Raw genomic sequence first — 72,089 nt, 5'->3', positions numbered from 1 at the left:
TCGTCCGCTTTCCCTGACAGTGAACTCGGCGATGTTACGCCAGCGGCCGCTGCTCAGTGGCTGTTGCGAGGCGCGGCGGGGCGAGTCTTCCGGGCGTCGGTGCGTCGTGGCGGTGGCGGTGGCGGTGGCGAGCCGCTGGTGGGAGATTCTCTTTCTGGCGCTGGCCGCGTGTTGACTCAGCGCCGTATGGAGGCCAGTAGCGGGCCGCGCAGCGCCACGCCACGGCAAAAGTCTACGTGCTAACGGCCGGCCGGCGCGCGGCACACATACCGCGTAAACACGAGGGCGAAAGTTCGCCACCCTGCACTCGGCCACTCGCCGCAGATAAGGAAGCACTCTCAGCACTATCGTAAGCTGCTCAAAAAGTTGCAGCTCAGCAGAGCAGCTCTCCATGCAGAAACATTTACCTGTAGGTGCAACTGTTGATAACACAATTACATACGCTATAAAGTCAGTTCACTGTCCTTGAAATATTCCGTGACCATCCCGTAAATTATCATATTTCATGATGCTGTGATATCGGGGATGCTAGTGGCAAATAGTTCTTTCTACTCCCATAATGACTGTGATAGTGAAACTGTTGGCTTTTCTCAGTTACAGGTACAAGTTGGAAACTCTTCCACGCCTCTCCTGTGAAGCTCAGTGGGAAACTTTCTTTGATGGAGCGCGTCCTTACGATGGACTGCCTCTCCAGTCTGACAGCAAGACCAATGTGCTAGTTGCAGAAACTACAGTACTGCAGGAATTGCAGAACATGTTCAGTGGAATGCACAGGCTAGTGAGCAAAGCGAAGAAAAGCAAAGGGGAGTATCGGAAAAGCGATTAGCGATAAATTTAACATCGATGTGGGGACTATGAGGTAGATGAACTTAAGCAATACTGCTACGTTTTATGTAAAAATAAACAAAGAAATTATTAAAGATAGAGTAACACAAGCAAAGAGGGCAATTCTGCCCAAATAAAACCTTTTAGTGTCAAAAACCGGCCTTAACTTGACGAAATGTACGTTTGGAGAACAATATTCTATGGAAGTCAGTAATGGACAGAGGGCAAATCTAAAAAAAAGATGTCTTGCTATAAAAAATATGTTTAAAAGTAGGTGGACCGACTCCGTAAGGAAATAAGAAGGTTCGCCGAAGAACTGGCGATAAGAGAAACATGTGACAAACATTCAAAAGAAGAAGGAACAGGAAGATTGAACATGGTACTTGAGGGAACTTTAGACTGTAAAGACAAACGGAAAAAAGACGTTAGATTATATCCAACAAATAATTGAGGACGCTGGGTGCAACAGCTACTCTGAGTTTGCCACAAGAGAGGAATTCCTGGCAAGCCGCATTAAACCAGTCAAAAGAATATCACTAAAAAAAGGATGAAAACATAAAAATAGAATGAAAGAAAGAGAGATTCAAACCCGATGTTCTTACTCAGACTACTACTAACGAATAGTATAGTTGAAGCTGCCGAGTTTATTGTCCCGTCAGATGGACAGATTACCAACAACACTATCGCACACTCTTCCTCCATGAGTAACTGCGGAGAATTCTGCACTTTAACCCAGAACTTTGGTCCACAATCTGCGTGCCATGAATTAGACGCCAACACAGCGTCTTTCCATACCAGCCAACTACTGATTGCGAAAATTTGTTCCAATCCATTTTTGAATCTGCTACCTCTGGATACAACGTCTGTTGGCGACTACAGGCGTGTTCTGTCCAAGGTACGAAGCATAAGATCAGTAGCGACCCTATTCTGTAGAACACCGCAGTTTTCAGGGTTTTTTTTTCCTTCAAGATACAAGAAAATATGTCTCTTTTCACATTAACTTGATATACATTGTTTGATAATAACCAAATTCATGGCTGGCAAACGTATTATCAGCAATCAACTAACAAAAACGGAAGCTATATCATTGTTGACGCTATCGTACAGCAAAAAAAAAAAGAAAAAAAATTATCTGACAATAGCATATGCCTGCCCTTCACCAACGTCAGTACGAAACACCCCGCTGATACCTTGTTGCCATGTACATACGTTTCTGCAAACCGGGCAGAAATATACAGTAGATTGTTAACGTGTTTATACGCAGAGGACAACGCTCTTGTACTGATTAAATATATGTTTTACGGCTCGCAAGCAGTCTGTTACGAATCTTTCTATTTGGACTTCGACGGCTTGCGCCTCAATACGTTATAAAGCCTCGTTCCATTTTATCTCAGGAAGCTTACTGGGCCCTACACTACACATTTTCCATAATAGAAAAATTATTTGGTAGTCACTGGTAATCAAACTTGGGATCTCCGCGATAACAACAACGCTCACTCAACCTCGAAGATGGCCAAGTGACTGGAAATCTGAGAACACGTATAAATATCCATTGCACTGGTGATTTAGACGCTCTGTAGGAACAGTGACATCAAAAATTTATACATGTGTTTTTGTTAGAAATTAATTCCAACAACTACTAGGCATTTGTCCTCTCATCTCAAAATCACAGACTTTTAATATTCCTTCAATTATACTGTGTATTCCACACCATCCATACGAACTCTACGTGATAAATTTTGAGCGATATAGGACATTTTCAATAATGATGATGATGATGATGATGATGATGATGATGATGATGATTGTTTTGTGGGGCGCCCAACTGCGCGGTTATCAGCGCCCATACAAATGGTTCAAATGGCTCTGAGCACTATGGGAGAGCTCATCAATCCCCTAGACTTAGAACTACTTAAACCAAACTAACCTAAGAACATCACACACATCCATGCCCGATGCAGCATTCGAACCTGCGACCGTAATGGTCGCGCGGTTCCAGACTGAAGCGTCTAGAAGCGCTCGGTCACACTGGTCGGCGCGACCGTACAAATTCCCAATCTCTACTCAGTCCAGTCTCGCCACTTTTATGAATTATGATGATGATGAAGTGATGAGGACAACACAAACACCCAGTCCCTACCTTTTCTATGAGAGCACCTAAACAGTCATCTTGGTGATTACGAGACGTATAACAGGGAAGACATGAAATAGGAAAACTATACATTAATAAGTAGATTTAAATTTTTAAATGTTATTATGAGGAGAAACTAGTTTATTATACTTCCTCCTTCAAATACGCATATTATTTTCAGTCCAATAGTAAAAACTTGTGAGTTTTAAATTGAAACTACTTTTTTTAGGTATTGCAAAAGCAGGAATTTATGTGTTCTGTTTACGAGAGGCCTGATTACTTTCCTTAGTGTCCGGAAGTACCTAGAAGGACAAACATTCTGGTCAATGAGAGGATGTAGACTTAACCCTCGTTCATTATGTACATGTTGGACAAGTCAGTCATGGTGTATCATTAAGGTCTTATCACACATGAAACGAAAGAAAAGTTAAAGAACCGCTTAAGCGTTGTTCAGTCCGTCACCACAAGCAAGATGTTACCTTCATCGAAGAAACAAAGCAAAAAAATCTTTTCTAAGACCTTTCGCCCTTTGTGGACAATTTTCCCATCCTTTTTTTTCTCTCCATTTGTCAGAGGTTTCCATGGAGAGATAGAACACACATTCAATCTTTACCTAATGGTTTTTAAAAAAGCATTTTACTAAAAAAGGAGCTGATACTGTAGGCCAATAACATCGCTTAAGCCTTGGTTCCCCTACATTTCTTTATTTTTTGAACTGGATAGCTTTTAATGATCTTACTGTTAATATTGGTTTACTGATTTTGCTAGTGTATACGCACTTAATAGTAAAGCTTCAGTACATTTCTTCACGGATTTTTTACTATATAGGTGGCTTTGTTTTTAAAAATATCTTACATCATAAGATTACTTTTATCTTACTAACTTCGATCAAATGCTCGGGAATCGGTTAAAGTCTCTCTTGATCTTAGAAAATCTTTATTTCAGTATGTTCTCGGGACCATAATACTATTCACAATATTGCCGTTTTATCTTTGTCTACCCTCTCAAAAGACTCTACAAAACAGACAATGAATTTACGGTTATATTCTGTTAAGTGTGCAATTTATTCGCCTGACATGTCTAAACGCATTTCAGATTACAAAGAAAAGTTACATAGTTAATGGAGCTACTCTTGAAAATCCAGTGGAAAGAAGTAATTGTGTGGCTTAAGTATTTGTACTTTCCTGACCGATCGTTGAAATCTCCAGCGCTTTCCTTAGAAGTGTTCGTCATCTGTGCGTGCATTGAAGTCTCCATGTTATACGCACGACTATATTCAGTATACAACATGTATCACTTTCTTGTTATGGCAAAGTGATAGGTAACTAATTCTAAGGGCATGCAACTACTTAAGAAACGTTTAACAACAAAATAGTCTTTCTTCTAAGATGTTGCAATGCACGCGGATACATTATCCCTACCGGGTCAACAATACTTATACGCTTTCTGATATTCTTCCCTTTCAAGTATGAGTGGCATACACATGGAGGGGGGTTGAGGTATGTTTTTATACAATCACGTTAACTACTTTTTTATATAAATTCTGTTCTGCTTGAGTCATTGTGTGATAAAACCATATTTTTATACGGAACCTGCTTTTTTTCTTTTTAAATACCACTTTCGATTTTGATTTTTCTTTATGTTTACTTGTCTCTGTTGCCCACATATTTAATCCGCTAAGACAACTACATCATTTTCAGCTCTTCTGCTGATAACATCTTGTGAATTTGTTTCCAGAAATTTACATTCAGCCTTTTTTCAGTATGTTGCAAAATTTCGTTTCTGTGTTTCTGCTTCCCGGGGATCCGTGTTTTCTAACAAAAGTTGTAATGAACACTATGTGTTCTTCATCAAGATCTTCATTTGGAATGACATTCACAGCTTTAATAGTTTTTCAAAGGTTACATTTTCATTACATACCCTATTACTGTGCTAAATTCATCATCCCAATTGTTTATGGCGTTCTTGCAGGAGGACATCTTTACCAAGTGTTACGCACTATCCGGTTGCTTTTTATTCACTGTTACTGTACGGAACTGCCCGTTCAGAGCAGAATAGCTCCAGTACAATACTGAACAATTTCACACGTATTCTGCTTAAAATTCCTTGGAGGTATCATACCGATCCTCAAACCGGAAATGGGAACTAAATAGCTATTACATTTCAAACGCATGCAGCCTGACTTAGACTTACTAAAAACTGTAATAAGGTGTCTTAGAGAAATACAAGGTATTTCAAAACAGGAATCTGCGACAAATTTTAATATGGGCATAGGAGTACACAGCTTTCATGTTTAAAATAACCAAGAGATTTTGTATGGGCATATATTTTACATATATCCACATACTATGTTGGGGTAACACATAGGCGATAGTCAACCGCGTCTAATACTTTTGCGATCAGGTTTAGAGCTACTGCATTAACTCCTGTTGCCACCCAACATCGCAGATTAATCGGAGTTGTTGGAAGGGACGGCACAGACACGATGCCATTCACAGCCCTGCTAAAAAGCTCATCTTGAAGAAATGGTATAGGCTCAATGCTGTGATGCTCCACTTTGTTAAAAATTGAGATTTTCGGCATATTCCCGCAATTATGGAGACAGACAACTCGCAAGCATAACCAGGTAGGGGAAGGTGGGGTGAGATGACGAAATTAAGCTTTAGAAATTTTCCCATGGTTTATTAAGCAGTTTAAAATCCGGAAATTTAAAGGGACAGATTCTTAAGTTTTTATGTTCGATAAGAAATATACACACGCTCTACCCCTTTCCGAATCAAGAAAATTTTTTTTTCCCAAAAAAAAGTGTAATTTTCGTAATCCTATCCCACCTAAGGCCTAAGATGTCGATGGGGTAGGCAAGATGAAGATTATATAAACTTTTTTATTAAGAGAGAAAAATTTTATTTTTATAATTGATATAAACAATTTCATTTACTAGCCTATGGAATGAGGTATAAAAGTAAAAATGAAACACTAAAAATACAATAACAAATTGCTCATAATGGAACGCACTTGTAAAATATAGCCACAACAAAAATTTAGAATAACATTGGTTAGGTAGGCAATATATTTTATACACAAAATGCACATTTCCAAGATTAGTCTTTCGTTTCGCCATCAATACAACCAAAACCTGCACCACTTGCCAGAGATTTGCACATGAAACAATGATACCACAATTCTTCCTTTACATGTTCTTCGCAAATAATGCTGTCTTGTTCTTCTTCTTCTTCCAATATTGTTTCAGTATTAGAGCTGTCTTCCTCTATGCAGGAATGTCTTGCGATGACTCATCAGATGATGAGTAGTCCAGTTCATACTTTTTAGTTTTCTTTCCTTTTTTGCTGTTTCCGTTACTTTGGAAGACTTGGATTTCTTTGAAGCTATTTATTTCAGGTTTTCTTTTCAATCTTTTCCTGTCTTTTCAATTCTAGTAATTTTTTCTTCGTTCTTGTCTTCAAGAATTCGTTTCACATGTCTTACAGAAATGTGGTAAGAAGGCAGTTTCTTCTTTGGTTTCCTGGCCGTTTTCTTGCTGACCGCCGGAGATGGAGGAAGAGCTGAGCAACTGGGGAGCTACGGAGGAAATGCCGTGGAATTTGATGTCTATGGAGGAACAGGCGAGGAAATGATAGACTGTGAAGGCGGTGTTGTGGACATCTTAGGGTTTGGAGGAAGGGCTGAGGAAGTGAGTTTACTCGCGGCAGGAGCAACCTGTTTTCAACAAGATCAGTGGTGTACGGAGTTTGAAAGTCTTCACATGCAGAAATCTTTCTGTCTAGGGGCTCAGTGCCAGTACCTCTGAAACCGTTCACAGCAATCTGGATAGTACTCATTCTGAGGTCTGCTTTGTCAAATGTTTCGGCTACCTCTCGGATTGTAATCAGGGCTCCTGTGTTAGCCACTAAATAATCTTCGCAGCCTTGACAATATGGAGTCTTCAGCTTCAGTAGAAAGACAGATCGAGTGGCTGCAATCTGTGTCTTGTATGAGCTGGAACACATAGTAGACATATACCATTATTCCTATAAATGTCAATGGACTCCTGAGCATCATGTGATGCGTGATTGCTCAATGTAATTATGACTGAATTTTGTTTTCTCGGTTGAGCGTTACTCATGTTCTAAGAACTTCAGAAAATTTTAAGCTGTCGAATGTAAGACCTAGTAGCACTGATACTACACAAAGCAATGACTGCTACTCCTCATTCAGCAGAAGAGATTTCAATCACAAGGCGGGAACCAATGGGTGAGATAACTTCAGGACTTTTCGTTGCTACTGTGCTAAACCCCGTTTCATCTATGTTGTAGGTATTCTGCGATTTGAAAAGATTCTCTAGTCTAAGTTTTTTTAAGAGTTTCATAAAATTTCCCAACAACGGACAAAAGGTGTCACAATTTGTTACCCTTCCTCCTCCGCCCTCCCTGTCATCAAAGGTAATTTGTCGTCACAGGGTTATCTGGTAAGCGTGATAGCGTTACGGAGATGTTTAGCAAACTCATCGCAAACTGCATCGGGGTGTAGCTTGCTATCCAGGTTTTGAGAGGGTGCGTTTCTGGACGAGGTAACGAATTTGTTGCTTCCCCTTACTTCTACCTTCCGAGGAGATCACGAATGTAAAATTAGAGAGATTCGAGCGCGCACGGAGGCTTTCCGGCAGTCGTTCTTTCCGCGAACCATACGCCACTGGAACAGGAAGCGGAGGCAATGACAGTGGCACGTTAAGTGCCCTCCGCCACACACCGTTGGATGGCTTGCTCAGTATAAATGTAGATTTAGATTAACTTGATTGAAGGTTATGCGTCGAATTGTTGATGTTGCCTCTGGCTTGCTGTTTTCTTAGATTTATTGAAGCAATGGCTCAATCCTAGTTTTTCTGCAAACTTTTTATCTGTTATCCTTAATGCTCTTTTGTCCAGATCAGTTACATGTCGTCTCAGCTGTTCTACTTCACGGTTGGTAAATGTGTTGTAAAGTTTCGATGATACACCTAAAACAAATAAAAGTCTTATCCATAAATTTAGAGGTGTATTATATTTTGAGGCATTTCTTCAAAAAAATTTTATTGCAGGAGCCCACTTACGTCTTCCCCATTGAGGATATACCTCCGTTTAAAACATGTCCGTAGTTTTGGCTCTGGCACATTACGTTTCTTTGCTGCTGCATTTACACTGAAGGTTTTATCTCCTACTTCAGCGATAGCTCCATACATTGCCTCCTTACCCCAGTATTCTCTGTCACTTTTCCTAGTATAATTCCTTAGTATTATGTTTATAAAACATAAAATATTAACATATGAACAGCCATATATAAGGATTTAAAACTAAAATTTAACTACTTCTAAAATTCAGTTTCAAAATGAATTATTAAAAAACGACAAACACTATTAATGAAAAACGTCTCCACCAAAATATGTCGGGTAAGTGTACTAGCGAACTTCTCGTTATCTTACCCATCCTGGCATCCGTCATATTATCCGACGCCACCATTTATGTTCTGAACATGATTATTGTTGGACACGTTTATCATCGACTAACTACCAGTCATTGTTCTTTAAATTACGAGCTGTATTTTGGTAATAGTTTATGGAAGAGCAAAAACAGTTTACCACAGTCGAGTACCTCCTCACGTTGCGAACTCCAAAAATTACAAGTGCACAGTAAGAAAACTGCTCTCAGAATCTGCTTCGAGAGGTGCTGCTACCTACGATTGCATCGGAGAAATACCGTTTTTGTCATCTTACCGACTTCATCACCTTATCCCACCATCCCCTACGTGATTCCTGCAGTCTAGGAACAAGCGAGCCTCCTTTCGCCAACATACAGATGGAGCCAATGTAAAGTTCCAGTTTCGAAGCGCAAGTTAAAATCCATCCCTAGTTTATGTCTTCATTCACGTAGGACATATAGTCTTGTAATATTACATCAGTCCGCCGATAAAATTAAACGTACAAATCAGATGAACACCAGACATCGCGATTGGAAAGGTTCGTCGAGGAACTGCAAAAGCGTTGCTTGAAATTCTGTATAGACTAGTTAAGGAGTAGTCACAATCAGGGGCGAAATCTGGATTCAGTTTCGGAGGTCGGGAAGACGGACAGAAAGGTGTCACAATTTGTTACCCTTCCTCCTCCGCCCTCCCTGTCATCAAAGGTAATTTGTCGTCACCTAGCATTTTAACGAGCACTGGTGCTTAGAAGCTTAATAATAGTAACAATAAATTAAATTACTGTTTAGTACATTAGAGTGATTTGTCGAATAGTGATAAAATATTTAACATTTCTGAAAATATGTTTACGTCAATCTTTGATTCATCACTTCAGCACAATTTTCAAGAAAGTGCGTTGAGTGAAATACATCATTTGAAAATCACTCATCCAAAACGTGATCTTTCAGAGTTCCTCGACATTACTCATTAGTTGTGAGAAAATGGAACGCCTGTAGCCATCCTTATGATCTTATTTGTTGTGTACCTATCAGTTTCGACGCTTCAATGCGCCATTTTCAGGACTTATCACGATCCACATATACGCTCCACCAGACTGTCTGTAATCGTGATGTCAGCACTGGTTGGAGTGCTGACATCACAGTTACGGGTAGTCTGCGGAAACCAGTTATGTTGGCTATTGATACAGTGTATATGTGGATCGTGATAACCCCTTCAGCATCAACTAAGGCCTGCATATGGCTCATTGAAGCGCCGAAACTACGAGGGTGAGTCAAATGAAAACCTTAAATATTTTTTTTAAAAATAATATTTATTGTGCCGAAATGGTACAAAGCTGTATCACTTTTCAACATAATCTCACCCACGCTCAATGCAAATCCTCCAGCGCTTACAGAGTGCATAAATTCCTTTAGAAAAAAAATTCTTTTGTTAGTCCGCGCAACCACTCATGCACCGCGTGGCGTACCTCTTCATCAGAACGAAACTTCTTTCCTCCTATTGCACCTTTGAGTGGTCGAAAGATATGGAAATCACTTGGAGCAAGATCTGAGGAAGACACTCAAAATGCAGGTCTGTGATTGTTGCAACTGTTGTACGGGCAGTGTGGGGCCTTGCATTGTCATGTTGCAAAGGGACACCTGCTGACAGCAAACCACGTCGCTTTGATTTGATTGCAGGCCGCAGATGATTTTTAGGAGATCTGTATATGATGCACGGTGACAGTGGTCCCTCGAGGCATATAATGCTCCAGAATGACGCCTTTTCAGCATAACCTTGCCTGCTGATGGTTCTGATAGAAACTTCTTTGGTTTTGGTGTCGAGGAATGGCGCCATTCCTTGCTCTCTCTCTCTTTGTTTCCGGTTGCTGGAAGTGAACCCAGGTTTCGTCCCCAGTAACGATTCTTGCAATGAAGCCATCACCTTCTCGTTCAAAGCGCCGAAGAAGCTATTCACAAGCATGAATACGTCGTTGTCTCATTTCAGGAGTCAGCTGCCGTGGCACCCATCTTGCAGACAGTTTGTGAAACTGGAGCACATCATGCACAATGTGGTGTGCTGACCCATGAACAATCTGCAAACATGCTGCAGTGTCATTCAGTGACACTTTGCGGTTTTCCTTCACTATGGCTTCAACTGCTGCAGTCTTCTGTGGAGTCACAACTCGATGTGCCTGACCTGCACGAGGAGCATCTTCCACTGAAGTCACACAATTTGCGAACTTCCTACTCCACTCGTAGACTTGCTGCTGTGACAAATATGCATCACCGTACTGAATCTTCATTTACCGTTGAATTTCAGTAGGTTTCACACCTTCACTACGCAAAAAGTCTCGAATAATTGTGGCCCAGTGCATTGTTATCCATAAAAATTCCATCGTTATTTGGGAACATGAAGTCTATGAAGGCTGCAAATCGTCCCCAAGAAGCCGAACATAACCGATTCCAGTCAATGATAGGTTCAGTTGGACCAGAGGACCACTCCATTCCATGTAAATACAGCCCACACTATTAAGGAGCCGCCACCAGCTTGCACAGTGCATTGTTATCAACCTGGATTCATGGCATCGTGAGTTCTGCTCCGCACTCCATCAGCGCTTAGCAGCTGAAATAGAGATTCATCCGACAAGGTCACTGTGTTCCAGTCGTCTATGGTCCAACCGGTACAGTCACAAGCCCAGGAGAGGTGCTGCGGGTGACGTCATTCTGTTAGCAAAGGTACTCACGTCGGTCGTCTGGTGCCGTATCCCATTAGCGGCTATTTCGCCTCACTCTCCTAACGGATACTTAGCTTGTGAGGCTATTTCACGAAGCGTTGCTTGTTTGTTAGCACTGACAACCACAAGGAAATGTCGTTGTTGACGGTCGTTAAATGTAGGCCGTCGTCCACTGCGTTGTGCGTGGTGAGAGGCATTCCCTGAAGAATTCTGAAATGGAGTTCCCCATGTGTCTAGCTCCATCTATCATTCCGCGTTCAAAGTCTGTTAATTCCCATCGTGCGGCCCGCGCGGGGTAGCCGCGAGGTCTCAGGCGTCTTGTCACGGTCCGCGCGGCTCTCCACGTCGGAGGTTCCAGTCCTCCCTCGGGCATGAGTGTGTATGTCGTCCTTAGCGTAAGTTAGTTTAAGCTTAGGGAACGATGACTTCAGCAGTTTGGTCCCGTAAGACCTTACCACAAATTTCCAATCTTCCATCGTGCGGTCATAATGAGGTCGAAAACCTCACCTGAGTACAAATGTCACCTGCCCCAATGCACTGTCCTGTTATACCTCGTGTGCGCGATACCACCCCATACAAGTGTATATGTGCATATCGCTAACCCATGGCTTTTGTCAGCTCATTGTGTGATTCGTAATCTGAGCGGCGGGTCCTCTTGACCCTGACTCCTCCAGTCAAAAGCTAAGGCCTAAGTCAGACCACGTTAGTAGCGCTGTTTTAAACGGAGGAAATGGTAAAAGGCGAAGGCTGGAGACATGAAAGTAATAGTGACGGTGGAGTAGCGTAATGCGCAGACGTGGCGGCAGAGGGGCAGTCGGTGACTTTGCAGCGGGTGCCGCGAGGTCGCACAGCCGGGCGGGGTGGGGCGTGCCGGCGGTGACCCAGATGCAGATGCAAGCGGCCAGCCCGCCCCGCCCACGCCGCCGCAGGCCGCTGCTGCTGCTGCGTGACCTTGCGGCAGAGGGGTCTGCCGGCGGCCGGAGGCCCGAGGAAGACGCCGCGCGCCGCGGCTCGGCCGCTGGAAGCGTGTTTGTCGCGCCTAACGGGACCCGAGGCGCCGCATTCCGGCAGGTGCGTTGAACCTGGCGCGGCCGGGAAGCCGCCGGCAGCCACCGCCGCAGCTACGGCAGGCTGGGCCGGTACCACGCTTCTGGGAAGACGCTTCTCAGCGCTCACCTGCTGCCACCAGACTCCCGTATCAGATTCCGCACGATCCCTTTCTGGCCACTCATTTACCCTCTAATTCCTAAGATCATTACCTCTTTTTGCTACACTGCTGGATAAAGGATTACTCTATACTATTGTTATTGCGGTCTTCGGCCCGAAGACTACTCTCGTGCAGCTCTCCATCCTATCTTACACAAGCCCCTTCAGATTTGCGTAACTATTGCAAACTACGTCCATATGAACGAGCTTATTATACTGAAACGTTGGTCTCCCTCTACAGTTCTCCTCCCCCGCCACTGTGGCACAGCAGTTCTAGGCGCTTCAGTCCGGAACCGCGCTGCTGCTACGGTAGCAGGTTCAAATCCTGCCTCGGGCATGGATATGTGTGATGTCCTTAGGTTAGTTAGGTTTAGGTAGAACTAGGGGACTAATGACCTCAGATGTTAAGTCCCATAGTCCTTAGAGCCATGTGACCCATTTTTTTCTCCTTCCTCCTTTCCCTACATTATAAAACGGACGTTTCCTTCGTACCTGCGGATGTCTCGCGTCGACTGTACCCTTCTTATTTGTCAAGTTCAGGACCGTATTTAGAAGGGCCAAATGAAAACGAGACAGATAAAAAAAATGGCCAGTCGTGAGTTAAGACTCGTGCACTGAGCGTTCCTTACTTACTTAATTATTTATGTAGACTGTTCATCCTTTCCTGGAATCGAGAATCCTTATGATTTTTGCATGTTACAGACACTGATATTGGCAGGATATTGATCCCAGGGATTAAAAGATTTTCTAGAATGTTTTAGTAAATGTGACATTAAGCCATCCACGAGGCAGGCGACCATTGTTAATAATCAGTAGTTGTGCGTTCAGGCTGACTGGGTCGCAGTGGCAAAAGTCAGACATCAGGCAGGGAATGACTTCATTGCTCATATCACGCATTTAGGTATTTATCCAACATCAGATATCCAGCCGCGATTGCTGCACGTGGATATGGCGTTCTGAGTTGTACGTGAAACAAACATTCACAGGGTAGACAAAGTGTTTTAATTTCAAATTTGACGTTGCATAACAAATGACATACTTTTTCTTGTGATAGAATTACAAATTAAAAATTTTTGGATTTTTTTTTCTTTTGGTTGTACCGTGAGTTCTTGCTTATGGCCACATTTCATGAGTCTACGCCAACAGTTAAGTACCCTAGATGTTTTGATGTGGGAGTTTGCGAGTCTCAAAATGTATGACATAGAGGGCCTGCCTTCGGTTGCATTCACTTAGAAGTTTACAACTGCACCGCCAAGGGAATATAGACCTTAGTATGTGACACAAATTTCAGCTCTATACGTCTACCCGTTCATGATAAAAAGGGGTCTTAGCAGACTGACGAACAGACAGAAATTCACATAAGAACTGACAATTTTTTTTCTTGTGGTATAGTTACATATTTAGAATTTTCTAATTTCTTCCTTTTCTTGCACTGTGAAATCTTTTTTTTGAAGGAAATTTTCAATTTCCATAAACTATGACGAGTGAGTTTGCGACCGTATCTTTTGATTCCATTGACTTAGAAGCTTCAGCTTTATACACCGCCAAGGGAATATAGATCACAAGATGTGACAAAATTTCAGTTCGCATGTCCACGCATTCTTGAGAAAAAGAGTTTTTAACAGTCAGACAGACGGAGAGACACATAGACGGGAAACAAAGGATCCTATAAGGGTTCTCTTTTTACCGTCTGAGGTACAGACATTAAAAAGCAAGTAAATTGTTTATTGTTTCAAAAGTAATCGCCATAACTGTTAATACATTTACCCCACTGTGAGACAAGGCGGCCAATGCCTTCATGGAAAAACGTTTGCAGTGGCTTAAGATTGGTTCAAATGGCTCTGAGCACTATGCGATTTAACTTCTGAGGTCATCAGTCGCCTAGAACATAGAACTAATTAAACCTAACTAACCTAAGATCATCACACACATCCATGACCGAGGCAGGATTCGAACCTGCGACCGTAGCGGTCGCTCGGCTCCAGACTGTAGCGCCTAAAACCGCACAGCCACTCCGGCCGGCCACAGTGGCTTAAGAGACCATGATTGTATATACGTGTGTACCTCTTCTTCCGAAACAGATCTTCCATAAAAATCTTTCCGCAAGGCTCCAAAAATGTGTAAATCGTTTCGGCAGAGATTAGGATTGTATCAAAGACGTCTAACGAGTTTTCAGCGAAACCTGACTGGAGGGCGCTATCAGGTCCAAACGCCCAGGAATGTAGACTGACAACGTCATTCTGTTGCAGGATAATGACCGTCCATATTTAGAATATGCTGCAGAAATTTCAATTACACACTTTCCATACAGTCCTGATCTCGCCCCATGTGAAGAAACACGTTCGCGGTCGCCCATTTGCTTCGGACGAAAAGGTGCACACCTGGGTACAATCATGGTTCCGCAGGCAGCCGTATTTTTATATGGAGGTATTGACAGCCTTGTTTCACAGTGTGATAAATACATTCACAGTTATGGTGACTGCTTTTGAAATAATAAACAGTTTACTTACTTTTCTTCCATCTGCTTCGTTTTCGTTTGACTGCACCTTATTGGATGATCGGGTCCCTAGGCAGCAACAAAGAGGACAACACAAGCTAAACAAGGAATTGGTAGATTGAGTGTCATTATTTGGGAAGATAATTTTCAAAAGTAAGAAATAAATCAATAAAACAAATCATTTGTTTATATGCAGGTGAAACCTGGAAAATGGTAAAACAAGATAGAAAAAGACTTGACGTCGTGAAAATCGATTTTTTTTTCAGAAGAAGTAGAGTGTTAAGACTAGAAAATGTCCCAAATAGAGAAATCAGTAATCGAATGAAACGTCAATGGAGAAATGAAAAAAACAGTGCCTAAAATTTTAAGAGCATGTGATGGGATTAAAAGATGAACGACGGCTGAATTAAGTATTGTTCCACCAAATCTCATACAAGAGAGAAAGCGGAACACCCTGTGGATAATATAAAAATCGGGTGATGGAGGACGTGCGTCGTAGAAATCTGAAAGAAAATTTGGGTCATTGACCTGTTGATTGTCAGTAGTGGGTATGCAACTTGCCTGTTTCACGACACTGTCCTAAATGATTATTTTGCATACCACACTATTTCATCAGCATTTGTAGACTTAGAGAAAGCTTTTGACAATGTTGAAAGGCTATTTACAATATGTACAGAAAGAAGATAGCAGTTATAAGAGTCGAGGGACATGAAAGGGAAGCAGTGGTTGAGAACGGAGTGAGACAGGATTGTAGCCTCTCCCCGACTCTATTCAATCTGTAGATTGAGCAAGCAGTAAAGGAAACAAAAGAAAAGGTAAGAGTAGGCATTAAAATCCATGGAGAAGAAATAAAAACTTTGAGGTTCGCCGATGACATTGTAATTCTGTCAGAGACAGCAATGGACTTGGAAGAGCAGTTGAACGGAATGGACTGTGTCTTGAAAGGAGGATATAAGATGAACATCAACAAAAGCAAAACGAGGATAATGGAATGTAGTCGAATTAAGTGGAGTGACGCTGAAGAAATTAGATTAGGAAATGAGACACTTAAAGTAGTAAAGGAGTTTTGCTATTTGGGGAGCAAAGTAACTGATGGTGGTCGAAATAGAGAGGATATAAAATGTAGACTGGCAATGGCAAGGAAAGCGTTTCTGAAGAAGAGAAATTTGTTAGCATCAAGTATAGATTTAAGTGTCACGAAGTTGTTTCTGAAAGTATTTGTATGGAGTGTAGCCATGTATGGAAGTAAAACATGGACGATAAATAGTTTGGACAAGAAGAGAATAGAAGCTTTCGAAATGTGGTGCTACAGAAGAATGCTGAGGACTAGATGGGTAGATCACATAACTAATGAGGAAAAACTGAATAGGTTTGGGGAGAAGAGAAGTTGGTGGCACAAGTTGACCTGAGGAAGGGATCGGTTAGTAGGACATGTTCTGAGGCAACAATGGATCACCAATTTAGTATTGGAGGGCAGCGTGGAGTTTAAAAGTCGTAGAGGGAGACCAAGAGATGAATACACTAAGCAGATTCAGAAGGATGTAGGTTGCAGTAGGTACTGGGAGATGAAGAAGCTTGTACAGGGTAGAGTATCATGGAGAGCTGCATCAAACCAGTCTCAGGACTGAAGGCCACAACAACAATTATTTCATCGCTATATGCGGTATAAAAATGTGGCTTCTATGATGAATAAGCGTTTTTTTCACAGTTGCGTAATTTTTCTTTCAGAGATTATAGTTGAAATCGTTAAAAAATAAATTTAAATATACACAGTTTATGGCGAAGAATGCTTTTATTTAAATATTTATAGGAATACCGACAGGCTTGGACTTAAAGAGCTGTAAATAATTCATAAAATAGTCGGTCTAATAATAATAATAATAGTAATAACAAAAAAAATTTGGGCTGAACTGCAACGGAATGTCGTAAGAGGGCAGAATTTGGGATAATCAACCCACAAAAACTGCATTTTAAAACAATTTTCGAATGAAAATTCTATAATCCAGCATAACTTTTAGTACGTAATTGTTTGCCATTGCAACGTAGAATTTTTTGATTTAATTAGTCAATGAGATGAAGAAGTGATAAGAATTTTGATTTGGGAGTTCCGCTTGCTAATCTCTCTTTCTTTTCACGATGATTAGTTTGTATTTTATGGTGGTCCATAATAAGAGATTACACAGAAGCCTTATTACAGTCATAGCTCTTTCTGGTGCTACGTTTTTGCTATTCGCCTACAATGACAGATACAGGTGTCCTGCTAGTTGTATATATTGTCTGCAGTATCGAGTATAGCCGTCACAATGCTAACAAATTTTTAGACTTGTTTCCAAGTAATAGTAGTATAATTATTAATATAAAAAATGTTTCTTAAATAGTACACGGCTGGGAAAAAATACAACACTCCAAAGGACTGCCTTCAGTGACACCAGGGCGTGGTTTGTGCCCACTGACAAACTGTTTGGTTATAAACTGATTTGTCACAGTCAACGGCGTTCAGATGCCGCTCAGGAGGCCCATCTGTGCACCCTCTGGTTTTGCTCTGCAAGCAGTAACTGTGTTGAGTTTAGTGGTGCATAGTGTTTGCAACATTGATTGTAGGGTACAACTACACCTCACCGACTAGTATCCACTCCAGATGAACAACTTCAGCGGTTTCAATGGTGTCGCATTGTGGGCCTACGGGAAGCTGGCTGAACGTATCGACGGATGCACGCGTTCGCCAAAATGTATCGGTGATCTATCGCTGCTTTAAGCAGTGGCCTGTGGAACTTTCCCAGACCTGTAGATCGGTATCTGGACGTCAGCGTAGCGCTGACGCACGTAAGATCGATGCATTGTGTGAGCAGTAGTGCCCTACCAAACACCATCCAGGGAAGCAATTCTGGCAGTTGTTGCACCTGCTGCGTCACCGAGAAATGTTGGGAACCATCTGCTTGCATCAGAACTGACATCACGGGTGCCTTTGGCCTGGCCACCACTGACACGACGACATCGCCAAGCTCAGCTGCTCTGGAAGTGTGAAAAAGTCAACTGGAGAGTTGCACGAGACTGACCCATCTCCAGACTACAGTTCGAAAAAAAGTGTCCACTTTGCCTTGTCCTTCACGTGACAGACAGCTCTCAGCAACCCAACTGCTTATTAAATTTTTTCCCACTGGAGACGCTAATTATTTTAATGAAAATTTTTGAACGATACCAAAATGGCCCATGTAGCTGAGTTATCGTGTCTGCAACTCTACACTTACAAAAACCTAACATGAAATGGGGTAGAATTTCTAAATACTTAAATTCAAGATCCAGGCGAACCAAAACTTTTATTCACTATATGTATTCACATGAGATCAACAAGATGCAGTAATTTGGTATCACAAAATCTGACAGAATAATGAAATCGTACTACATTCAAGCAACGACACAGTAAATTAGTAAAATTTAAGGATGACAAAACTATACTGGCAATGAGTGAGGAAATGAATATTAACGTACTGGATCTGGAAGACAATCACAGAAATTACCATTAGTAGCTAGCAATGTGAATGGTTACATAGATCTGACCGCGACGTTATGCATAGTGCCGGACGCCATATTTTACCCAATAAATCACTGTTGAGTCACATGCACATTTATATGTATGCAATGACAATTACAGATTGAACGCAACCCATGGTCCGATTGCACCCAAACTTCATAAAAGTTTCCAGATCTATCACCGAAAATGCATCTTATCAATAGTCTGCCTGTTACTGCAGCTTCAAAACGTGCAGTGGTCTGTGTTCCCATATACAGAGAAAGGATCTCTCAAATCTTTTCCCACGCTCAGTGCCAGGCCAGCACTTTACACCCCCACAAACAGAAAACAAGGCACAACTCAAAGGGGTGCCTCCTTCGCACACAACATACAAAGATGCTGTCTCAGCGAAAGCAGTTTCAGGCTAGAATTCCAGGGAGACGGAAATCTACTTCCATGTTTTCTGCGGCTGGAGGGTCTCCTCTGAAAAACATTACATTGCCCGGTTGAAACGTAAACATTGTTCACCTCTACGTTTCTGAGAAAGCCCTGTACGCACAGGCACTGCTCACCTGCATAGTCAGGAAGTCCCACTGACAGCGTCATCCTGGCACCTGCTAATGCAGTGCTCGGCTACAGGTATGACCCTAGGTTGCTCTAGGAATCCCGCCTTTGAGACATTCACTATGTGAACTGTGAACAGCTTCCCCCTTCCAATTGTTCCCGCAACTCACACAGAACCACTAAACTAGCAAGCAGCTGACAATTCTAAAAAACGTAAACTGTACGCACTTGAATCTAAAAGAAATTAGAAGAAAGAGATGACGTGTAGCTGTGAATGGATAACCATACATGAATCCACTGAATCATTTTAACATTGCAACCAGGGTCGAATCAACATGACGAAATTAATTAAAAGTGAGAGGAGGCTGTCCAACGTCCATCTGACTCCCCTAAAGTGGAACGGCCCTCTGTTGTTTTCAGCGATGAGAGTGGGTTCTGTCTGTATGTGAGTGATGGGCGTACACGTGCGCGGTGTAGACCTGGGAAGTGGCCTGTTCTGGCCAAATCTTTCGCCATTCGAATACATATAGGACATGGTTACCACCATAACCTTCTAGAACTATTGCCGAATTGCGACAAAAGGTGCAAGGTGCTAGGAACATTCTAGCGCATGATCCCATTCGGCACCTTTATGCTCGTTTGCTTTCAGCAGTACAGGCATGCGTTGCTGCTAGAGCGGCGGTACACAGTGTATTGATGGGACTGTTTGGTCACCCAGTACTTCGACATATGTGTTTCATTTGGTCTGAATTTGTTGTCCTACACTCCTACAATGACGAACTACGTGCCACATCGCTCGTAGATAAGCTTCCACTTTTCCTTGCCTTAATCAGGTAGTGTATGTACGAGATTTTTAACACATATATTTCTTTGACTTTTGAATTCCCCTCTAAAACGTTCAAGGTGGTCACGTGACCTTGTCATAATACTTCACGAGTCAGTGAGCTGTTTGTTCGACGTTATAGGTCTTAAGACATCTTGTACGTTTCTCGCAAGATCTCCTTAAGGGATAAAGTTCTCTAAAAGTGATTTTCCCCAGCTTTAAGAGCTAAGGAATTTTCATATATCGATAATTAGATGTTCTTGTTTGAACGAAACTGAACTCACTTAAAACTCCCAAAAATTCCCTTACCAACACTGCATAATTTAAGATAAATCTCATTTATTGCTCCATCTCAGTTGCACATTTTTAATTTGATTACATATTGTGATCAGTCGGAATTATTTTCTTTTAATATTTTAATGAAACATTTCTTACAAGTTTTATTTTTTATACTTCAGAGTGAGACCTTATGGTTATATACTTTCGAAGTTCCACATTTTTAATATCTTAACATACTAATTCAGATGTTGCTATTTTACCTCAACTTTTATAATGTACTATTTTATCCCCTTTTACTGCTTAACCCACCCTCTGCTATTTCAACAGAAATTTTTTACATAATAAACTTTCTAAAGTTTTTGTCTAAGACCCTCTCTTGTCTTGTGACCCTGCCACTATTCCTCCTTTCCCCTCAACCTCCCTTGCCTTCTTTCCCCGCTTTCAGTCTCCCTACCTCCATTTTCAAATTTTACTATCTTTCGCCGTTTACATATTACGTACCCATTGTTCTACACTATTAATATTTGAAAAATAATTTTTACATAAACATCGGTTCAGTACTTCTCCATTAATTATTGTGCCCAACCATCTAGTCTTCAACATTGTTCTGTATTTCTAAAGCTTAATAGCATAATTCGTCGTGTAGTGTCCCTCTTTTCTCAACCGCTTATAATCCACAATTCACTCCCACAAATGGCTATGCTCAAGACAAATATCTTTTAGAAAGTTTTCGCATCTGTTAAATTTCTATTCAACATTATAAGACTTTCCTTTTACAGAAATTCTGATGATAAACAGAATTTTATATTCAGTCTAATTTGGTCATCGTCAGTTATTTTGTTGTCCAAATAGCATAACTCGTCGTTTTGTTTTAGTGTCCCATTTTTTGTCTGTTGTCCTCAGCATCGTCTGATTTGGTTCAACTATATATTAAATATCCTTGTTTTATTTTTCTGATAATTAACTTTAACTTCTGTCTGAGACACTTTAACGTCTGTCTGAGACACTATACATCTCATTCAAATGCTCTTCCAAGTCCTTTCTATTATGTAACAGAATTGCAACGTCATCTGGAAACCTCATAGTTCTTGTAATTTCTCCCTCAACTTTAATTCACTTTCCAGATTTCTTCTTGCTTTCCTTTACTGCTTCCTAACTATGCCCATGCAATAACATGAGAGGTAGGCTACAACCCTGTCTCAGTTCCTCCTCTACTACTATTTCTCTTTTACTTTCTCCGAGTTTTAAAATCATAGTCTCGTAGTTTTGTAAATGTTGATAAAGTATCCTTCTATGCATTTAATACCTGCTACTTTAGAATTTCAAAGGGTGTATTCTAGTCACCACTCCAAAAGCTTTCTCTAAAAGTACGATTGTTATATACATAGGTTCGCCTTTCTGCAATTTAACTGCTGGCCCGAGTTATAGAGTCATTATTGCCTACATTTCTTCACAACCTAACCTGGAGTTCCCCCTGGATCTTACTACCAATGTTTCCATTCTTTTGTGAATAATTCTTCTTCTTATTGTACAACCATGATTTATTGAACTCGTGGTCTTGTAATATGTCTACTTTGAATTAGGATATTACATTCTTCTTGAGACCTGAGCGTCATTTGCTTGTTTCATTTATTAATAAAGGAAATAAATTTCTTTAGTGAGCCTACGCTCATTTGAATATTTCGTGAATCACTCCACCTAAGTCGCTTAATGTAACATCATTTTGGCATTATCAATTAAATATCTCCCCTCCCACCCCCTTCCCCCCTCCCAAACTCTGAACGGTGTCTTACGGGTCCTAAGTTTTGTTCTGTTGATGACAGTACCCGAAGTCAAGTTATAAATAAAACGTATGTAGTTATAAGCTTTATTCACAAACTACCTTATATTCTTATATACGAGATGGAACAGTTGTGGTATGCTATGTTCTCGCAACGATCTCAAAAGCTCTGACTGAAATTCTATTACAGGTGCATTGTTTGGACGTAGGTATTTAAATTATCTGCCACATTTTTCTCTCGGCATCATATCTGCCATCTGATTATCATCTTAGCAGAAAATGGTCTTTAAGTGCTATTCTTTAAGGAGGCCTTTCGTATAATTCTTTAACTTCCAGCCTACCCTTCTTTGCCTACAAGGGGAGCGTACGAACTATGTGCCACCGGTATGATTCATATTGACAAGACGTGTAGGGCACGACTAGGTCTTCAACATACGTTAACAGGAAAACGCATCTCTCAACCGCTTTCGAGAAAATTGAGTTTGAAGGTTTTTAGCTACTACATACTTTTTGGGTCGCTAGTATTCAAGGAGTGCACAGCCGAGCAAGTAAGCTGTTAATTTCATGAGTACGAGGTCTCTGGATCGAAGCTCACTGTCGGTACTTCCGGTTTTTTTAATTGTCATTCGTGCTAACAAATGATTTATTATATTTATAATCTTTATCATGGAAACAGGAGATTTTTTTGAGAGGAGACTGTAAATAAAAAGCCGATTTATAAGAACTTTCAATCAAATTAATACAGTACAATTTGTAACCTACAGGGCACTGCACGAATCAAGATCATATTGAACGCAGAAACATGGAACACAACAGTTATTGATAAATAGTGCAGATGTTATGGATGTCTAATTTTGGCATGTTCATGGTTCTTTACATGGATTTATTGCAAACGGACTTCGTTTACACTCATAAACGGTTCTCGCTCATCACACAATTTCATGGTATGCCACATATATTTGTTGTTAAAATCACGTGGGAATGAAAATAAAAGAAAGGAAGTAACGGCAGTGAGATTCTATTCGGCGACTTCACGCACAAGAAACTAAGTGCTTACTCACTCGGCTGCAGACTCTTTACATGCTTGCTACCAGACAAAATATGTAAGCAAGCCAAAAGTTTTCAAACTCGATTTTCTCTTAAACAGTTGAGCGTTCCCTCTTCGTGTTTACGTATGCTGGTGTCCTAGTCGTGCCCTACACACCCTGTCAGTATGAATCAAACATGGGAACCGAAATTCATACGGTCCTCCTGTTAGTACTCTATTACCAGCTGACTTGTTGATATTCGCTTACACCGATCTTTCACTAGTATATTATCATAAGGGAAGAGCGACATTTCTTTCGAGAAGAGGCCACACTTATTTTTTAAATAATGAACTGTATAAATATCAACGATGAGAGTAGTTCTATGGGGTGACAATTTGCTCTAAATGTAGAAGACTGCCGGCCGGAGTGGCCGTGCGGTTCTAGGCGCTACAGTCTGGAGCCGAGCGACCGCTACGGTCGCAGGTTCGAATCCTGCCTCAGGCATGGATGTGTGTGATATCCTTAGGTTAGTTAGGTTTAAGTAGTTCTTAGTTCTAGGGGACTGATAACCACAGCAGTTAAGTCCCATAGTCCTCAGAGCCATTTGAACATTTTTTTTTTTTTTTTTTTTTTTTTTTTTTTTTTTTTTTTTTTTTTTTTTTGTTGTTGATGACTATAAATCAGTGCAGATGAGTAGCAGAAACAATACTGTATATTTCGAACGCAGTATTGGAGACGCACTGCTTTACACATTCACGTAGATTAAATATCTGGGCGTAACATTGCAAAGGGATATGAAATGGATTGATCAGGCGAGGATGGCAATAGGGAAGGCAAATGGACGACATCGGTTTGTTGGGAGTTATTCAGGAAAGTGTAACTCATCTATAAAGGAAACGTCGTATAGAACACTAGTGGGACCCACTCTGGAGTACCGCCCGAGTGTTTGGCAACCTCACCAGATCGGACTGGAGGAAGATATCGAGGTAATTCAAAAGCATGCTCTTAGATTTGTTACCAGTATGTTTTATCATCCGTCGAATGTTACGGAGATGCTTCCGGAACTCAAATAGGAATCGCTAGAGGGAAGACGACGTTCTTCCCGCGAAATACTATGGAGAAAATTTAGAGAACCGGTATTTGCAGCTAACTGCAGAACGATTCTACTGCCGCCAACATACGTCTCGCGTAAGGATAGCGTAGATAAATCAGGGCTTGTGTAGAGAGATATAGTCAGTCGTCTTTCCCTCATTCTATTTGTGAGTGGAACAAGATAAGAGATGAGTAGTAGTAGCTCAAGATACCCTCTGCCATGTACAGAGGCTTGAGGAGTGTGTATAGGGATGTCGATGCATACGGTTGAGTTACATTAACGTGACCACCGCCTAATTTGGACGTCGACCTACAATAACCAATCGCATGCAGCAGACGGCAGCACTAGCAACGGAGGGTGTATAAAGCGTGTCGCGGGGGCGCTGCAAAACAGTGCAGCTGTCGTAATGCGAAAACGGAACGATTTATCTGACGTCCAGAAGGTCTTGATCATCGGCTTTCGAGACAAGAGTGGAACCATTTCCGAAACACCGTGCCGCCGTGGTGAAAATATACCGTGCAGGGCAAAATGGCGCTATCCAAAAACCACGGGCTGTAGCGATGAACGACGGCAGCGGATATGTGTACGGGCGAATACATGAGTAACTGTTGAGCCACTGGGCGCCCAGATGAACCAGAGGGCTACCAGCACTCTCCTTAGCGGACGTTGCTGCATATGGACCTCCGCAGTAAGCGCCTGGTCCATGTACCCATGCAACAGTCTGGATGATTGACTGATCTGGCCTTGTAACAATAACCAAAACGGCTTTGCTGTGCTGGTACTGTGAACGGCTGAAAGTAAGGGGAAACTACAGCCGTAATATTCCCCGAGGGCATGCAGCTTTACTGTATGATTAAATGATGATGGCATCCCCTTGGGTAAAATATTCCGGAGGTAAAATAGTCCCCCATTCGGATCTCAAGAGCATGTCGTTATCAGGAGAAAGAAAACTGGCGTTCAACGGATCGGACCGTGGAATGTCAGATCCCTTAATCGGGCAGGTAGACTAGAAAATTTAAAAAGGGAAATGGATAGGTTAAAGTTAGATATAGTGGAAATAAGTGAAGTTCGGTGGCAGGAGGAACAAGACTTCTGGTCAGGTGACTACAGGGTTATAAACACAAAATCAAGTAGGGGTAATGCAGGAGTAGGTTTAATAATGAATAGGAAAATAGGAATGCGGGTAAGCTACTACAAACAGCATAGTGAACGCATTATTGTGGCCAAGATAGATACGAAGCCCACACCTACTACAGTAGTACAAGTTTATATGCCAACTAGCTCTGCAGATGACGAAGAAATTGAAGAAATGTATGATCAAATAAAAGAAATTATTCAGATAGTGAAGGGTGACGAAAATTTAATAGTCATGGGTGACTGGAATTCGTCAGTAGGAAAAGGGAGAGAAGGAAACGTAGTAGGTGGATATGGATTGGGGCTAAGAATGAAAGAGGAAGCCGCCTGGTAGAATTTTGCACAGAGCATAACTTAATCATAGGTAACACTTGGTTTAAGAATCATGAAAGAAGGTTGTATACATGGAAGAACCCTGGAGATACTAAAAGGTATCAGATAGATTATATAATGGTAAGACAGAGATTTAGGAACCAGGTTTTAAATTGTAAGACATTTCCAGGGGCAGATGTGGACTCTGACCACAATCTATGGGTTATGAACTGTAGATTAAAACTGAAGAAACTGCAAAATGGTGGGAATTTAAGGAGATGGGACCTGGATAAACTGAAAGAACCAGAGGTTGTACAGAGTTTCAGGGAGAGCATAAGGCAACAATTGTCAGGAATGGGGGAAAGAAGTACAGCAGAAGAAGACTGGGTAGCTTTGAGGGATGAAGTAGTGAAGGCAGCAGAAGATCAAATCGGTAAAAACAAATCCTTGGGTAACAGAAGAAATATTGAATTCAGTTGATGAAAGAAGAAAATATAAAAATGCATTGAATGAAGCAGGCAAAAAGGAATACAAACGTCTCAAAAATGAGATCGACAGAAAGTGCAAAATGGCTAAGCAGGGATGGCTAGAGGACAAATGTAAGGATGTAGAGGCTTATCTCACTAGGGGTAAGATAGATACTGCCTACAGGAAAATTAAAGAGACCTTTAGAGATAAGAGAACCACTTGTATGAACGTCAAGATCTCAAATGGAAACCCAGTTCTAAGCAAAGAAGGGAAAGCAGGAAGGTGGAAGGAGTATATAGAGGGTCTATACAAGGGCGATGTACTTGGGGACAATGTTATGGAAATGGAAGAGGATGTAGATGAAGATGAAATGGAGATATGTTACTGCGTGAAGAGTTTGACAGAGCACTGAAAGAACTGAGTCGAAACAAGGCTCCCGGAGTAGACAACATTCCATTGGAACTACTGACGGCCTTGGGAGAGCCAGTCCTGACAAAACTCTACCATCTGGTGAGCAAGATGTATGAGACAGGCGAAATGCCCTCAGACTTCAAGAAGAATATAATAATTCCAATCCCAAAGAAAGCAGGTGTTGGCAGATGTGAAAATTACCGAACTATCAGTTTAATAAGCCACAGCTGCAAAATACTAACACGAATTCTTTACAAACGAATGGAAAAACTAGTAGAAGCCGACCTCGGGGAAGATCAGTTTGGATCCCGTAGAAATACAGGAACACGTGAGGCACTACTGACCTTACGACTTATCTTAGAAGCTAGATTAAGGAAAGGCAAACCTACGTTTCTGGCATTTGTAGACTTAGAGAAAGCTTTTGACAATGTTGACTGGAATACTCTCTTTCAAATTCTAAAGGTGGCAGGGGTAAAATACAGGGAGCGAAAGGCTATTTACAATTTGTACAGAAACCAGATGGCAGTTATAAGAGTCGAGGGACATGAAAGGAAAGCTGTGGTTGGGAAGGGAGTATGACAGGGTTGTAGCCTCCCCCCGATGTTATTCAATATGTATATTGAGCAAGCAGTAAAGGAAACAAAAGAAAAATTCGGAGTAGGTATTAAAAACCATGGAGAAGAAATAAAAACTTTGAGGTTCGCCGATGACGTTGTAATTCTGTCAGAGACAGCAAAAGACTTGGAAGAGCAGTTGAATGGAATGGACAGTGTCTTGAAACGAGAATATAAGATGAACATCAAGAAAAGCAAAACGAGGATAATGGAATGTTGTCGAATTAAGTCGTGTGATGCTGAGGGAATTAGATAAGGAAATGAGACACTTAAGGTAGTAAAATAGGATATAAAATGTAGACTGGCAATAGCAAGGAAAGCGTTTCTAAGGAAGAGAAATATTTTAGCATAGATTTGTCAGGAAGTCTTTTCTGAAAGTATTTGTATGGGGTGTAGCCATGTATGGAAGTGAAACATTGACGATAAATAGTTTGGACAAGAAGAGAATAGAAGCTTTCGAAATGTGGTGCTACAGATGAATGCTGAGGACTAGATGGGTAAATCACACAACTGATGAGGAAGTATTGAATAGTATTGGGGAGAAGAGAAGTTTCTGACACAACTTGACCAGAAGAAGGGATCGGATGGTAGGACATGTTTTGAGGCATCAAGGCATCACCAATTTAGTATTGGAGGGCAGCGTGGAGGGAAAAAATCGTAGAGGGAGACCAAGAGATGAATACACTAAGCAGATTCAGAAGGATGTAGGTTGCAGTAGGTACTGGGAGATGAAGAAGCTTGCACAGGATAGAGTAGCATGGAGTGCTGCATCAAACCAGTCTCAGGACTGAAGACCACAACAACAAACGACCGCAACTTGACGTCCAGTGAGTGAGGGCAGGTGATTCACTTTTATGCTTCGTCGGACAGATGGCCGTTGGTGTGTACGGCGTGAAACGTCTGAAAGCACACACCCTCCTTATTAGTTATGTGATCTATCCATATAATCTTTAGCATTCTTCTGTGACACCACATTTTGAAAGCTTCTATTCTCTTCTTGTCCAAACTATTTATCGTCCATGTTTGACGTCCATTTCATGGCTACACTCCATACAAATACTTTCAGAAACGAGTTCCTGGCACTTAAACCTATACTCGATGTTAACAATATTCTCTTCTTCAGAAACGCTTTCCTTGCCATTGCCAGTCTACATTTTACATCCTGTCTACCTCGACCATCATCAGTTATTCTGCTCCCCAAATAGCAAAATCTACTACTTTGAGTGTTTTATTTCCTAACCTAATTCCCTCAACATTACCCGAATTAATTCGACTACATTCCATTATCCTCGTTTTGCTTTTGTTCATGTTCATCTTATATCCTCGTTTCAAGACACGGTCCGTTCCGTTCAACTGCTCTTCAAGGTCCTATTACATATTCAGACTAATATAAAAATATTACGTTTGTGAAAACTTTAAACTTTGGATGTTAGGGGTTCTTTTGTAAAATTATTTGCCTGGAGTGTTGCGTATTATGGAAGTAGAATGTGGACAGGAAAACGCTGGACAAAGTGGTGAGGCGTTCCAGATCGTGCGTCGTCGGCAAACGAAATCCATCCTTCCTGGTCCTTCTCCCAACGGGCATGCAGTGCTCTCTCCGTACACGTCTGCAACTCTTCGATGAATTTCCGTTCCTCGCACTGTTTTCTCTGTCAGGAAACGCACTACGTCCCTTCGCTCTTCTCCTGAAGCCCCCAGTTCTCTGTTTGCCGCACTACTAAGCGCAGTGGTCCAACGAAGAGTGCACATGTTCGCTGTGTCGTCTCGTGGGTGTTCGTTCATGTCCCACCAGCGACTATTATGGGCCCCCAGTACTTTTTTAGGGATCACTTTTTTCCGTAAGTAATGGCATTACTATCCAATCAACGGTTTTGTTTTTACAGTATTTGGCTCGTGTCTTTCTGAATACTCCTTAGATTCATCGAGGAAATGTGTGTGTGTGTGTGTGTGTGTGTGTGTGTGTGTGTGTGTGTGTGTGTGTATGTAGCGGGTGGCATTAAGGGAGGGGGTGGAGGAGGGATTTTGGAGGGGGACCAACACTTGGATACAGTAAGCAGGCTCAAAATTCATTTGTTCTTTGTGCTACTCTCACAAATTTATTTTGGCGTTGGTGCCGAGCAGACCTTGCGACCTTCAACAAGTTCTTATCAGGGGAATTAATATCTGAAGATGCCCTCCCTTTGAAATACGAAACTATCAACTAAGCAGATAATGCGTAACTTACGGTGATTTATTTATAGAATAATTCCTAGCGAAGTGGCTGGCGGAAAATAGGAAATTCAATATAGTATCACACTGTTGCTATGAAGATTAAATTGCATTTTAGAAACATAAACACAAAGCAGTTATCAGACTTACCCAGTACTTTCCGAAGTAGCTTCTTGGAGCCTCTGTGCCTACATATTTCAGTCTTCTGACAAAGCTTCCACTGGGCCTAATAGACAACACGATTGTCAAACAGAGTAATGGATTTTGATCTTTCCTTAAAATCTTTCACAACCAGAGACATATAATAATTCTTTTGTTCTAATTAACAAAGAAATCTACCACCGTGACACTGTTCGCCCAGAAAATACATTTTTCTTTGTATATTTATGGATGTCCATTCTCTTACATGGTATAGTATAGTTATTTTATATTCAAACTGATCTCCTTCACTATTTATTTTACCCTGGAAGCTCTACATGTTGGTTGTATAATCGGTAACATCTCATAATGAAAAAGTGTCAAGCTTAAATCCTGTTCACGTTGGAAGAATAGAAATATTGGCACTCCGAAGAGAAGCCTGTACACAAATCAGTATGAGGCTCCATCCGCACGGGTGCAGTATTGTAAATAAAAGCGCTAATAGCTGGGAAAACAGAGGAAGAAAGGTGGACAGGACACAACGGCACACACAGGAAGGAGTGTCCGCCGATGACGCCACTAGGGAGAGCGCGTGCAGCTCGTTGGACAAGGTGTCTAAACAGGTTCTAGAGGACGGAGTCTAAGAGTAAAACACTATTCCAGTGAAATAAGCAGTTTTTAATGAGAATTTCATACGTGTCAGCGAATGGGACGCATATTGCAGCGCTGCTACGCCTTTGAGGACGAAGAACTGTGAGATTTCTAAGACGTAGGACATTCTTGGGAGCACTGGCAGTGAAACGAGACTAAAACGCGCAGAGACCATGTGATGCATTACGCCACGTCTCGCTCGATGTGGCTGTGACATTCCGTAGTCCGTTAGCAGAAGCGATTTCAGTTAGAAGGTGCGAGAGAGCTTTTGAATGTAGGTACCCAAAAACCGACGCTGTTGTGGTATTGAAACAACAGGTTTTGAATAGCCATATACTATTCAAAACTAAATTTCCAAAATTATAATACACGTCTATAGACTCATTTCACATATGTACAGAAGAGGAAGACACTGTTGTTGCCAGTCGTTGAATTTGGGAATGACTTCTATCCGCTACAGTCAGTCGGAGTAACTTTGTACCACTTTTCACTTTTTACAATTTTCTGAAAATATAAATTACACATCGCAACACATATTTCAACATTTTACATTTATAGTCACTGAGTGATAGAAAAGGGAATGTATACTAAGTTTGCCCTGTTAGAGATAAATTTAAGTTTTAATGCTGGTACAAAGTTACGCTGTGGCTCAGGATAACTTCATACCAGTCTTAAAAACGAAGAATTTTCCTATTTATAGCGCTCTGGGTAAACTTATATCGTGCTAGATGGAAATCAGGTGCTAATAAGAAGTAAAAACAAACTATATTAATTCAGTACTACAGGTTCACTTTGAAATATCAAGATATTTGAATTGATATGGCATTATTCAACTTAAATTACTGTCCCCAGAAGCTCTCTTCACAGCCATCGCAATTAGAGGATAATCAAAACCTGAGAGCTTGCAAGGAGTTGCAAAGATAACTGAAATACTAACTGGAAATCAGAGAGTTAGTAAAACTATTACTTTTAATGCGAAATAATGCAAGTAGACGGATCAGCAGCCGCTTGAAACAAAAGTGATTAGTGGTACAGAGATACCCCGACTGGTAAAAAGTTACCCTGGTTGACTGTACTATAGTGCACGACTACTGGCAGGGACTCTTTCTCACCTACTTAGTGCTACTAACTCTGGCGGTACGCGTTTCTCGCGAATTAAGGTACTTGCGGTGCAACCCAGACATGATGGCACGTGAGAAGACCAACCTGAGAGATGGAGCGTTCTACACTTTTGGTTGCGACCAAACATGTGGATATCGAGCATCCAGCCCACCCTGTGCACCACTGTAGAGCGACGGAATGCGTAGTTCTGACGACACTTCAGTCGTATGTCATGTCGAACTATTCCATTCATCGTGCTCAGAAGGACTTACTCTCCTCCAAAGCATCTATTTCTTATTAAAATGAAGACTCTTCATAATAATGAATTTGAAAATTCGTCACGCGACTGATTAAATTTGGATATATGACACCATTTATCGGCAAATTTCGAGAGTTCACCTTCCACTGTAAAAAGTCAAAGATGATGGGTGCCGATAAGACGTTAAAAATTAAAAACTATTTTTGTAGAGGATCGCCTGACTAGTGCATATGAACCATCAACCTGGCGGTGTATGCATTTGGAAGGCTCATTAAATTTTCAAGCGTATGTAAAAACGTTGCGAACCATGTGCAGCACTGTTTCACAGGTCTCTCCAGCTATTTTTTTGTGTATTTCTTATGTATGTGAGTAGATGTACAAGCCTGCTTGCAGCTCCGCTTGAAAACTGAAGAACTCGTAATCAACGCTTTCTTTCATATTTGCAGCGATTCTTTATCAGTGTGAGTTTATTTGGACATTGGAACATATATTGTCACTATTTTATATTTTAACTCTGTTAGCGCTTCTAATCCTTGATAACGTGCGTGAAACTGCCGCCCGTTTTCACCCTGTTCGAAGCTTTTTTATGGCTTACAACTGCCCCTAACAAAAATTGTATCGCAATAACCACCTGAAAAGAGTGTTAACGACGATAACGACTCAAAACTGTCTCGACGAGGTTTGGAACACATGAAGATGCATCTCCCTTTCTTTTATCGTTGAAATTATCATTTTTTAGACTACGTAATCAAAGACTATGTTTAAATATTCTTCGTTACTTCATAAATTACAGAATCAACGAGCTTCTACCACGCTGGCAACTATTCCTAGATATAAAAATTCTACTCTTCCATGGTCCCAGCTGTGAAAAACTGTGCATAACCGTTTCATCAATTTTCTCTACGAAGTACGAGCCCCGAAGTCCCAGCAGACTACCGTAGTACAACAGCAGTAGCGGAAATGAATCTCAAACGTCATTTGCCAACAATTTATATGTTTAAAATCGCAAAAATGAAAGTATCTCCTTTCATTTTGTCTAGTCATTGATGATGCAGAAATAATTTTTCGGCAGTGCTCTGGTTTTCCGAAAAATTGCGCTCGTTCAATGTCGAGAGCCAACCGTACGCCCCGGATTCGTCCCTCAAAAGTGAAATTATTTCTAAAATCAAATAAAAGACTGCGTTCAAGCAAATTAATTCCAAATTAAATTTATGAAACTTTTTGTAGTGACATCTTCTTGGCAACGTGTTTGTACTCTCTAGTTTCAGAAACAGCAGCAAACAACTCATTAAACAAATGAGTGACTGATAAAAAATATTTGCGACTATAGACAAAAACAAATACTTCTTTTCTGATAGCTCTGATCGTTGTTCCAACGTGTAGTATGTCAGGAATATGTAAAATAGCAGATATTTCGTATCCAAAAGGGCAAGAACTTCCTTAACTTCATACACATAAAATGACTGGCGCTAATAACGTTCTGTCGGAAACTAGGTGTGCTATACGGTGAAAGAAAGTGTAATATAACAAAGAATTAATTACTACACGAATAACAGCGTAATGAAGAAAGATGATCTTCAAGTTGATAATGTTTGTCTCATTCTTTTTTTTAACCATCTTTGGATTAAGGACCTGACGTTATATCATTAATTACGTCCTAAACTTTCGCAATATGTTTCAGCATAGAAATAAAAAAGCAAAAAGTTAATTTGAAAAATGTGTTACAAATTTTATTTGTAAACACGTTTTTCGAATATTTAAGGCCAGAATTAATCGTGATCATCAGCTGCAGCAAAGTACATGAGTGTGTGTCTTACCTTATACATCATCTCATCGATACGCATACCTGTAATCAGACGAACGGTCTAACGCACGGCTTTCCGGAGTGGGAAGGAGCGCCTGGTCCCCAGCACGAATCCGCCCGACGGCCTTGTGTCGAGGTCTGGTGAGCCAGCGCCAGTCTGTGGATGGTTTTTAGGCATTTTTCCACCTGCCTCGGCGAATGCTGGCTGGTTCCCCCTATTCCGCCTCAGCCACACTATGTCGGCGATTGCTGCGCAAACAAGCAATTCTCCACGTACGCGTACATCACCATTACTCTACCACACAAACATAGGGACTACATTCGTCTGGTGTGAGACGTTCCCTGGGGGGCGGGGAGGGGGGAGGGGGGGGAGGTCCACCGGCGGCAGAACCTCACAATAACGCTGGGTTCGGTGTGGGGCGGCGGAGAGGTGGACTGCGATAGTCGTTGTGGGGTTGTGGACCACTGCGGCTGCGGCGGGGACGGAGCCTCTCCGTCGTTTCTAGGTCCCCGGTTAACATACAATACAATACCTGTATATAATACTCCAGCTAGCGTACTCCAGAGAAACATCCACCACTGAAAATTGCAAATGAAACTCTCTGCATTCCACAAACCCGCTGTGTCTCGGCGCAGTATTATTTCCTTTATTACGATGAGGGGGATTTAGCTGGAGCGAACAATGATTCAGGAAAACATTGATTAAAAAGGGGACTCATTAATTTTAAATTATATTTGTACCCCAGAACGTACACACTAGTAGTCTAGAATTTTAATAACATCGATGCCTACACTCACCTAAATACAATAACTTCCGCAGCTGCTATAGTTAACAGGATCGTAGTTTCAATCTTCAAGCAACTATTTCGATTTGACCTAGGGTAAATTTTTCTTCAGGATTCATACAAAAGCCAGTTTCTTTTCTAAGGTAGGTTCTATGGGTTTCAAAATTGCACTAGTTGCAGAACGCCATTAGATGAGGTCCTAGAAAAGGGAGGCTCCCAAATTTAGTAAATACAGGATCAGACGCCTCTGCTGGGAAGGCTGATCCCTGTCCGCGGGAAATTTTCCGCTACCACGTGTAGCGTGGAAATTGCCCCTGAAAGCCTCCCGGATCCTGTCGACGAATTGCTGCTGCTGATGACAAATCAATGGCGTTATTCCGACAGCACACAATGTTTCGGAAGTTCCAGGCAGCTGCTCACATTAAGAGACCAGTCCAAAGAGGTAATTGTAAGCCCGATTACTCTAAAAATTTGTGATTATGGACGGCACACAATCATCGCTTACAGGCAGCCGGTTCGAATAAATTTTGTCGCAAGAATTTGCTGCCAAAAAGAAGGTAGGTGGTTGTTTTCGATTCCTTAATGCGAGACTGTGGTCCAGTTTGACACTCTCTATAGTGCTTCACTGAATGAGAGAATGAGTCACTATTCGCGGTGACACGTCCGCTGACAGTCCCCTTTGTGGTGCTGGGCCCGACTGGTCTGCACTGACCTCGGGTATCGCCCTTTTCCGTTATGTCACACCATTGTTACTCACCGCAGTAACAATAATATGCTAAAATGACCAAATGCACACCTCGATATACCAGAAATCCGAAGGATTTGTTTCCATAGTCAAGTGCAGAACGCAACAACGATCTGTAGAAAATTAGAAGAGTCTGTGGTTCAACTCGTTACTAAAGCCTTCGGCACAGGGACATTGCATTCAGTAGTTGAGAGTTGAGGGTGACAAGTTTCTGATGTCATAGAGTGAAAAAGAAACACTGGGGAGTCTTTCCGGACCTGCAGGCCAATATCTAGCATGTCAGATAGTCTGAACGTGGGTATGGATGTAGACAATTGAGATGGAAGAACACCACCCACAGCATATGCATGCCAACTCTTTTCAATACGGAAACGTAAGGCGCCGTATTGGCTGTCAGTTGAGTCCCATATGTATTTATGACGTTTCTGAACATCATCAAATTGAGGATGTCTCGAAAACCCGTCCTTACATCTACATCTACATCTACATGACTACTCTGCAATTCACATTTAAGTGCTTGGCAGAGGGTTTATCGAACCACAATCATACTATCTCTCTACTATTCCACTCCCGAACAGCGAGCGGGAAAAACGAACACCTAAACCTTTCTGTTCGAGCTCTGATTTCTCTTATTTTATTTTGATGATCATTCCTTCCTATGTAGGTTGGGCTCAACAAAATATTTTCGCATTCGGAAGAGAAAGTTGGTGACTGAAATTTCGTAAAAAGCTCTCGCCGCGACGAAAAACGTCTATGCTGTAATGACTTCCATCCCAACTCGTGTATCATATCTGCCACACTCTCTCCCCTATAACGCGATAATACAAAACGAGCTGCCCTTCTTTGCACCCTCTCGATGTCCTCCGTCAATCCCACCTGGTAAGGATCCCACACCGCGCAGCAATATTCTAACAGAGGACGAACGAGTGTAGTGTAAGCTGTCTCTTTAGTGGACTTAATTGTATTATTCGTGCAAGCGAAATGACGAGTAACGTCAAATTTATGTTTTAAAGAATTTTGTTTAGTTCAACAAAGGGGTATTTTATAATATTCGATGTCATGTAAGGATAAGTGCACTCTTTCTTAGGAGTGAGTTTGTTGAACTGGCTTAATCTACAAGATAGCTTTCACTACTTGCAATTACATATTTTGCGGTCTCTTGTTTTAAGTTTTGTACTTAATATGTTGTAAATATTCTACTACTGAACAGGAACAGTGACCAAGTAAGAATGACGTTAGGTTTTCATGAAAAAGTGATAATGATGCAATAATTTCGATGTCCTTATTGTCTGACATGGTATTTTTCTTTTTGCATTATAAGATGTTCACGGATATTGAAGTTTATGTATGTGTATACCAAAGACAGAATGACTTGTCTAGGAAAGGAAATGTGCTTATCAATAGGGCTGACATAGGAATTTTACGTCCATTTCTTAAACAGTGCGATTTGCGAGCAAGGTACAGCCAACTGCGGCCGGAGAGCGCTGCGATTGCGTGTATCACGCTGAGCCACCCGCACCGTATGCTCAGGGCCAGTTCTTTCTAAGCGTCCAGCAGCACCTTGAACTCGGCTCGCTCGTCGTTATTTTCAGGCTCACAGTCCATGTACTGGCGGCTTAAATCAGTGTAATGGATCGAAATACTCAGCCTGACCAAAGAAGTGCAGTACCGCGAAAACAAGGATAAGAAATTCTCGGTAAACTTGCCGCGTCAAATTTGCGTAAGTCCCGAGCTTTCGATGACTACCTCTCCGCGATTACGGTTCTATATATCCCTCCACATGCTGGAAAGCCAGGCACTCAGTCTCACTTTCCGCATCCGTTTACCTTCCCCCAGCTGGACCCTCTACCTTCTCATTAAATTCCCACCAGTTCTCACCCACATCGAACACCTGTGCATCTCCTATACTGCCCGGAAACTAGTTTCCAATAACCCCATTGTCTGATCACCAACACTGGTATGCTGTCGCGTCTTCACAAACATATTCCTCCGTCTCTGCACCTCCACACTCTCAATATCTTATCCCATCAGAACTTCAACCAACTCTCTCTCCCAATGAGATCCGCCCTTCTCCACCCATCCAATTCCACATTATGGCTCCTCTCTCCTTTTCCCTCTACACCCACTCGTATTCCTTTCTTATTCCGTTTTTCATGTGCCACTACCCTCCCCACACACTACTGCTTACTCCTCCCCACCCTCTGTCCTTCCCAATGTCAGTATTCCCGCTGTCTGCTTCACCTCCTACCTATCAACTTCATGGTTTCCACACCTAACAGGCTTCTGTTACTTACCCCCCCCCCCTCCTCCTCCTCCTCCTCCAAACCTCTCTAGGACCTATTCCCTCCTCCCAGAATACTTTTTCACCCATTGCAAGTTCTTCATATGTTAAGTGAAAGTGCAGCGCTCCAGTGTTTCTTCTTAGATGGATTTCACCTCATCGCATCTGTGTTTTTACTTTATATATATTCTTCGTCGTTTTAGCTGTCCGCCATTAATATTTTTAACTATAATATAAAGAGCCCTCACATCTGTATATTCGTTCACATGGAAAGTTTACCGAGAATTTCTCATCCAAGAACTTCGTCACGAAGTAGTTGGTAGCCACTCAGAAGACGTGGTCGAATATGGATGAAACTGCATACATGTGCACACCATCGGCGCGTATTAAGTGATTGGAGTTGTAATTCTCTGTGACTGGTTGAGCAACCACAGAAGCCCATTAGTTTTGTTCGTGTTCAGTGGTGTTATTAGCATAAAAGTGGCGTGAACAGCGTCAGATGTTGAGTGAGTGATGTGAACGACACGGAGATGCAGCGACAGTCGTGTGAGAGCGTTTTTAGAGTCTGAGAGTTTTAAAGTAGTTTCGTTGTGGGTCTGCATTTGCCCGGCTGGACGAATCGTATCATATACAGATATAGGGCATTTCGGATGTCACGGTGGCCCAATGGGAACGTGAGAGCTGGCACAGTCGAAGTCTCCGGCCGACTACGTCTGACCACCACAAGGGAGAATCGCCTTATTGTGCACTAATCACACGGAAACCCTTTCACATTTGAGCCTCCCGACGGCAAAAAAAAACTGATTCCTTGCAATAGTTTTGTCACTCCGCAGCACTGAACGGAGACTAGCAGCAGCTGCACTAGGGAATTACCGCGCCCTGCCTACGCTGCGGTTAACGCTATTTCACAAACTATTGCTTGTAGTGTGTCGCTATGACAGGGACGCGTGACTGTTGAGAGAAGCAGAGGTGTTACTAGCAACGTCGTGGTGTGGAAAGCCATCGGGTATGACTTCAGGTTACTGTTGGTAATGAGTGAGGGAGCTCTGACGTCACAAAGCTATGTCACGAGTCTCTTTGATCTCGTGTGTCACCTCTCAGTCGACAGGCTTTTGTTGCCATTTTTCACCAGGAAAATACTCGACCACATATGACATGTGTCTGTCTGAACTAGCTGCATATTTTTGAGCTGCTCTCGCGCTCAGCAAGGTGTTCATTTTTGGCCCCGATAGAACATGTGCACGACCGTTCGAACGTAACTCCACTCCGTTGCCAGAATCCAGTGTATCAAGGACCAGTTACAACAGTTGTGGGCCAGTATGCCTCAGGAGAGGTAAAACAGCTTTATGGTACCGTTCTCAATAGAATCAGTGCATACATTCAAGTCAGAGGGATGCAGTGTCATTCTAGCAACTGGGTTGGTACTGCCGCATTCTTTCTAATTTTGTAATCTCTGAAATAACATCACATAACCTCTCAAATTGGGAAGTTTCATTTCATTTCCTCCTGCGCTTCTCAGTACTTCACTTTCTATATCAGGCATGTATGTGATCGATTAAGGTGCTGTTTTCGATATGTCGATGGATTGATAATCCGCTCTCTGGATGCACACTTTCCCAAGTGGAATGGCCAGTATACAAGGATATGACAAGTACGATCATTCGAAGCAAAATGGCCTGGTAAAGGTGCGCTATAAAATTCGTATCTTAAGAGTTATGTGCACATCCTCATCTTCGACACTGCGAAACAAATCTCTTCCACTGCAAGCTCTTTTGCTTTCCATATTTTGGGTGAGATAGTATGGACCAAGACGAGAAAAAAAATTGCCTGATAAACATAGTCTCTAAAATTCGTACCTTAAGAGATATCACCACTTGTATAGTATAAGCGACTTGTTTCACAGAAACGAAAAACGAACAAATGCTCATCTTAGAGCCTATGTTTACCAAACATGTTTTGCTCTGATTGAACATTCCTTTCATATCTACGAATATCGATTATTCCTTTTGGGGCTACCTGCAAAATTCCAGGAATTTGGCTGAGGTCTTCCTAGGAAATATAAACGGGCCTAAAACTTATGGAATCCGTTCTCATTGTAAGATTTTTTTTATGGAGAGCTGCTACTGGGTCGTTAAACTAGGAATGATTAACCCATAACGGCGAATACATTGGAAACGAGTGGGTCGTCTGTGCGATGGAGGAACTTGATATCAGAAGAAAATGTTTTCTAGGTATGTTGTTTACAACGTGTATAAGATGGGGCTCCGAATGGTACCCTGAAACTGCCCTTTAGTTATGATATGTGTGACAGAAAGTACATAAATTTTTCGTTTGGATAAATAAAAGTTCCTTGTCCCTGAAGCTAGTTGTCGGGCTGACTTATTTATTTTATTTGTATTTCTCTAGGTCCATTGTAACGTGGTCACAGTTGCTTGGAATATACCAACACATCAACGAAATAATAAATAAGTACATGGAACAGTAATAATAACAGACTCTGCAGTAAGTAGCAGAAACAAGTACAGTAAGCTGTATATTTACTATGTAAAGGCAACTAACGAAGAAACGAAAATAAAAGTACGAAGCTACATTGTCAAAGGAAGGAAGGCGATGAAAGCAAGTCGACATGAGTGGAGTACGTTCTTCTACTAAATGCAGCTGGAGACTTGTACGGTGTTGAGAGGATTAAGGGGTATACCTGAGTAGAATTTGTATTTTGCGGCCGAAGAGAGACCAGACCGTCGTTCCGAAAATAGAAACAATGTAAATACAGCTTTCTCCGAGGAATTACGTTAAATCTTTGTAAGACTACGAAATATCTTGCACGCCAGGATCATATTATTACGAAGTCCTGATGCTAGTTATATTGTTCTATCAGTTAGAAAGATTACTTTCGGCAAGCCTCATTCTTTTCGATAATGTTACTAAAAATTTCCGCAACCATCTTGAATCTTTACAAGGTCACTAATTTACCATTTGTATAAGAGTTGTCGTTCGTGCAGCAGCTGCTGTGGCGCGTTCCTCATCGATGAGGTCGTTAACTTCAGCTATTCGTTGGCTCTCCGCAGTGGCGCCATGATCTCCAAGAATAACAACATACTTCCGATGACGATGCCATTAGAGAGGAGCCACAAGCTGGGATCAGAAAAGAAGGGAAAAGGAAATCGTTGCCTTTATTTTTCTAAGATGCCAACCCAGCATTCTGTATTAGTGAGTTAAGGTCTCCGCGTAAAATTTAAATCTACGTGGTCGGATTGGATTTGTGCCCTATTGTAAAGGCGAGTAGAAGGCTGTAATGACGGCTCTATTTTCGTCAGTTCAACGCTTTGGAACGTCGTACATCCAACTCGTTGAAAAATATACGTGTGATATGATGCAACAAGGTATAGGGTGTTTCAAAGATACTTCCACAAACTTTGGGGACTGGTTCCTTATATTGAAACAGGAAAAAAGTTCATATAAACATATGTCCGAAAACCTTCGTTTTCGAACTATTAATGAAAGTTTACATTTAGGTTACTGGAGCTCATCAACACTAAAACTCATAATAAATGTTCTAAATGGTCACACGCATGCACTCACCGTGTCACGGACTGTCACACGTTTTCAAATACCCCTTTACGGTTTTGAATGGTTTATCTGGCTTCCATGACACGTCGATAAAGAGGTTTCTGCTTCCGGAGCGTCTGCTGAATACACCAAGTGTTCAAGGTGCGACCAGAGGTAATAATCCAAAGGACTGAGTTTAGGTGAACGTGCATGTGATGGAAATGGTCCTCCTCTACCCATCCATCTGTCATGGCAGGGGCCAGTCAGTGTAACTCGTGCACTGAGACTAAAATGGGCAGCAGCTCCATCATGCATACACTAGACATTCCTTCTTCTTTGCTGGGATACATCTTTTTGTAGGTCTTGGAGGGTGTTCCAACAGAAGTTCCCGTAAATAGTACCTCAAGACGTGCTGGGAAAAAGTCTGGTCCTATTAGACAGTCAGCTGCAATTCCAACTCACACATTAATCTTTAACTGGCGCTGTTGTATAGCCTGTACTGTAGTATTAGAACTGCGATCGGCTCGAATTTGCTCTCTTCCAAACGTAGTCTTGTCTGCAAACAAAAGTAAAGAGACAAAAAAAGCGGTTCGCAGTTTGTGCAACAAACCATCAGCAAAAGTTCTCCAGTGGCGGGTGATTGGTAGGCCTAAGGCGCTTCACACGCTGAATATGATACGTACACATTAGTTGTTAGCAAAGTATGCTCCTCCCTGAACTTGGAGATGTATCCCATACCAGGGCCACTTGTCTTGATTGTTCGACAGCCCGTGGAAAGTGCTCTTCTTAGAAGTACGAGCAACATATAGTATTCCTTGATCCATAGTCTGTGGTGCTACGGATCCTGGCAACGCAACGATACATAGGACGAAAGATTCGGTGACTCAGCTATCTTAGGTCTGGTAAAGGCATCTGATACAGCAACACTTGTGTCCACTACCATTCGTGCGGCCGTACATAAAAATCATGTCTGCCTACTAACGAAAGAAATACCCTGTCATCTCTGAACCGAACACTTTCAGATTACACCCTATTTGTAGTACATGTACACAATGGACACTTTTAAGAGCGACGAGTGACGAGTGACCAATGTAAAAATATCCATGGCAACACAACACCAAGTAGCAAACAATGAGTCAAACAGATGCATAGATAAGTGAAGTTGTTGTGCTGTACCTGCAAAGCCGCTGAACGTGAGCTTCCATTAATAACTCGGACACGCTGAAAGGCAACAAGCCCGTAGGTTTATCTCTTTTCATTTATTTAATGGAGGGGAGCTGAATTAGTTTAACTATCGTGTTTAATGTTCGAGTCGCCGCGCGGGATTAGCCGAGAGGTCTAAGGCGCTGCAGTCATGGACTGTGCGGCTGGTCCCGGCGGAGGTTGAGTCCTCCCTCGAGCATGGGTGTGTGTTTTTGTCCTTAGGATAATTTACGTTAAGTAGTATGTAAACACACATCTGAACATTTTTAATGTTCGAGTCTTCAGCTGAGCAATCATAGCTCCGCACTTCCTGCCAGCGAGGTGCGATGTCTCCATTGTGCACGTATTACATAGAAAAGTACAGTAAGTGTAGCTTATAACTCCAGAATGTCAGGACATACAAAAGTTAATAGTTCGAATTCGTGATATGTTCCACTGTCTCATATTCGTCAGTGCATCTTCAGATCTTTGGGATTCTTAAGTTCTTGTTGCAGAAAGACAGTCACTGTAATCGTCATATAGTAAGGTTTCAGTATATATCACAGAGCCAGATTCGAGATTATTAAGTAAATCCACCTCTCACAGTAACTTTGCCAACTCATAGGTGCACAAATCTCATCAAAGAGTATGTACTTGTCACATTAATACTCACTTAACTGTTTTAATTGCTTCATTTATCCAAATGTCTTTTATAATACCCATAGAGTGGATTTAAATCTTGTGTTTATCATCTCACTCAATCCTTTTCAATGATAAATACACTCCTGGAAATGGAAAAAAGAACACATTGACACCGGTGTGTCAGACTCACCATACTTGCTCCGGACACTGCGAGAGGGCAGTACAAGCAATGATCACACGCACGGCACAGCGGACACACCAGGAACCGCGGTGTTGGCCGTCGAATGGCGCTAGCTGCGCAGCATTTGTGCACCGCCGCCGTCAGTGTCAGCCAGTTGGCCGTGGCATACGGAGCTCCATCGCAGTCTTTAACACTGGTAGCATGCCGCGACAGCGTGGACGTGAACCGTATGTGCAGTTGACGGACTTTGAGCGAGGGCGTATAGTGGGCATGCGGGAGGCCGGGTGGACGTACCGCCGAATTGCTCAACACGTGGGGCGTGAGGTCTCCACAGTACATCGATGTTGTCGCCAGTGGTCGGCGGAAGGTGCACGTGCCCGTCGACCTGGGACCGGACCGCAGCGACGCACGGATGCACGCCAAGACCGTAGGATCCTACGCAGTGCCGTAGGGGACCGCACCGCCACTTCCCAGCAAATTAGGGACACTGTTGCTCCTGGGGTATCGGCGAGGACCATTCTCAACCGTCTCCATGAAGCTGGGCTACGGTCCCGCACACCGTTAGGCCGTCTTCCGCTCACGCCCCAACATCGTGCAGCCCGCCTCCAGTGGTGTCGCGACAGGCGTGAATGGAGGGACGAATGGAGACGTGTCGTTTTCAGCGATGAGAGTCGCTTCTGACTTGGTGCCAATGATGGTCGTATGCGTGTTTGGTGCCGTGCAGGTAAGCGCCACAATCAGGACTGCATACGACCGAGGCACACAGGGCCAACACCCGGCATCATGTTGTGGGGAGCGATCTCCTACACTGGCCGTACACCTCTGGTGATCGTCGAGGGGACACTGAATAGTGCACAGTACATCCAAACTGTCATCGAACCCATCGTTCTACAATTCCTAGACCGGCAAGGGAACTTGCTGTTCCATCAGGACAATGCACGTCTGCATGTATCCCGTGCCACCCAACGTGCTCTAGAAGGTGTAAGTCAACTACTCTGGCCAGCAAGATCTCCGGATCTGTCCCCCATTGAGCATGTTTGGGACTGGATGAAGCGTCGTCTCACGCGGTCTGCACGTCCAGCACGAACGCTGGTCCAACTGAGGCGCTAGGTGGAAATGGCAAGGCAAGCCGTTCCACAGGACTACATCCAGCATCTCTACGATCGTCTCCATGGGAGAATAGCAGCCTGCATTGCTGCGAAAGGTGGATATACACTGTACTAGTGCCGACATTGTGCATGCTCTGTTGCCTGTGTCTATGTGCCTGTGGTTCTGTCAGTGTGATCATGTGATGTATCTGACCCCAGAAATGTGTCAATTAAGTTTCCCCTTCCTGGGATAATGAATTCACGGTGTTCTTATTTCAGTTTCCAGGAGTGTATTATTTCAGTTCTCCACTTTCAGATCCAGTGCATAGGCTTAAATGAATTATATCCTTAGTAAACCCGCTGCGTACGTTAAATTCAGCATTAAGTCTCAAGGTTATGCCCCTTTTATAAATAATTCATATGTAATTAAATGCATTGAAACACATGCGAGATTTTGCAATACAGTTATGTGACTTTTTTCTAGTTTTGGTATAAACAATGTGTCCTCAAGGTTTGTAAAACTATTTTGGAACATTCTGTACATCCGTTATGGAGGATCTGAGAAATTATAAATTCGTGAAGAACGATTTTGGAAAGTTAGTAACGTATCATCGGAACGCCTGTGTGCTCGTTAGTACTTGGGGAAAGGTAGTGTCCTCCAGCGTGGAGGTGAGGGGCTGGTCGTTCCCTACAATGGTTGTAGTCTGAGGCTACATGGTTAGTTCACAGGTTTGAGCTTCCTCGCACGGCCTGTATTTTCTGACATCCGTTGCGGAGAAACTTGTTAAGTCCTACCAGAAAGCAGCATCTTACAGAAGTTCTATTCCATTGCTGGGAGATGGAAATGACCATTAAAATACCACCATTCTCCTTCTGCTTCTGACTGGCTGTAATTCATATGAGGTTTAATAATGTGGAGTGTTTTGGGATCTCGTGAAATCGAGAATTGAACCGGCAGCTTTTGCGAGACAGAGAGGGAGTTGTGAGATCTGTAGAGGGCTGCTGAGGTAAAGTAGGTGTGAATTTTTCTCACTCATCAACTTTGATTGTTATGAGAAAGGGAGCGATTTAATGAGCAAGCATTTTTAGGTGGTCAGGGGAACCATACACTGTCCAGCCACATTAGTGTGACCACCTGTCAGAAGTCTGAATAATCACCTTTTGCAGCGCAGACCGTTGCGAGTGTGGAGGAAGAGAGTCAATGAGAATCTGGAAAGTACCGAAACGGATGTAGATTCCAATGCAATGGGCAGGTTTCTTGGTTGCAGAGCCATGGCGCGCACAACCCGTTCGACGTGGTCCTGCAGATTCTCGATTGGATTTAAATCCGGGGAGTTTGGTGGCCAGGGGAGTACTGTGAAGTCATGCTAGTGCTCTTCGAGCCATGCACGTATACTGCGAACAAGTTGCATTGTCCTGCTAGTATATGCCATCTTACTGAGAAAAAACAAACTGTATCTAGCAGTGGTCCCCAGGAAAGATACATACTTGTGTTGATCCATTGTGGCTTCCAGAAAGACGAGATCACGAAGGAATTCCCGAAAACAATACCCAGATTATAATGGTCCCTCCTCTGGCCTCCTTCTGACAATCGTTGCAGGGTCGTAAATGCCAACGTACAGCTTTCCGATGAGAGCATAAAACACGATTCGTCTGAAAAAGTCGTCGCTTGTCGCCACCTAGTGGACGCCCTGTTGCGGTATTGGCGTGCTAATTCCAGCCTTCGTCACCGACGAACAGCAATCAGCTTGGGTGCAAGAACCCGTGTCTGCTGCGGAGGCCAACACGAAGCAACGTTCGCTGAACGGCCGTTGAGGTGACACTATTGTGGGACCATTTGTTCACCTGGGCGGTCAGTTTCTCGACAGCAGCACGTCTCTGCGTCCGCATGCATCTCTGTGGCCGTCGTTCACCACTGTCTTCTAAGCCCCTGATGCGGCCGGTTTCGGACAGCGCTATTTTGTCATTCACGGTGGCACGTAACAGTTTAGAAAGTTAGCTGTTTCGGAAATGCTTTTACCCTTGGCCCGAAAACCAATGCCCATGTCCTTTTGGACGTCAGTTAAATCGCCCTGTTTCCTGATTATGGCAAGACTTCACTTTTTACCACGTCCTCCGACACGCTTTACATAGTGCTGGAATCTGCTGTTTGTGAGTGGTTACTGCACGTTGATGTCGCACATGGGCGGTGATCACACTAATGTGACTAGACCACATATTGAAACGTGGGGACATGGGTTCGCTGGAGGTGGTGTTTGATGACAGTGAGGCGAACTTTGCGAGCTTCCAGAGGAGACTTGTGGTATTTTTGTGTTTGTGCTTTTCCCTTTAAGCTGTTATCCCGTTTTATTTGAGGTGGGGAGACATACCGGTTGGATACGATGTAGTGGCCGTTTGTGGTGCTCCTATTCCTGTCCAGTGGTCGTGTCTTAAGATTCGTTTGAAAGTAGTGGAATTTCTACTGAATACTGATTTTTGGTACAGGAGAAGTCACTATTTTTAGCCTCTGTTGTGGGTGAAAGCGAAGCTTGCAACCGTTCAAATGGTCCAAATGGCTCTGAGAACTATGGGAATTAACATATGAGGTCATCAGTCCCCTATAACTTAGAACTACTTAAACGTGACTAACTTAAGGACATCACACACACCCATGTCCGAGGCAGGATTCGAACCTGCGACAGTAGCAGACGCGCGGTACCGGTTTGAAGCGCCTAGAACCGCTCGGCCATCGCGGCCGGCTTGCAACCGTTATGTAGCTTCGTAGTCTAAGTGTAGCAGTGCACGGAAATAATTCGGGTCCGAAAATAACGTTTTGGAGGAAGCCCGCGGAGCGATACGTCTCGTGGTTTGCCCCACGTAGCACGCGGACTCTGGCTGCGGCGGTGACTGAGGCCTCCCCCGGCACTGTGACGACGCTGTGACGACAGATGAGGAGGAACGTCTCAATATGTGTGGCGTGTGCAACGGACCATGGTTAGAATAACAACGCAAGCAGTTCGCTTAGCTCTATAACTATGTTGTCATAACACAAAACTGGTAGTACGCACTGACGAAAATTTCCTTTTCAGACAGATAAAGAGCTTAGGTTCAAAAACTACTCAGTTTACCAAAAGCACTCAACGCCATTTTTACTCTTGTTTATTTATTTATTTTTCTTAGATATTGAGTCGTTTTCTTCAACTGCTCGAACAAAAAAAAAAAAAAAAAAAAAAAAAAAAAAAAAAAAAAAAAAAAAAAAAAAAAAAAAACCTCATCAATTGATCCAATTGCTTCCTTTTTAATTTGTACTACATAATTTTAGCTATTTTTTGGAAATGCTCGCATTCAAATTGGCTCTATTCCCTCGATTTGTTGTTGATGTTTGTCTGCATTAGAGGCAAAGAGTACATCTTCAGCAGAATGAAAGTTGTTCAGGTATTTTCCATTAACACAATTCCTCTATCATTTTTCCGCTTTAGTAGTCTCAAAACATAGCATAGGCTGCGAACAGTAATTTTGGTTAATCTTGTTACCTGGGTTCACACTGTCTTGATGAAGTCTGATGAAATCTCCAGCTTTAGCATACTCTGAGGCGACGAAAGTCGTGGAATAGCGCTATGTACATATACAGATGGCTGAAGTATCGCGAACACAAGGTATAAAAGGGACTGCATTGGCGGACCTGTCACTTGTATCCAGGTGATTCATGTGAAAGGATCTGTGATGTGATAATGGCCGCATGACGGGAATTAACTGACGTTGAACGCAGAATGGTAATTGGAGCTAGACGCATGAGACATTCCCTTTCGGAAATTGTTAGGAAATTCAATATTCTGAGCTGCACAGTGTCAAGAGCATACCGAGAACACCACGTTTCAGGCATTACCTCACACCATGGAGAACGAGGTGAGCGGCTTTTGCGCAGATTTATCAGTGCTAACAGACAAGCAGCACTTAGTGAAATAACTGCAGAAATCAATGTGAGATGTACGACGAACGTATCCGTTACGACAGGGCGGCGAAATCTGACGTTAATAGACTGTAGCAGCAGGCGATCGACGTGAGTGCCTTTGCCAGCAGGACGACATTAACTGCCGCGCCTCTCCGAGGCTCGTGGCCACATCGGTAGGAGACGATTGTAAAACCATTGCCTGGTCAGATCAAACCTGATTTCAGTTGGTAAGAGCTGCTGATAGGTTACGAGTGCGGCGCAGATCCCACGAAGCCATGGACCCAAATTGTCAAAATGGTACTTGCAAGCTGATGGTGACTCCTTAATGGTGTGGCCTGTGTCTACATGCAATGGACTGGGTTCTGTGGATGTTCGGCTGCTTGGAGAACATTTTTTAGCCGTTCATGGGCGTCATGTACCCAAAAGTGGTGTAATTGTTATGGATGACAATGCGCCATCTCAGCAGGCCACAACTGTTCGCTATTGGTTTGGAGGACATTCTGGACAATTCGAGCAAATGATGTGGCCACACAGATCAGCCGACATGAATTCCAATGAACATTTTTGAGATATAATCGAGATGTCAGTTCTTGCGCAAAATCCTGCACAGGCAAAACCTTCGCAATTACGAATGGCTATTGAGGCAGCATGGCTCAGTATTTGTGCTCGGATTTCCAACGACTTGTCGAGTCTGTCACGTTGAGCTTCTGCACTACACGGAGCAAAAGAAGGTCCTACACGGTATTAGTAGGTATCCCATGACTTTTGTCACCTCAGTAAATGCGGTGTATAACATTTCGCAGTTCTTCCTTAGTGCTAATATATTCACTTTTCATCAGAATTCGCAGGCATTATTTTCAGCTTTACTTTCAGTTTAGGCAACATGGGAACACGGATGGACATATATTTCAGCCGACAGCAAGGGTGTTTAACAGTAGCTATAGTAACCAAGAGTGGTATTAAGGGGTAGAGCGATAGTTTATTTTTAGTACTGTGTACGGATCAAGCTTTACCATGCTTTGCCTGTCTTTCGTCAATACATACATTGACCCATCGTCACATCTCTGAAGGTTTGTCTTGTTTATGGGATCTACGGAAGAAAATCAATGACTGAATGACCAGCAGAATGAATGACATTATGAATGGCAGTTGAACAATACTCGGTTACAACGATGTCTACTTTAATGCCTACTACTAGTTATGCATGTGGATACATGCAAACATGTGGATAATGATGGTTGTTGTTATACTGTGCAGCACAGGATATCGGAAAGAAACGGAGTTCACTGTTAATATAACATTTTCCAACAGTGATGGAAAATTATGCTATTTGGTATTAACCTCACAATAAATCGACTGAAAGAATTTAAGTTACTCGAGAATTTTAGATGGCACAGCTGTTACTGCTGTTATTTTTATTATTAACGTTTTTGCGCCTTTTAACTTTTATCAAATAAACAATCTCTGTATCATAAAATTGCATAATAATTGATGATTCCATTATAGAGTTGTTGCAATGTGAAGCATACTAAACCTATAGGTAGCTGATTTCAATCGCTAGTGGCCGATGTTCCCTCGGAAGCAGTTGAGTGACGTAACCGGCGAGGCGCAGTGGGAGGCGGCCAGGCGGGCAGACGGCGTCGCGCGACCCGCGTGGCCCGCTTTCGGAAGGTCACTGGCCTCAGTCTGCTCGCGGGCCCGGCTCTCCGGCCTCTCTGCTTACAAGTGCCTCCGAGGTTCTCACGTACTCACCTCTGCCTCACTTTCCAGCTTTTTATCCGCACAGCAGCCTCATGCTCACGGCCATTTGCGTTTGCGACGTACGAGGGTTGAATGAAAAGCAATGCCTCCAACTACGTTAATTGCGTTTGGATGCGAATATTTTAATAAATCAAACGTAGAAATAATCCTTAGAATGTGATCTTTAATTACCAATATTCACTTTTCCACATAATCACCAGCCAATTGGATACATTTCTGCCAACGATGAACAAGTGCCGGCCGTGGTAGCCGAGCGGTTCTAGGCGCTCAGTCCGGAACTGCGCGACTGCTACGGTCGCAGGTTCGAATCCTGCATGGGGCATGGATGTGTGTGATGTCCGTAGGTTAGTTAGATTTAAGTAGTTCTAAGTTGTAGGGGACTGATGACCTCAGCTGTTGAGTCTCATAGTGCTCAGAGGCATTTGAACCATTTGTTCACGGTCTTTTAATTCTCATCGTGCGGCAATAATAACGTCGGAAACCTTTTCACGTGAATCACCTGAATACAAATGTCAGCTCTGCCAGTGCATTGCCCTTTCATACCTCGTGTACGCGGTAATACCGACATCTGTATCTGTGCATCGCTGTCCCATAACTTTGTCACCTTGGTGTATTAAATGCGCGTTTTACGTAACCTCAGCTGATATGCGAGATATATGATGCTATCGATATATAGTCAGACTTCAGAAAGAACATACGAGGGGACTTCAAAAAGTAAGTTACCCGTGTTTCCCTACGCGAGATGAGTAGTGCAGTTACAGAAGAGACGACATGTTGTGCGTTTCCTGCAGACGTCGTTATGCTGCAGGACGGTTAACTGGTGTCTCACAGTGCGTGAATGAAGTGGCGCGGGAGCTGGAGACACATTTCCAAAGTTGAATTTCGTAATCGAGTACAATGTCTACGTTCTACTCGGATTCGCCGTGAAATTCTGTCGATATGGACCAAACGCAATGTCGCGTTCACCTGTAGTGAATTGTGGTGCCCACAATTTGATCGAAGCCTTAGAGACGTGGATGATACTGATCGGGAAGGAGGGTCATCGAAATCGGCTACAGGCGACAATATTCAGGCAATAGAGTAACTGATACGCAGCAATACCCGATTTTCCAACGACGCCGTTCACACGGCTGTTCTCGAATGGCTCCGTGATCAACGAGACGATTTCTGTCGTCGAGGGACTTAACACGAGCATTCCAATTGTTGTTTACAGACACATGGCGACTATGTTGATAAATAATGTCATCTTTCTATGTCACTCTGAAGTGTCGTGCAGCATTTAATAAAAGTTATATCCTGTTGTACTAATACTGGAGATATTTTTTGATGTCCTCACTTAATAATCGCAATTCGAAAGAACAGAGGTGCGCATAGGTGTGAATATTACATACAGAACACTCCGATGGCTGCGGCGAGCGGCAACGCCGAAGACAGCTGATCTTCGCAGTTCCGTCTGTGACGGAGCTCCCGCCAGGCATGAGTGTAAATAATCTTAGCGCGCCATATAGGGCGGAGAGCAGAACGTCTTTGTCAGTCTTCGATAGTTTGCCCGAAGATAATTGGCAGGTGTCCAGCAGAGATATCTTAGAGTAAAGTTTACGATGACCGGCTGCGGAAATCTCTTCAAACAATATTACATCAGAATGAGATTGTCACTGTGCAGCGGAGTGTGCGCTGTTATGAAACTTCCCGGCAGATTAAATCTATGTGCCGGACTTAGACTCGAACTCGGGACCTTTGCCTTTCGCGGGCAAGTGCTCTGCCAACTGAGCTACCCACAGCTTTACTTCTGCGAGAACCTCGCCTTCTAACTTCCAAACTTTGCAGAAGCTCTCCTGCGAACCCCACAGAACCAGCACTCCTGAAAGAAAGGATATTGCGGAGACATGGCTTAGCAACAGCCCGGGGGATGTTTGCAGAATGAGATTTTCACTCTGGAGCGGAGTGTGCACTGTTATGAAACTTCCTGGCAGATTAAAACTGTGTGCCGGACCGAGACTCGAACTCGGGACCTTTGCCTTTCGCGGTCCCGAGTTCGAGTCTTGGTCCGGCACACAGTTTTAATCTGCCAGGAAGTTTCAATATTACATCAGCTTAAAAAGTAATGTTTGCAAAATACTAACGTGCTTCATTTACAGAAGAATGAAAAACCTGGTAAAAGGCCACCCGGAAAGGAGGAAAGGGTAAGGCACAACATTTTGTATTCCGGAGGAAGATAGGAACACACGAAGTAAAACTGACTCTACGACTTAGACGCAATGAAATAGGGAAACTTATTTACAGTCTTTGTTGACTAATAGAAAGATTTTGACAATGCTAACTAGAATATACTCACAGACACTCTAAAAATAACAGCGATAAAATACAGGGACGCAAAGGTTACTTACAGCTTGTACAGAAATTAGACTGCAGTTTTAACAGTCGAAGCGCATAAAAAGGAGGCAGTAGTCGAGAACTGAGTGACACAGGTTTTGCAGTGTATTGCCCGTATCATAAAATCTGTAAAGTGACCAAGCCATAAAGGAAACTGAAGTGAAATTTAGAAATGCAATTAAACTTCAGGGAGAGAAAATAAATACTTTAGAATGAACTGTGTACTGAAAAGAGGTTATAAAGTGAATGTCAGCAAAAGTAAAACGAAGGTTATGGAACGTAGCCGAATTAAATCGGGAACTGTAGCGGAAATTAGATTAGGAAACGATACTTTAAAATTAGGAGATGGCATTTGCTATTTGGGTGGCAAAATAACTCGTTATGATCGAAGTTGAGTGGATGTAAAATTTAGACTGGTTATATCAAAAACTGTGTTTATGAAAATGAGGACTCTGTTAATATCTTAAGCTTTAGGAAATATTTCCTAAAAATATTTGGATGGAGCGCAGATTTGCCGGAAGTGAAACGTGGGCGCTAAATAGTTTAGACAAGAACAGAATGTTTTGAAATGTGGCACTGCCGAAGAATACACTAAATGCTTTGCGTTTTCATCACTTAAAAGAAACTAAAGCACAGTATAATCCTAAAAGTACAATCTAATTTCAGTAATTGAAGGGAATTCCATGGTTTGTGAGTCCGATGTTTATCAGTCACAACGGCACGGTTATTCGCTGCAAACAAGTCTTCCATATCACAGGTTTCGCGCAGATGATTGTTTTCATTGGTATATGTGTTATATAATATCGAAGCCAGTACACCTCCATGGGGAAGGCCATACTTCTGCATTCTCCGCCGGCTCTTTTTGTCGTTTAGTGTCATAGAAAATCATCTGTTCTGCAGCAGACACTGGGTAAATTGAGACAGTTCATAGTCGATAGTCCTTAGTTGTTGTGTACAGCTTCTTTGTTACTTCCTTATGATTCACGGTATCATGAGTAGCTGTGATCGATTAAAGTGACTCTTGTTTTCTTTCATAAGGTGTGCTGGATTACATTATGTGCTGGACTAGTACATGACTTTACTAGTTGGAAACCTATTCTTTAGCGATCTTCCTGTAGACAGAATCAGACTCTATTCAAAATCCTTCTCTCCAGAACCGTAAACAGATTGCGCAGAAGAAAAACAGATCTGAAGTTCTTCGGTTCTTCTGATCTTTACCAGGTTCAAGCAAAGGCTATGCCTTGGCTAGTTATTTACATATGTCTTTATCATTTTCGGAATCCAGTTGGTAGTTACCGAGCCAAAGTTCATTATTTACTGTGACCTTACGTCATGCAAGCTTTCACATTTGGTATTTCTTATCCCATTTAACAGCAGTTGCCCATCCTTCATCTTTGAATGGAGTGACAAGACGATCATCCTCTCCTCCACACCATTCAAGTTTCGTTATTTTCGATCTTTTACTGTATTGCCATTCAGCAGCGGTTGGGATGACCTTGCTCAGTCCCGAGAATGAAAGTGTAGGACCGTGAAACGGAATAATTTCCAGGCTTGTCGACTATTACGTTTCATCTTCAAGCTTTCGAGGATATTACGTCATTTTTGCGTTCGTGATGTTGACACGGCTTGGGTTAGTTGTTCTCTTGTTTTTGCAGTGTTCGAAAAGCCATCTTCCTTGTACCCAATGTACAAGATTAGGTGGATAGATAGGATAATCAGTGGCTAGTCAGTAAAACTAATTGGGAAGAAAAGAAATATTATGGAACAACTGGATGAAAAGAAGGGATCGATTGACAGGACACATCCCGAAGTATCAAAGAATCGCTAGTCTGGAAGTATATACTAGTGTCTAGCAGTATAGACTAGTGTTAAGAGCTGCATCAAACCGGATTTGAGAGCGTTGATGAGATATGAAGGTCAACTTTGTTTTTTTTTTTAATGGGATGCTACAGTTTGGTATTCATTTTCTGATAGCGGCTATCGAGACGAATCCAGTGATGCGTAACAGTAAGGGCTTTGAAGGTCAACGAAGGTGGAGAAGGTGGCATGAACGTCTATTTGCAGAAGGAGTTCGAAGTGATGACCATTGGTATCAGTGCAGTGCTGTAATCTTCTTATCATGGGTTGAGTGACATTCCTCATCACATCGGCACCTATCGAAGCACATGCTCTGAGAATTCTCTGTCGCATATCTTCAGGTGTAGTTGGAAAGTCTTTATAAACAATGTCTTTTACGAATCCCCACAAGAAAAAATTCAGAGGTGTCAAGTCTGGCGAACGAGCCGGCCACGACACATCTACTCAGGGTCCAATCCAACGGTTTGGGAATTCTCTTGCAACTCATTTCTAGCCATCAGCGAAAAATGTGCCAGACACCCATCAGGTTGATACAACATGCGGTTCCTTGTTTGTTGGTTGGTTTGGGGGATTAAAGGGACCAGACTGCTACGGTCAACGGTCCCTGTTCCTTGTTGCTACAGGTATTCCTTTCATTAACATACCTATTGTTTCTTGCAGGAATGTGGCGTACTTTCTACCATTAACATATCATTCGATGAAATAGGGGCCCATAATTTGGTCCTCCAGAATCCCACGTCATACATTCACCGACCATAGTTTTTGGCATGCAACTTGCCGCAGCGAACATGGATTTTCAGTTCGCCACTAATGCATGTTATGCAAATTAACTGCAAATTAACATTTCCATGGTTCGTGAATGTAGCCTTGTCAGTAAATAAAATCGAATTAATGAATGAGTCATCCCTCTGAATCTGAAGTTGAGCCTATCGGTAGAATTCAGTAGGACGCATTCAGTCCGCACCAGTTAACTCATGGTGTAGACTGATATGGTAAGGATGATATTTATGGCGATGCAGAACACGAACAACACTGCCCTGGCTCATATCAGATTCCCTTGCGGTTTGACGCGAACTAGCACCAGGATCTCAAAACACAGTGGCAAGAGTACCAGTTTCCGTTTCCTCGTTTGCAACTTTCCTTTGCCGGATGTGGTTCCGATGCGTTAAAGATCCAGTTGTTCTCAATTAATTATAAACATATTTAAATGTACGACGTGTAGGGTGAGTATATTGAGGATATCTTTCAGCGTATAAGTCTCTAGCTCTCACTGAATTTCGTTGGCATTCACTGTAAATGAGAATTACACTCCTGGAAATTGAAATAAGAACACCGTGAATTCATTGTCCCAGGAAGGGGAAACTTCCTTTCTGAAGACACCTATAGTAATCCAAAGTTTCTTTGAAAAGTGTGTGCTGTTACCTTTAGTAATTTTCTTTGGGAAACAATGTTCAAAAAGGGATATAAATTTATCAAGAAATATGTTGCATTTACCATTACCATTTGGCTCATATATACATATCTCCAATGAACATTTCTTAAGCTTTCCCTGAAGTGCTCTATAGATACTGGGTTGAGAGATCTCACACTTTTACTTAATGGGTTCCGTACTGTACAATCTTTTAGGTTTTGTAAGTTAATCAGTTGTGCATCACAGTCTGACAATCTATTTACCACAGGGAAAGCATGTGTTTGTTTTACATCCTCTTTCTGTACAAATATATTATCTATAAGCGTGCTACTGTCCTGAGCTATACGTGTGGGGAAATTGATCACTGATTCTAAGTTATATGTTGTTAACAACACTTCTAGTTCATTTTTCGTATCAGAATTACTCAGAAAGTTTACACTGAAACCACCACAGATTAATAACTTCTTCTTTTTATCTGACAGACAGCATAATAGGGAGTCAAACTTTTCTATGAACAGATCCCAGTCTCCTAATGGGGACCTGTACACTGTTGCTAATATCAGTACTACATTATCTAGCTTTGGTTCACACGCACAAACCTCAAAGTGCTTATCAACACCAAATTTGCTTACTGCTACAATTTTGCATTTATACCATTGTGGCAAGACCGTTGGCCCAAGAGATAAATACTTAAAAAAGTCAAACGGTTCCCTTAGTCATACAATAAACCAACTCTGATAAGCAGTGCTGTCTGATCTAACTTCATTTATTTTTCAATTTTATTTAAATCTTCTTTTTACTGCTTCTGTAGCTAGTTCTTAAACTCATGCATGATCTTGCCACCTTGTATGCTAATCGGGAAATTATGTAAGATATACGGCATAAATAGCTCAATCTGTTAAGAAATCTGTTTCTGAAGCATAAGTGATAAGTACAATAGGAGTCACTTCAGTATTCGATAGGCATAAGGTGGTAGTGGGAAATAATGTCTTGAGCAGTGCAGTCGGTGATTTTAAGTCAAACAAGCGTAAGCTTTCTTTTAATAACCGATGATGTATTGTATTGAACTGGAGACCTAGAAACGACGGAGAGGCCTCGTCCCCAATACCTGATATACTCGGTACCCATATTCAAATTGTTCTCGTTTGGGGAGCCCTCAGAGTGATTGGAAGTGGAAACGGAGATGAAACGCTGGATGTGGCTACTCATTTCTACGTCTGTTGGTCTCAATACTAAGGTACTAATTAACATTGTGAATGAAATCCTTCCTGTGGTATACAGTCCCATTAAACACGATCAACTGCTTTTTAAAGTTTTTCTTACTTCTTTTTACATTTGACTCTAGTGAGTGGAGAGCAGCAAGGGCAATAGTGTCACGTAGTGTGTGCATACATGTAGCCGCGCTGCTACCCCGAGGGGTCTCACGCTCCTTGCGGCTCCCCTCGTCAGAGGCTCGAGTCCTCCCTCGGGCATCAGTGCGTGTGTTCTCCTTAGCATAAGTTAGTTTAAGTTACATTAAGTAGTGTGTAAGCCTAGGGACCGATGACCTCAGCAGTCTGCTCCCACAGGAACTTACCACAAATTTCCAAATTTTTATACATGTACATGCATGTATGCCTGTACTTCTGTGTGTGTGTGTGTGTGTGTGTGTGTGTGTGTGTGAGAGAGAGAGAGAGAGAGAGAGAGAGAGAGAGAGAGAGAGAGAGAGAGAGAGAGAGGGGGGGGGGAGGAGGGAGGGAGAGAGGCGGGGAGGGAGGGAGGATAGAGAGGGGATGGGGAAGGTAAGCTGGTTGTTAAATGCTATGTGTGGGAGAAATTTTGTTCAGTTGGATGTGGTGTGGGGTGTTTGCATGCAGGAGGACCCCATAACTATAGTTACACCCCTGACCGGTGGCAAGCATACCAGAGGAAGGGCTGTTATCCACTCTGTGGATTCAATATTTGGTTTGTCTCATCTCCCTGTCTCGCAGGCTATTTTTCTGTGGGTTCAGCTACATAAGGAGGGGCAACGAGATTTTGTTGTACCACAAGATTGTTACTAAACAGTCATAGCAGCAGTATCATGTACGGTAGCAGGCTCATCCTTATAACTGTTATTGCGTTGTGCTCATCTATTGCGCCATTATTTGCTCCCCTAGCTATTCATAATGGCTAGTAATTAATCAGAGCACTGTTTAAACTTTTTTAAATTAATTTGAGGATAATGACTACATGCAGGTCTCTCTTTAGAGCCCATGATTCCCTGCCCTGGACGTCGATTGTAGTGACAGAGAAAAATTGCATGCTGCCTACGAAAAAATGAATTATGCTATACGCTGTAAAGGGCACAGCTCTTGCCTTGGAATACGGCGCTCTGTTTCTCGCTCTCTTTCTCTCTATGGATGGGAGGGTGGCTGTGTTTGTGCGGGCGTGTGTGTGCTTGTGTGTACGCCTGACGTACCTTCTTTTTTTTAGTATTTGTTTTCAATTTAACAAATTATCCCAAAAACCAACGATTTTGGTCTGCGAATATTTTTTTGAATATCTGGAACCCTATTATCTTTTCAGAACTAGAAGCAATTCGTTGTTCTGCAGCTTACAAACTTGGAGAGGCATCTGGTTGTCACCTTGCGTCATCGAGACGGAGGGCCGTCTGTCTTGGATCGTATTACCAGGGCGGATCGCTGGCAGGTATTCCCACAGAGCGTGTTCTCTTCAGTGCCATTGCTCGCCGCCTGAAATGAAGTCTAGCGTCCAGACGGATGCGCTGGTGATTACTAGGACGAGCGCTCTGTCGACCTTCACTGACATAAAAATCTGATCAAAGTAGAAAAATAGTTTATCTTACTCATTACGTTGATATGCACATAACTATATACGCAAATGCGTGTGCTATTATCTCTTTTCAGATATTAATAAATTTGTATTTAGCATAAATCTAAATTTATTAGACTATTCTATATTCTTAATTATTTATCTCATTAATATTTACTTCTACAAATTCTTGCAGCAATTGGATTACCACAACAGCCTAAGTCCACACCTGCGTCTCGTGCGTTCTTAGAGAGTACAGTTTTGTAGCATAATCTCAAATCTATCCTTAACTGCTCTAAATTATATATTGTGAGCGCTGTCCAGCAGATCGACATCCAACTAAACTTTACAGTTTTTTTCATCCACTCTAGATTTCTAAAACATCTGCCGTCGTTTACAGTACAATGTAACTTCGGTAGTAAAAGTTCATCATCTGTTTCCAAAGCTATATGTACGAGGAGGCACCATGAAATATAGATCTTGGCGAGATAAGTAGCTTTCCTGCTTCAAAAACAAATAGCAACAGAATCGGAGGGGTATCTACGCAGAGACCAGATTAACATATGGCCTGGAGAGGAGCAGCAATAGTTTCAGTGTTGATGAATGGTCATGTGATCACCTTGCAGATGACCAATTTTTAAAAATTCGTAGAAACTATAGCAGTGTTTGCGATCAAAGACTGTTTCAGTTCCTGTGGACATTTAAATAGTTGCAGGGCAACAGTCCGTATATTTCACTTGGTCTTGTAGTATAAGCCAATGTACCGTACCTTGTTTTGCTGATGCTACGAAAGCAAGGAGACATGCAGCTGTACTGTATTAACTAACGGTAATAACATCCCCAGGTAAAACAGCCGGAAAGAAGGGCTCGAATCTCTGGGCGAAGAAGTAGGATATAATCATCATGAAAAGATCTGGTGTCCTGTGGATTAAAGCGTGGAATCTTAGATCCCTTAATCTGGTAGTAAGCTACAGAGCTTAAAAATGGAAATGTACAGTCTGAGGCTAGATATAGTGGGAATCAGTGAAGTGCCACGGTAAAAAGAACAAGTTTTTGATCAGGTCAGTACAGAATTATAACACAAATAGACTTCAAAAGAATAGGAGGTACTACTATAAAAGCTATAGTTAACGGATTACCGTTGCCGAGGTAGATTGTAAGCCACGACATCGCAGTGTTATTAAGATCCTGCTGAGGATAGACTATGAAATAACTGTTCCACCAAGTACACTCCTGGAAATTGAAATAAGAACGCCGTGAATTCATTGTCCCAGGAAGGGGAAACTTTATTGACACATTCCTGGGGTCAGATACATCACATGATCACACCGACAGAACCACAGGCACATAGACACAGGCAACAGAGCATGCACAATGTCGGCACTAGTACAGTGTATATCCACCTTTCGCAGCAATGCAGGCCGCTATTCTCCCATGGAGACGATCGTAGAGATGCTGGATGTAGTCCTGAGGAACGGCTTGCCATGCCATTTCCACCTGGCGCCTCAGTTGGACCAGCGTTCGTGCTGGACGTGCAGACCGCGTGAGACGACGCTTCATCCAGTCCCAAACATGCTCAATGGGGGACAGATCCGGAGATCTTGCTGGCCAGGGTAGTTGACTTACACCTTCTAGAGCACGTTGGGTGGCACGGGATACATGCGGACGTGCATTGTCCTGTTGGAACAGCAAGTTCCCTTGCCGGTCTAGGAATGGTAGAACGATGGGTTCGATAACGGTTTGGATGTACCGTGCACTATTCAGTGTCCCCTCGACGATCACCAGAGGTGTACGGCCAGTGTAGGAGATCGCTCCCCACACCATGATGCCGGGTGATGGCCCTGTGTGCCTCGGTCGTATGCAGTCCTCATTGTGGCGCTCACCTGCACGGCGCCAAACACGCATACGACCATCATTGGCACCAAGGCAGAAGCGACTCTCATCGCTGAAAACGACACGTCTCCATTCGTCCCTCCATTCACGCCTGTCGCGACACCACTGGAGGCGGGCTGCACGATGTTGGGGCGTGAGCGGAAGACGGCCTAACGGTGTGCGGGACCGTAGCCCAGCTTCATGGAGACGGTTGCGAATGGTCCTCGCCGATACCCCAGGAGCAACAGTGTCCATAATTTGCTGGGAAGTGGCGGTGCGGTCCCCTACGGCACTGCGTAGGATCCTACGGTCTTGGCGTGCATCCGTGCACTGCTGCGGTCCGGTCCCAGGTCGACGGGCACGTGCACCTTCCGCCGACCACTGGCGACAACATCGATGTACTGTGGAGACCTCACGCCCCACGTGTTGAGCAATTCGGCGGTACGTCCACCCGGCCTCCCGCATGTCCACTATACGCTCTCGCTCAAAGTCCGTCAACTGCACATACGGTTCACGTCCACGCTGTCGCGGCATGCTACCAGTGGTAAAGACTGCGATGGAGCTCCGTATGCCACGGCAAACTGGCTGACACTGACGGCGGCGGTGCACAAATGCTGCGCAGCTAGCGGCATTCGACGGCCAACACCGCGGTTCCTGGTGTTTCCACTGTGCCGTGCGTGTGATCATTGCTTGTACAGCCCTCTCGCAGTGTCCGGAGCAAGTATGGTGGGTCTGACACACCGGTGTCAATGTGTTCTTTTTTCCATTTCCAGGAGTGTATTTGGGAAATACCCTCAGACAGGACAACGACCTCAGTTATTTAACCTCATGTTATTTAAGCTGTACATAGAATAAGCCGAAAAATAAAACAGAGCATACCTTAGGAAGGAGAAAGTTCAAAAAGAAGAAATAAAAATTGCAATGTTGGCCAGTGCGATTTTAGTACTGTCGTAGATGGCAAAGAACTTGGAATTTCAGTTGAATTGAATAGATGGTGCCTTTAAAAATTTTTGTAAGGTATACACAAACAAAAGTAAAAGCAATGCAGTCGAATAAAGGCAGATAATGCTATGAGTAGATTAGGAAATCAGTCGCTAAAAATAATTTGCCAGGTTTACTATTTGGGCAGCAAAATAACTGACGAAAGCAGAATTAAAGAGGACATAAATGCAGAAGAAAATAGCTAGAAAATTTTTTTCTGACAAAGTAGAAATACGTTAACGTATTAGTTTCATTTTAGGAAAACCTTTTGAAAGTATTTGTCTGTATCGAAGTGATGCAGAGACAGTAAACATAAAGATAAGGAGAGAACAAAATCTTTCAAAAATGATGTTACAGAAATGTGCTGAAGATTACCTGGCTACAGTGGATAGCTAATGAAGAGGTACAGAATTGAATGTGGAAGATAAAAATGTCACAACCGACTAAAATAAGGGGTAAGTTGATAGGTATAACGCGGCCGTCGAGATTTACTGTAAAAGATATAAATTATTCAAAATGTGCTAGTGAAGACATCAGCTACCCGACACCCAATTATAACAAAATTTCAGTGCGCACCGTAAAATTAGTCCACTTTTACGATCACCTACTGCAACTGGTAATCAGCGGGAAACAAAATAACCATGACGAATGGAAGGTTGACATCTAGTAGCTAATGATGTGTTGCACTGCATCACTGGATTACATAATTTTCTAATACCGTAATAACTACAAAAAGTCATTTACACTGTCATGCATGCGCTTTAAAATACTATTCATGAGCTAATCAAAATAACTACTTATATAGTTCATGTAGTACAGTTGCTAAACTGAATATTGTACTACAGTGGCTGAAGTAGCACGTTCGTGATAAAATTTTATACCTGAGTGTCAAAATAATTTGTAATGAAGGGTTACGAAAATAGTTAATAAAATAAATCAGTTGTTTACAATGTATTTAATTCCTATAGTTTCAGAAAACTTTCCTTCACGAAAAAATAATTGTTGCTGTGATGTCGCTGATCAGTGGCGACAAATAAGTAGTCCCTATTAGAAGCTCCTCCATGATGTATTTGTAAACGATTGCTAATTCAGTTGACGATGGTGCGTGCTAAGTTTTCTACACACATGAGGACTACATTTTACCTTGCTGTCTCCCTTCAGAACGAAAGAAAACTCGCAACAGCAACAAAAGTAAAACGGGAATAATGAAATGTAATCGCATTTCATCAAGCGATACTGACAGAATTGTATTAATAAATAAGATACTGAAAATAGTAGATGACTTTTGTTACTTGGGAAGCAAAGTAACTGACAATGGCCAACGTGGAGAGGATATAAAAAAACAGACTAGAAATTGAAAAAGAAAAAAAAAATGTTTTTTGTGAGAAACAAAAATTTATTAACATCGAATATAAATTTAAGTGTTAGGTCTTTTCTGCCGGTATCTTTCTGGAGTATACCCTTTCATGGAAATGGAACGTGCATGTTAAAAAGTTTAAACAAGAAGAGAACATGAGCTTTAGAAAACTGGTGCTACAGAAAAACACGGAAGGTTACATAGATAGATCGAATAATCAATGCGGAAGTATTGAATCGAATCGGAGAACTTCGTCAAAAGGACGGATCGGTTAATTTTACACTTGCCGAGATACTAGGGAATAGTTTGTTAATTGAGGGTAATTGTAGTAAAAACCGAACGATGACTTCAGAAAAGGGCTTAAATGGAGTTATGTTGCAGAGATGAACGGGATTGCTCATGGTAGACTAGCTACATCAAACCAGACTGAAGACTAAAAGAGCAATATTTCCGAAAGTCGTTGAATAACTGAAGTGTGGAAACAACAAACGTTCGAAGTACTTTTTTTTTTTGACAAATCGCATTTTAGTGCCGTTGAGTCCTCAGTACTATGTTGTATGTCCCGGTATATATATTTCATGAAAAAAATATTTAAAAAATTCATTACCAGTTAGTCTTTATGACAAATAGTGCTCCCCTCCAGAGTTAAAAGTGTTGCGTCAAGGATTCTTCCATTCAATTGGTGGGCAGTATGTGTGCTGGAAGAACGCTGTAAGCTTTTGTTCGTATCACTAAAATATCTTTGTAACGGAAGGAGATAATTTTGGTTCCATAAATAGAAAAATATATATAGCAAAATGAACAGATAAAACAACATATGTCTGGGAAATGTTCCTCAAAAGCACACGGAGTTCTGCAATTAACTCTATAACATCACATCCCAAGAATGAAGTTGCGTTAGAAACAAAAAAATAATAGGGACAGATATTTTTCTTGGGTTTAATTTGGTTATTCTCCAGTAAAAAAATTAAAAGGTCTGGGAAATATTTTGTTGACTGCAGTGCTACTAGTTAAAACATTAACAAACTATTTCTGTACTTGTATTGTCACAAACAATACGTCGTGTCCCAGTATTAAATACATTTGAAACTAAAATGTTTTTATTTGCATTCAGAATCAGTCAGTTCCTCAATAAATCACTTATTTTGTCTCATTACTTTCATAGTGGTGATCTGGACAGTATTTATTTATTTACTTATCGCATGGCGACAACAGTAAATAGCAACCAACTTCCGAGGTGGTGTACTCTGGGCAACGGAATGCTAAGGCAGGAGGGCGAAAAGTCTGCACCAGCGGCAGCCGTACTAGATGAAAGAGCCCTCGTGGCTATTCAGCACAATAGTGTAAGAGAATGAACAGCCAAACAGCATCACTCTGTGGTATCAAAAAACCTTCTCAGTTTTTGTATATAAATAAGTTAGCTACAAAAAGAGTTACATTGTTTATTGATTCTTCTGACAAATGTGAAGTTTGACACTTCGAATGTTTGACATTCCCTCTCCATATTTTATTCAAACTCTTTGATAATGGCTCGTTCTAACTGGAAATGCAGTGGGAAACGTCACGTTTCCTCAAGACATTTAAGCGTGTATCAGAGAGGGCGGCTGATACGTACGTAAGGCACGTGAGCAGCTGCAGTGCTGGCGAGCGTTGCGGCACAGCTGCGTCGCATTATTACTCCTGTGGCGCTGCCGCACTCGCAAGAACGCAGCCCCGCGGGTCGAGATGCGACCTGCTACCAGCTAGCGGCCAGGAGCTACCGTGAGCCATTAGAGAGACTCGATCAGCGGGAACGCACACGTTCGATTTCTCGAGACTCGTAACTGCATGGAGACAAAAAGTTAGCTCGGACGACTGGGCTGTTACCGGAAAAACTTGTCGGAGCGGCGGAAAACGAAACGAGATGAGCAGCGAGCGCTCGCCGTGCTGAGAGTTCATCAACCGCGCGCCGCAGATTCCCAGAAGACGGACGGCCGCTCCTCACCGTCGCTGAGCGGTCGTTCACGGCTGCCCGCGTTGCCGCAGTGGACTCCACGGAGTTCTGGGGTGCGGCAGAGCCACCGTAGCAGTCGCATCTGTGGGCCATCACAGCTGTCGACATTGCTGGAGGGAAAGGTACCTCAATTGCACCGAAAGTTTGGTACTTACCGAGAGCAGAGACAGCTAAGGAACTGGAAGAGCTGCTGAATGGAATGGATAATGTCTTGAGAAGTATACGCAATATCAACAAACGCAAAACAAGGGCAATGGAATGCAGTTGAATTACATCAGGTGATGTTAAGGAAATTAGATTAGCAAACAAGGTATTAAAAGCAGTGGCTACTTGGGCAGGATAATAACTGATCACGGCTGAAGTAGAAGGATGTCCTATGCAGACTGGCAACGGTAAGAAAACCATTTTAGAAAAAGAGAAATTTGTTAACGCTGAATACAGATTTAAGTGTTAGGAATTCTTTTCTGAAAGTATTTGGCTGGAGTATGGCCTTGTAAGGAATGAAACGAGGACAATAAACAGTTCAGACAAGAAGACAATAGAAGTTCATGAAATATGGGTTCATCAGGTTAGTTCATCAGGTAACTAATGGGGAGGTAGCGAATAGAACTGGAAAGAAAGGCAATTCGTAACACAACTTGACTAAAAGAAGAGATCCGTTGACAAGACACATTCTGCGCATCGAGGGATCACCGATTTAGTGTCGGAGGGAAGTCTGTGGAGTAAAATTGTAGAAGAAGAGATGAATACACGCGAACAGTTTAAAAAGGATGTTGGTTGCAGTAGTTATTCGGAGATCAAGAACGTTGCACAGAATAGAGTAGCATAGACAACTGCGTCAAACCAGTCTTACCACTGAAAACCACAACAGAGAGAGATTTTGATTGTGTGCCGGTAAGACACGGATACTATGATATGTGGAGCGAATCGAATGCCATGTTGTACGAACAGTTGACCTGTCCGCTTTCAGTGATCATTAAGAAGGAGTAAGCGAAGAAGTCGTCAGTTCTGGTTTCTTTTGATGATTGAACTTGAGGAACATTTCCAAGTGGCCCCTTATTATCAGATGGGCTTCGAAACATGAATAATTTAATTCATTAGCCTTTCTGACATGTTTTTCCGAAGTATTCCAGAAACCAATGTATTCATGAATAGTGTCACTGTTCGCTTGGCCCATATATTCTTGCCGTGTCACCTGTTCCTCGAAATTAGGACTGGGAGGACGAATGGCTGGCGGTGACGGCCAATAAATTGCGGTTGATAAAGTCATCCACTCGGCCGTGGCGTTCCTCCTGCCGGTTGCTCAGGCGGTAGGAGGTGGCTCTCACACGTCTTCGGAGCGGGCACTGTCCTCTCACACATAGCTTTTTATTACGGCGGGAGGACCCTCCGTTTTGTGATGCTTGTGGTGTGCACATCTCTGTCCGGCACATTTTAACAGACTGCATTTTATACCGTGATGCACGGGCAGAAGCACAAGTTGATGGGGATCTGCCTTCTGTTTTAGCTAATGATGAGACGTGTGTGTCTAGGGTTTTTAAGTTTTGCGATGTGTCTGGCCTAAACTTTTAGGCTGGAGGTTTTAGTGTATTGCGGAGTGGCCGACTCCTCCCTTTTTTTCCTTGCGGTCAGCCAGCCACTTCCATCTGCTACATTGTTTTAGCTCCCTCTATCATTTTCTTCCTGTGTTGTCCATGTTTTACTGCTGACGCTCTGCTTCATCCCACGCTTTGGTGTGGGTGAGCACATGTTTTTCAACGATTGTTACCCATGTTTCCTGTTTCGTTTTATATATCTGTTGTGGGATTTTTCTTGACACCCGTCTCACTATGTTACTGAACGGGCGTTGAAGACCTTGCTGTCGTACGCCCAAAACCCCTCTACTACTACTACTACTGCAATCGATAACTGCAAAAAGATGTAGTAAATAATACGACTATATTAACAGAGTGTTTCACTTGAAGACGCTTTTTGATTTCCAGGGAGATTACAAACCAGATGGGAGGAAAAATGTTCTTGAGCGTGCCAGCCACCCTTTCTTGGCAGTATCTGGCGGTTTCCCTCGCTCTAAACTACGTCACAGGTTCACCGACCTCTTCGCTCTTTGAGGAGAAACCTGTTACGGGGAAGGCGGGATTGTTTTGGGACAAGAGGACAGCGTGAAGACTGCGGAACAAAGGCAGGGAACAGGTAGAGTGACGGCAGTAAATCTGCCGGCTCCGGGCCGGGGTGTCGACGTTTAGTGCCTGGGGGCGCATGCGCGGAAAGCTCGGGTTTTTGTTATCCACGCGTGTCTGCCGCCAGCGGACGCGGCGCAACACACAACACACGCTGCCTGCCGCGACTCCCCACTGGCGGGACAACTCGCTCGCGAGCACTGCTAGCCTCGTTTCTCCGTCTAACACTTACAGCAGTAAAAAACTCTGGAGCTTAAGAAGCAAATAACAAACTTACTAACTGACCGATACAACACATTGAGATAGTGATGTAGCTACTGCTTTGTCACGCCGGCGAGTATCCAAGGTGTCTGACATGGAGGTGATGACACCCCAACAAAGAAAGTTTGTAGAAGCGCTTATATTTTCACATACAGTACTTGAGAACTGCGAAGGAACAGCTGACACTTCCTAAGGAAAACCGCCGATTGTTACGGAACAACCGACATTGCTATGAACACTCGATCAGTGACTACAAAAGCAAATGTAGATAGCGGGACGTGTTAACTGCATCGAAGTCTGTGTACTAAAACTCTGTATGCATTCAACAGTTCATGCAGTACGGTGTTCAACGAACGTTGTTGTGGAACCGATTGGTGCGACATTTCGTGTGATAACGCAGCATGTAGGCAAGACATCACCTGATTGCTTACGATCATGGACGAGCAACTGGACGCCTCGAAGCCGGTCAAAGTGTCACTACTGTGGCCACAGTAATGGGTGGATCTAAAAGTGTCATCATGCGACTAAAAAAGGCCGCTGAAGCTGGAAATGCTACGTAGACGGAGCATCACCACAGCAAGGAGATCATACATATCCCTAGGGACGAAAGGGAACAGTCACCTCACTTTTAGACAGATGGCAGCAGACCTTGCAAACGCTACCGGTGCGCATATCTCTGTCAGAACCATCTCGCGGCGATTAAGCCACGCTGGTTTATCTGCTTGGAAGCCTTATTTCCACCATACCATGGTCGAAAACGAGATCGTGTAGGGAGTATGTTGGAGTGGATCAGCAACAATAGTCCAGAGTGGTTTTCTCGAACGAATCCTGATTCACTGTGGTAAATGATTCTGGCCACCAGTGGAGAGAGAGGGGAACGCGTTACACATCACAGAACGTTTGTGATCAGCATTATGACAATGGTCGAATGCTGCTCCATATGTTTGCGCGTTAGAGCACAGCGGTATTGCAGGAAGATTATTCTCGACCACGCTCGTCTGTTTATGGGCGCTGTAGGTTCCGACTTCCTTTTTATGGACGACAGTGCCTGTGCACATAGGACGGCTGAAGTATCGTTCACATTGGAAAGGAAATATTTTGAACATATGTTGGTAAGGACTATGGAACCAAACTGCTGAGGTCATCGGTTCCTAAGCTTACGCACTACTTAATCTAACTTAAAGTAACTTACGCTAAGGACAACACACACACCCATGCCCGAGGGAGGACTCGAACCTCCAACGAGGGGAGCCGCACGAACCGTGACAAGACGCCTCAGACCGTACGGCTACCCCGTGTGACTTGAACATAGCTAATCGCCTGCTTGCTCCCCGAAGTAAACCCTATAGAGCATGTCTGGAATGCAATTAGCAGACGTGTTACTCAATGAACATCTGCAAGAATTGTAAACCGACTTGAGAGAGGAGTAAGACAATACCATCCACGGACTCTTCAACAGTTTGATAGCCAGCATGAAAAACAAGTCCAGAATGTGGATTTGTGCACGAGAAGGCCATATTATTTACTGAGAATCCGGTATCGACCTTTCTGTTGAGAGTCTGGCTTGTTTTCATGTGGTGAAATCTGTACCATTTTTCGTTATAGATGTAAGACTCCAGCTCTATTATATATGAACTGTGTTTCATGACTGCCATCGTTGCCTGTTATTATTCCTGTCCAGTAACGTCTCCGTTTCTTAGAAATTGTCAGTCAGTGTATACCAGTTTCCAAATTTCGCATCAAACTTTCAGAGATTATGTGGCTTGAAAGTAAGACTCTAGAAAGTGCTAAGAAATTATAGAAGTGTATTTAACACAAATCACTTTTCACTTACTAGCGTGGGATCTGTCCACGAGGATGGGCTTGTGGCCTTACCGGTAATATTTGATGCAGGTAGAGGTGAATAGCGGTAGTCCGTACCTACTGTCAACAGCGAATCATAAAATGTCAGTGAGTCCACAGGTTTTGCTAGACAACCGCAGGTAAGGTGAGTAAAGGCAAGGTAGAACGGGGAAGATCCTTCACTGAGAAAGTGAAAAGTAGACTTCAAGAACGTAGGTAGAAACTATTGCACGAAACGTCATTCCCTCACTTGCACTCTCGTGTATCCATCATCATGGTCCTCAAAGACTATGTTCACGCCATCTCTGTAAGGGTCACCCAACGCTTGTCCTGCCAGTTGGTTAATATTGTATTGCCACTTTAGTAATTTTATCATTAGACACATGTTGGACATGGTCTCGTCAGTTCAGTCGGTGTTTTTCAGTTATGTTTGCAATAGTTTCAACATTTAGTTCCTGTCTAATATAGGTATACATTTTATGGTCCAACAATGAATATCTCTCTACAAATCGGACAAACTTCATAGCTGATGGTTCGATTCGTCATAACTGATCAGACGTTAGCGTCCAACATTCGCTGCCATACAGTAACGAATGTAACGCTGTTACTTTGTAGGGTTTAATTAATCTTTCTTTTAGTACGTTATGTCTGATCTTACCAATTTCATCCACACCATCTTACTTATGAAATATTTAAAGTCTCTTACTTGGTCAATTATTTGTCCATCTATAAAAGTTTTGTCTCTTATGGGTTCCAGTTCTTGAAACACCATTACTTTTGATTTGTCTGTCCATATTCTCAGTCCGTATTCAGCTACAATTTGACTCAATTTGTGTACTGAAATTTTAAACTTCTCCTCAAATTCTCCTATTCTAATCTGTTCATCAGCAAATAGTTTCGTCACAAACTTAAAATCATGTTTTTTTAATGTGTCATTTTATGTTGTTGTTGTCTTTCGTCCTGAGACTGGTTTGATGCAGCTCTCCATGCTACTCTATCCTGTGCAAGCCTCTTCATCTCCCTGTACCTACTGCAACCTACATCCTTCTGAATCTGCTTAGTGTATTCATCTCTTGGTCTCCCTCTACGATTTTTACCCTCCACGCTGCCCTCCAATGCTAAATTTGTGATCCCTTGATGCCTCAAAACATGTCCTACCAACCGATCCCTTCTTCTAGTCAAGTTGTGCCACAAACTTCTCTTCTCTCCAAACCTATTCAATACCTCCTCATTAGTTAAGTGATCTATCCACTTTATCTTCAGCATTCTTCTGTAGCACCACATTTCGAAAGCTTCTATTCTCTTCTTGTCCAAACTAGTTATCGTCCATGTTTCACTTCCATACATGGCTACACTCCAAACAAATACTTTCACAAACGACTTCCTGATACATAAATCTATATTCGATGTTAACAAATTTCTCTTCTTCAGAAACGCTTTCCTTGCCATTGGCAGTCTACATTTTATATCCTCTCTACTTCGACCATCATCAGTTATTTTACTTCCTAAATAGCTAAACTCCTTTACTACTTTAAGTGTCTCATTTCCTAATCTAATTCCCTCAGCATCATCCGATTTAATTTGACTACATTCCATTATCCTCATTTTTTTGTTGATGTTCATCTTATATCCTCCTTTCAAGATACTGTCCATTCCGTTCAACTGCTCTTCCAAGTCCTTTGCCGTCTCTGACAGAATTACAATGTCATCGGCGAACCTCAAAGTTTTTACTTCTTCTCCATGAATTTTAATACCTACTCCAAATTTTTCTTTTGTTTCCTTTACTGCTTGCTCAATATACAGATTGAATAACATCGGGGACAGGGTACAACACTGTCTCACTCCTTTCCCAACCACTGCTTCCCTTTCATGCCCCTCGACTCTTATGACTGCCATCTTGTTTCTGTACAAATTGTAAATAGCCTTTCGCTCCCTGTATTTTACCCCTGCCACCTTTAGAATTTGAAAGAGAGTATTCCAGTCAACATTGTCAAAAGCTTTCTCTAAGTCTACAAATGCTAGAAACGTAGGTTTGCCTTTTCTTAATCTTTCTTCTAAGATAAGTCGTAAGGTCACTATTGCCTCACGTGTTCCAACATTTCTACGGAATCCAAACTGATCCTCCCCAAGAGCCGAATCTACCAGTTTTTCCATTCGTCTCTAAAGAATTCGCGTTAGTATTTTGCAGCTGTGACTTATTAAACTGATAGTTCGGTAATTTTCACATCTGTCAGCACCTGCTTTCTTTGGGATTGGAATTATTATATTCTTCTTGAAGTCTGAGGGTATTTCGCCTGTCTCATACATCTTGCCCACCAGATGGTAGAGTTTTTTCAGGACTGGCTCTCCCAAGGCCGTCAGTAGTTCCAATGGAATGTTGTCGACTCCGGGGGCCTTGTTTCGATTCAGGTCTTTCAGTGCTCTGTCAAACTCTTCAAGCAGTATCGTATCTCCCATTTCATCTTCACCTACATCCTCTTCCATTTCCATAATATTGTCCTCAAGTACATCGCCCTTGTATATACCCTCTATATACTCCTTCCACCTTTCTGCCTTCCCTTCTTTGCTTGGAACTGGGTTGCCATCTGAGCTCTTGATACTCATACACGTGGTTCTCTTCTCTCCAAAGGTCTCTTTAATTTTCCTGTAGGCAGTATCTATCTTACCGCTAGTGAGATAAGCCTCTACATCCTTATATTTGTCCTCTAGCCATCCCTGCTTAGCCATTTTGCACTTCCTGTCGATCTCATTTTTGAGACGTTTGTATTCCTTTTTGCCTGCTTCATTTACTGCATTTTTATATTTTCTCCTTTCATCAATTAAATTCAATTTTTCTTCTGTTACCCAAGAATTTCTAGCAGCCCTCGTCTTTTTACCTACTTGATCCTCTGCTGCCTTCACTACTTCATCCCTCAGAGCTACCCATTCTTCTTCTACTGTGTTTCTTTCCCCCATTCCTGTCAATTGTTCCCTTATAGTCTCCTTGAAACTCTGTACAACCTCTGGTTCTTTCAGCTTATCCAGAACCCATGTCCTTAAATTCCCACCTTTTTGCAGTTTCTTCAGTTTTAACCTACAGGTCATAACCAATAGATTGTGGTCAGAGTCCACATCTGCCCCTGGAAATGTCCTACAATTTAAAACCTGATTCCTAAATCTCTGTCTTACCATTATATAATCTATCTGATACCTTTTAGTATCTCCAGGATTCTTCCATGTATACAACCTTCTTTTATGAATCTTGAACCAAGTGTTAGCTATGATTAAGTTATGCTCTGTGCAAAATTCTACCAGACGGCTTCCTCTTTCATTTCTTAGCCCCAAACCATAACCACCTACTATGTTTCCTTCTCTCCCTTTTCCTACTGAAGAATTCCAGTCACCCATGACTATTAAATTTTCGTCTCCCTTCACTACTTGAATAATTTCTTTTATCTCATCATACATTTCATCAACTTCTTCATCATCTGCAGAGCTAGTTGGCATATAAACTTGTACTACTGTAGTAGTATTAGCATGGGCTTTGTGTCTATCTTGGCCTCAATAATGCGTTCACTATGCTGTTTGTAGTAGCTTACCTGCACTCCTATTTTTTATTCATTATTAAACCTACTCCTGCATTACCCCTATTTGATTTTGTATTTATAACCCTGTAGTCACCTGACCAAAAAGTCTTGTTCCTCCTGCCACCAAACTTCACTAATTCCCACTATATCTAACTTTAACCTATCCATTTCCCTTTTTAAAATTTCTAACCTACCTGCCCGATTAAGGGATCTGACATTCCACGCTGCGATCCGTAGAACGCCAGTTTTCTTTCTCCTGATAACGACGTCCTCCTGAGTAGTCCCCGCCCGGAGATCCCATTGGGGGACTATTTTACCTCCGGAATATTTTACCCAAGAGGACGCCATCATCATTCAATCATACAGTAAAGCTGCATGTCCTCGGGAAAAATTACGGCTGTAGTTTCCCCTTGCTTTTAGCCGTTCGCAGTACCAGCACAGCAAGGCCGTTTTGGTTAAT

This window comes from Schistocerca gregaria, chromosome 3 (assembly GCF_023897955.1).
Source record: "Schistocerca gregaria isolate iqSchGreg1 chromosome 3, iqSchGreg1.2, whole genome shotgun sequence".
Taxonomy (NCBI): Eukaryota; Metazoa; Arthropoda; class Insecta; order Orthoptera; family Acrididae; genus Schistocerca; species Schistocerca gregaria.
Note: the sequence above shows the minus strand (reverse complement) of the source record.